Genomic DNA, 72,089 nt, shown 5'->3' on the forward strand with positions numbered 1-72,089 from the left:
ATGTGCCTCTTCTGCAGTTGGCGGTGTTTTTGAGGGAGGCATCTGAGGCACACACACATCAGGGGAAGGAGATGTGGCTTCCCTGTCTTTGCCAGCATTTGTCTGTGCCAGCAAGGAAGGCAGCATAGCCCTGACAAGGGACTGATGTTTTCACCACAATGCAACAATGTTGCTATGGAGGGCAGCCATTGTTGTTATGTAGGAGTCCAATTTGCGCTCCATAGATGCCATGATGTTAATGATGGTTCCCCGCTTGGTGGCAACCTCACTGGTTTCAAATATGAGAGCTGTTGTTCTTGCCTCTCCCTCATGACACCAGCAGTGTCAGCTAGGGACTCGTCTATTCTATGGAGCCTGGGGTAGGAGTCTTTAATTGCCTCAGATGTATCCTTTTTGGGACTGAGGCACAAACAGACTCCCTCTAGGCTGCCCACTATGTTCTCTATCCATGCCTGTACCACATCAAACGACCAATGCTGGACTCCTACCACTCACCATTGGATGACACTTTGGTGGGTACACAGAGTCCACAACTAGACCTGGACTGGCAGATTGGGCATGTCCTGTGGGTGGTGCTTCACCTTGAGAACCCGGCAACACTGTCATCTCTTACCATAACCAGAAATGGAGATTCTATGGAGTTAAGATGTTATTGACAGTGCCATCGTCAATGGGAGGCAGGATGTCATCACCAACAGGTTTGTCATCCAGGGAGAGGCTGCTTGACAAGAGGTGTTGTTTGTCCCTCTGCAATGAAAATGAAATATGTTAATGATGATCTATAATATATATGCTGACAAAAGTAATTTTGGTGACAAGACTTTATTTTAATTCACTTTATGTTACTCATAGTTGTGTAGAACATGTTTTACTTCAAGTAAATGAGGCCAAGTTACACAGCTGTTGCCTTTCACATGGCAACATCTTCACATTGTTCACACAACCACTGTGTGACAAGGGTTCCTTTTTGTGTCATGACACACATTCCAACACAGTTATACAGCTTGCTGGCCTGCCTGAAAGGGTAAATGCTGGCGAAGGCCCCATTTTCCATGGTGCTCAGCTGGCTGCATTTTTAAGGGCTAGAATGATATTAGGATCACTTATTGACACCACTGCTGAGAATATTGAACCATGTCTCCACGGTTCCTGAACTCCCTCTAGGAATCCAAAGAAGTTGTAACTCTTTCTTCTGCCTTGTTGGAGACTTTTTGCCATTTCCCTGAGGAAATGCTTATAACATTGTTATATAACAATCAGGGGGTATAACACTATCCGGATCATTCTTCCAGTGACATCCGCAAGTATGTAGAGGATAAAGGAATCTAGGTAGGAATAGTACACAGCTATTACCTGTTGCAGTGGTGTAACAAAGGCCCCCACAGGCCCTGCAGTGAGGGGGGCCCCGAGCTCCAGGTGGCCCCCTCGCAGTATGTACTGGCCTTAGAGCACCAGGGTAAGTCTGGAAGGGGCCCCCGATTGCAGTTTGCAGGGTGGCCCAATAAAGTTTTGTTACACCACTGACCTGTTGCTATAAAGTAGTTTGGGAGTTTGGAGCCTCAATATCGAACGATTAAGCAGGCGGAAAAGTGCCACAAATCATAATTAGTCCAAAAGCTCTGTTTTGAGAGAAAACAAATCCTTAGTATGTTGGCTAAAATAAATCAAGATTCAGTTTTCATCTTGTAGACAGAGAATTTGGCAGGTTATTTATTGGTGCAGTGTATTGAGCCATGCATAGGAACCTAGTGAAGCAGTTATCTTTCACAGGTGGTGCTTCTATACCCTTGCAATTCAGATTTTCTAAGGCATCCTCATTGAACCAGAATTACAATAGTTTCAATATAAATTCTTAGCGTTAGCAATTTAGACTTGATAAACAAAGCCCCATTTCTGCTTAGGGCATCTGGTGTCTTCCTAAAGATAGCACTGACGATTTTATTTTTGTCCCAAAGTAAATTTTTCAATGTATTACTGAGAGTAATATAAAGGTTGTCGGGCCATACCATAATCAAATGAGTCAACTAAGTCATCCTTCACCTGACAATATGGTTTCCCAATTTTGTTACAGTGCCTTAAGAGAGTCTCTCAGAAGATACAAGCATAGGTCACCAGACCTTGAAATTCTGCAGCAGGTTTCAGGCATCATTGGAGGTATCACAGAACTCCTAATATGGTACATTTGGCAATACTACACCGAGAATTTCAGATACTACAGTGTGTGATAACTCTGAGGTGCAGTGTTACTGCACCATTAAACGTTTGCCTCTGGGAAATTGGGAATAATCATGGGACTCAGTGTTTCCGTACCTCTTCCTTCGTGTTTTTCCTCAATTCTGGGCATTTTCCTCCAGTTTTTTCCCAATCCCCATGAGCGAAAATCTGCAGGTGTGCACAACTTGTAAATCCCATTTTGTTTCCAGCTCAATCAGTATTACAAAGGAACTCATTATGAGTACTATATTTCATCAGAAACAAACAGAATAAGTCATCTGCAGGCGTTAGATTTGTATTCTTACTAAGACCTAGCTTGATGCATTTTGTCATAATGTTGTGCATGGTTGTTGTTAGAGATTTAATTGCGATACCAAACAACCGGAAAGCCAGGGACCATCCCTGCCTTATCCAATTGCGCACTTCAAATGGATCAAATGAGTATTTATTTATCTCTACAGTGCCCTTGTAATCTTTGCATATTCCTTCTATTGTGTGACAGAAAATAGGTCCCGAGGTTTTTATGCAGTAGAGTAAATATTAGAAAATGCAATAGTATTAAAGGATTTTTCAGCATCAGGATTACTGACATATGCTTAGGTACTCACAAACTATCCATGGCCCATTCACTCCCAGGTTACCTACTCCTATCAAGGAAAAGAGTAACTATGAGTTCAGCATCAGTCTGCGGAGGGAGCGCCCACAAAATTGGTTTCGGTGTTTTTGAAACGTTGTATTTCTAAAGGGAAAGCAGATTCTCTAAGAAGATTTTAAAGAAAGCCTTTATGGAGTGAAAGTACATCATCTTTAACCGTGCACTTTATTAAAGTCTCTGTTGGGTGCCATAAAATAAATATGTTTATTAAACACACAAAAGAAAGCCATATTTTAATTTGAAACATTCTATTGATTTTATATCAGCTATTTATCCCTTATTCACAAATGTGACAGTATCTTTAGTTACCGCACATCTAAAGATCACAAAATCACCTCCTATGAACAACTGTAGCCCTCAAAGAAGGTGTGGGCATGACTGATCTTCATAGTGTGTGGCCATATAGTCCAAAAAGGGCCCCATTTTGAATAACACTTCTTCAAAGAAACTCCTCCGAGAGAACATTATATTTTCCAATGGTAACTCAATTACCCCCTTGATTACCTCCATCATCTCTTGATTTTTACTCTTTTTCCATAAGCAAGCTGTAGCTGGCTACAGTCCTACTGTCACCAACAACATGGAGGCACAATATTTCTTTCCCCAATTATGTTTTTTTAGCTTTCTATCCTCTATCATCATCCTAAGCAGTGTAACGAGTCTTGTATCTGGAAATATAAGAAAGCTCGGCTCTTTAAGGGAGACGCTGACTTCGTTCAGGTCATGATTGAAGAGCAGTTGACACTGTTGGCTGTTTTCACTGTTTCGTAATAATCTTATCTCGGAATAATACAAAAAGGAATATTTATACAAGAGTCTCTAACTATGATCTCCCTGGGGTCTATAATCTCCTTGGCTCCATCGTATTTGTGGTTTCCTGTCTGCTATAGATTGATGTTGCTGCATGCAGAATTAAAATGGTTTGCACATTTTTCTGCACCTCCATTTTGTTAATAAAAGTAGCTTTTGTATAATTTTCAAGTATACAGTTTTACCAGGTTTAAATCAAACAGGTTTTCAGGTCTCGACTACCAGACATCTTTTAGCTGTTTGGCAGATAAAACTCTATATTTCAGACCATACCAATTACAAACCAAAGGCTTGCCTTGTTGTCGTTCACATTTGTTTGCTACATATTCTCTGCATTGCCTTCCTTTTTTTGTGTTTGTATTTCCCCTGGGGCATTTCCTTTTTACTATCCTTTTAATTAGCTGTCTAGTATTCTTCCACCACTCACATTTTAGGAACTCCTTTTTTTCATTGTACACTCCATGAAAGTGCTTGTGTTTTTTGTTGCTGTTTCTATCTTCTGGGCTGTTTCACTCCTTCAAAAACCTGCTGCTATTGCTTCACCTTCACCAGCACCTTATTGCTCCCTTATCACCTTGTTTTGAAGTAGGGCAGCACAGCAACATTCCTTGCCGTGCTGCCCTATGTCAAAACCTCACATATGAGGCCAGTAGTTTATTGCTGGGAAAGTAGAATTGAATAGGAGAAGGACTCGTGTGAACTTAGAAATGATACAACTTTTTTTCCAAATTAACACTGTTGACTGTGGACTATTGTATTCTTGTAAGCAGATGATGGTAGATCATTTAAATAAAATGCAATATAGATTATAATAAAAATGAAGTATTAAAGTGTAAGCCTAATTAAAAGAAAAGTGCTTTTAAAATTATGAAAAATGTACACAGCTGCCACATATACAATACTAGGCCTCAAACTGTTCAAACTGCACTACTAAAAGTTGTTCACTTAGAAATGCTTAACATACAAATTGGTTTTCTTAATAAAAGATGAGATCATGTGCGATGAAGATGCTGCAAAAATAGGTAACTCTTGCTCTCTGCAAAAAGATGCTTTTCCTTTTAAGATTAACATTTGATTAAATGTTTCATATATTTGTTGTAAAAATTGTACTATTTGAATAGTTTGTATTATTATCATTTATTAGGATTTAGGGCCTGATTATGAGTATGGCGGTCCGAAGACCACCATTCTTGCGGTGGCGGTCTGACCGCCGCCTCATCAGTGATCTGACCGCCCGATTATGACCAGGGCAGTCGGACCGTCATATGACCCCCGCCACCACCAGGATTGTGGCGGTGTGGAAAGCGATAGGGGTGGGATGCAGTGTTGATGCCTGCACCGCCATCCCAATCACGACCTGCTTTTCCGCAGACCTTTTCATGCCAGGAACCCTGCCATGAAAAGGTTGGAAGAAAGGCAGGAAAGGGTCCCAAACATGGGCATGTGGCCTTTGGGCAAAGTGCATGGGGGCACTTGTAGTTCTCCCCTCTTATTGCGCAACATGGTGGATTGTACACAGTGCACCCGATGTGCAAGTGGCACAGCCACACAGGCGGCACATGCTTCAGGCTCTCAATGTGCTGAAGCATGCCACCGCCGTGGAACCGTGACACAACACTGCCAGCCCAATGGTCTCATTATAATATGGTGGTTGGGATACCACCAGCTTGGCTGCTATCACCCGACTGCCGCAACGGCCGTCGAGTGGTCCGACTGCTGAACTTACAATCAGGCCCTTAGTCTTTTTAAATGAAAGATGTGCAACCATATATGAAGATTATTACAAAAAACAGTGGACCCTAGTAGTTTGGGTGATCAGGGTAAGAATAGACACAAACTGGAATAGTATTTATGTCCTTTGTCCAGCCGGACAGGAATTTATTTGGCGATGCACACAAGCAGAAAGTAATGGCAAGGGGGCACAGCCCGTGACCCACAGTGAACAAGACAAAACAACAAGTATAGGCAAGAATGAGCAAATCGGTCTGTATACTTATAATCAGTGAACAGACTTGATTGTAGTTTGAGTGACCATTGTACATAGTATTCACAAGCATATTCAGTAGATATGATCCCATTGTGTCGACGACGTTTCGATGCTGAAAAACAAGATAAATGGCATCATCTTCAGGACAAATATATAAATCATGTTTGTCTTGGAATTATAAACAATTGCCTTTCATGCAAGACAGATCCTTAGGCGGGGAGGTAGTACAGGTCGAGAGAAGTGGATCGATTTGGACCAATGATAGCGTGTATTTCAGATTATCCCGGTTTTGAGTCAATTAGACCGTCCAGATCACGGCTCGAGTTGTGCCGGTTGCAGAATCGCAGGACGCGGCATATCTGGCGGGGGTCACGGGCTGTGCCCCCTTGACATTACTTACTGATTGTGTGCATCGCCAAATAAATTCCTGTCCGGCTGGACAAAGGACATAAATACTATTCCAGTTTGTGTCTATTCTTACCCTGATCACCCAAACTACTAGGGTTCACTGTTTTTTGTAATAAGCTAAACGCCCAAGGTCCCTAGTGTACTACCTTCGGGTTCCCTTGTTTCCTATAACACCATATATGAAGAATCAACAAATAATTTAGATTTTGACCTCTTCAACTAACTTGTATTTCCTTTTTAGAATAAGTCATAGCAAAAAAATCTAATCTTCATTAAAAGATGTTTCAAAGTCTACATAGTTTATTTAGTTTCAAAGGATAGATTGGTACAAGTCTATGTGGGAAAGCTAAGCTATAAGCAGAGCTGAACCCTATTCAACATTATTTGCAATAAATCTAACCAACACATTTGAAAGACTATCGTTTCTCGATGACATGATGAGGAGTAATCCGGTTTCCATGAAAATCTTGGACGATGATTGGATGGAAGAAGAAAAGAAATGAAACTATTGCTGACTCTACCAAAATGTTTTGGTTATATAAGGGTGTGTTTCTAGATTAGGGCGGACTTCAGACTTGATTCATTAGACTTCACATTCACAGACTCTCTTGTCCGCTGAGCTTTGATTAAGAAACTTACCCCACTCACTTGAGCTATATTGTACTGAAACTCTATTGAGTTTCGTGAATTTCTCTTTATGGGATTTTCTGCATGTATTTTTCTCATATTATTGAACTGTACTTATTGAAGCTTTGTGCCTGCTCTCACTCTCTCAATATAGAGATCTTGATGAGTTCTAACTGACTCCTTTCTCTTAGAATAAGGATTATTTCCTTTATGGAACAGACTTATTGTTTATTATGATTTATGCATTATAGTAATACTATTAAGATTTAAATGCTTGTTGATGAATAAAATGATGACCTAATAAAGATAAGCTATTAAAGATAGAATTAATAAAACCTTATAAAGTTCTCTACTCTCTTCATTGACTCACAATTATATTGATTATTGATGATATATTGTTGATATATTTATAATTTGCTTTTCTCTTTTTGCCACAGCGGCCTAGGTCTACTGGCCTGACCGAGCAAGGATTAGCCAGCTGAATAGTAAACCATAATATTTAATTTCACCTGACTCTCACTCCAGCAATGAGAAGAGCATTGAAAGCTGATTGGCTGACTGGAGGCGGAAGAAGCAACATATTGTAAAGCTTCATGAAATGTATAGTCTTTAATACTGCATGTACGTAGAGTAGGTGTTGGACTTGGCCCTTTTTGCAGGGTCATCCCAGTACATTTTGCCTCCCTCCTGTATTCTTTCTGAACTTTTTTGTTGGTTTTATGACTCTGGGCACTTTACCACTGCTTATCAGTGCTAGAGTGCATATGCTCTCTGTGTAAATTGTGGTTATGGATTGGTGATTCCATAATTGGCATATTTGATTTACTTGTCAGACCCATTTCTACTGCACTGTGTGTGACCAGGGCCTGTAAATCAAATGCTGCTAGTGGGCTGCAGCACTGATTGTGCCACCCACAGAAGCAGCCTGTAAAATGTTGAAGGATAAAAATTTGATTTCCTCGTGCTCATGTATAAAACATAACAAGTTCATATTGTCGATATTTATTTTATTAGCATGATGTATCAATAAGTATTTGCCTTTGAATTTACAGAATGTATCTTGCATTTATTTGTACTTAAAGAAGTGTATTGATTGTTCTTGTACATAGGCAAGGCCCTCGTAAGACCAGCGCCATATTGGTATGTGTTTACTTCAGCTTCAGCGGTGGTCACGTGTTATTCCTTGCACGAATATAACGAGTTATAGTGGACAGCTGAATGTGGGGTGTTCTCCTTTCTGTCCTGGGAACCAAGGTCGCATCTGGCTGTTAGGGCGATAAGCACTTTCCTGAAGGCGCCGTTTTTGCCCTCCCTGGCACCAAAATGAAAGGGAGTCACCCCTGCTGACCTACACCCACAATAGCCGTGTCTAATAATGAAACCAATTATGTGTGCCATATATGGTCTTTCCTTGGAGCCCAAGGGCCGGCTGGTGCTTTTCCTATTATAGTGTTTCATGTGTGTAATGAAAAGGTATATATGCCCTGTCAGCAGTCTTCTCTGCGGACCTCGAGGGTGGAGGCCGTGGGGAGGCTCCTCTGCGTAGAGTACTTTGTTAATAAACGATTGAACTTTCCTCACTGCCAACTGAGTGGTTATTGATAATTGGTATAGGGGCTATTGGTAAGTATAGCTCTATAGATATATATTTTTACATACAACAGTTAGCGACTCCGCCGGGACTCCGTGCAGGGGTCGCCCTCCCGTAAACGGATTTGAAGAGGACACTAGGGGATAGTCTGGCTCGCGGGGGTGGACCGGCCAGATACTTTTGAGCTGCTCTGCTCCCATGATCAGAGGGCCCCCAGCTGCTATTGGGCCCTCACCGGAGTCCTACGGGTGTAACCCGGGAAGGTGACCGTGTATGGGTCACAGGAGTTGGCAGTGTGGAAATCTGCAATCAGACCTGCGTGCACCAGGTGAGTGGATTGGTTTATTAATTTGGGATGGTACCTTTTGAAAAACTTTTGGAAACGGTTAACTGTATTTGGCATTAGTGGTCAGGAGGACCACGGAGAACTTGGAGATCCGACAGGGCGGCAGAGTGGCTGCAGGGGCGGATGCTCTACAAGCTATTCGGTGAATTATAGAAACTTGCTCAGACGCCTAGGAGTAGCACTTGCGGTGTACACCTGGCCGGACTATTCTCGGAAACGCCTGTGACTGAACCTGGGTAGCCTTCCTAGTATATCCGAAGCGACGCTAAGGTAGGGGCTTAGTCGGAATAGCTTTGAGGGTGAACCAGGAAGGTCGGAGGATGGTCCGTAGGCCGGTCTGTGGCTAAAAACCTGTCTGACGGTTTCTGGGTAGTTTCTGAACTGCCTATTTTTGGTAAATTGTTGGCTTGGAATGTGCTTTGGTCAGTTTTCCATAACGAGAGTCGACGGGCTCCGTTTATTTGGAAAGACATGTCACTCTGGTTTGATGAATGAATGCAGGTTGTTGTGTGATGATAAAAAGGGAATTTCGTGGGGAGCGTGTGAATATGTGACACATGGCCATGTCAGTCTGATTGTTTTGTGATTAAAATAGAGTCCCTGATATAGGAAAGATGCCGTGTTTTAGTAAATTATGCTTTGGATGTGGATGTCGACGAAAAGAGGAACGGTTGAGAGAAAGTCAACCAGCCCCACCGGAGGGCAGCCCAAGTCATGATATGTATGTAAAGCATGGTATTTCCCCTATCTTATTTAATACTTTATGGCACCGATATACTAATGAAAATGTGGAATTACAGTGGCCCCTAACTGGGTCCTTTGATGAGAAGAAAATTCAATTTTTGCAAGACCGTTTGTTTGCTAACAGAAGTAGGCAAGCCATGTTCGATTCTTTAGGAATGTGGCAAAAAGAAGCAAAACGAAGACGCATGCGCGAGGAGAAACTGTACAAGATTAAACAAGGGCAAACAATTACACAAAAGGCTGTCGCTCAAAACAGAGAGCAGGTAGAGAAAGGCATTGAGGCTTCTAATAGACAGTTTAGATTACAGGTGGATAAGAGTTATGCTACACGTACAGAGCCCGAGGATGAATAGAGGAGCTTTTGGATATACGCCCACCACCGCCTTATGCACCACAGCGCATATATCCAGCTGTCCCTATGGCACCTCCAGCTGCCCCCGCAGCCCCTATTGCCCCTGCTGCTGCAGCTGACCCCGCTCCGGTGGCAGCTACTTTTAGATTACTTCCTCCAGTAACGGAAGTACGCACCCTATTACCCTCACCAGCTATGGGGCCAGGATTGACCCCAATAATAATGCCTCCCCTAGCTAGCACTTTGACTCCACAGTCCCTGGCAGTGACCTCCTCACTCCAAGGTGCCACCCCTATTTTGGAAACCGGAAATGTAGAACCTCTGAGATTGTTTACTAGATTGTCTGCAGGACAGGAAGAATGGGTGAGAATTATAGACCAGGCATCCAAATGGATGCTGAATCCCATCTACACCATTCCTGACTTGTGGAACACTCTTAGGGATTATGAACCAATTATGCAACAGTTAGCATTAGAGCGCATGGCAACTTGCCTAATTTCCAGATGGGAATCTAGTTTCCCGGATGGACGCGCACCCCAGGTAATATTTGATGTCTTGGACAGTGCGTATAGGTATGAGATGTGATTGGAAGATGTATATAAAAGAGTGACCACTTTGATAAAATATCGAGACCGATTACACGTAAAGTCCCTGTTTTTCGACTCCCAACATCCCATGAGAGAAGTGCACCCTATTTATCAACCTGAGATTTTGGAGGTGAGGGACGGTAATGATCAAGTGACCAGGGCAAGGGCGGAGTCCCGTTTTCAAGAGCAATGGGTATAAACCCCATGGAAACGAAGTGAGGTTCTCTCTTTAAAAACACATCTTCCCGACCCCCGAAAGAATCCGACTGCATACTATAAAGAACTCACTGAGGCTGCAGGATCCGCCGTAATGACTTTAGCAGATATCAAGCTATTCTTTGGATTATTAGTCCCTGTCGATGTATGGTGTCAAGTGCATGACACTGATCATGCCGCCGAGTTAGGGGGAACTTGGGAACAGCTCAAAGACTGGGACAAGATACGGAAATCTGGAGACAAGCCTAGGGCAGAAATCCTGGCTCTACCAGGACGAATAATTACTTATATGCATTCTTTAATCCCGCCCCGAAAGGTAGACTGGGATAAATTAACAGCATGCAAACAGAAGAAAGATGAAAGTGTTTCAGACTTTTTCACCAGGTTTGAGGGTGTATTTATTGATTTCAGTGGACAGTATTTGTCAGTGGAAGGTGGGGTAAGATTATTTGTAAATCGCTTTGTTACGAATCTGCTCCCGGAGGTTTCGGCTCGCTTACAGGCAGATGAGAGCACTTGGACCACTTCCACTCCCTCGATCATATTAAGTATGGCTCAGTATTATGAACATAGGGAACATGAGAGTAAGGATAGAACAGAGAAAAAGACTAAAGATCTTAAATCCTGAGTGTTGTTGCAGCAAGTTATTCGTGGACGTGGAGCTGGAAGGGGTGGGAGAGGACCATTCCAAAGAGGGGTGGGTCCGAGTCGAGGAGGAGGTCCATCCACTGTCCTGGGAATCAACCAGTGTTCTTATTGTAAACAAGAGGGGCATTGGCGTGCTCAGTGTCCTCTATTAATAGCCCGGAACGGGACAGAAAGGGGAAGAGGACGAGGTTGAGGAGGTACGGATCGAGATAGCATGTATCGTGAGGAAAGTGCCCAGGGTGGGACGGGTAAGAATTACTTCGATAACCTGCAAAGCAGACAGTACTATAATGAGAGTTGTTTGGTCGAAGATGATGGGTATGGATATGCATAGGACAGCCAAAGACAGAGAAGGGGCCAGGTGTTAGTAACCGTTGATCAGCAAGGACCTTATGTGAAAGGGCGATTGATGGGAACTTCTGAGAATTTTCTAGTGGATACGGGTGCGATGAATAGTTCCATTGCGCATTCACTGGTCCCGGGGGCTACTCTGTCTGGCCATAATAACGTTTCAGTGGGATTTTCTGGAATCCCTGTGGTAAGCCCCATCTCTGCTCCTATCCCAATAACCATAGGCCCTGTGACTGTGGATTCTCCGTTTTTATTGACATCAAACTGTGGGGAAAATTTGTTAGGTTTGGATTTGTTAAAAAGGTTAAATGCTAAAATTCACTGTTTCCCAGATGGTGTGTATTTGATAATTCAATCTCCCGAAAATTATACTAAACAATGTTTTACTAAAAATGACCCCCTTCCTCCCGAGTTGGAGGGTATCCCTCCCACTTTATGGGCTATAGGGGACACTGATGTAGGATTGTTGAAAATCCCGCCCGTTTCTATTACCTTAAAACCCAATGTTCGTTTGCCCCGTGTTTCCACAGTATAAGATTTCGCCGGCTGGCGAACAGGCTTTACTTGGCTTTATACCGGATCTCATAGACAAAGGAGTGGTGGAAGAAACAGCATCGAATATTTGTAACAGCCTCATATTGCCGATTTTCAAGCAGGCCCCTCCTAATAGTGATAATGATCACATCGATTCTTATCGATTTGTAATTGATTTACGGGAGAATAATAAGATTGTGGTCCCTCAGTACCCGGTGGTTTCAGGCATTACCACCATTTTGACAATGATTCCTCCCACCGCCAAATATTTTTCGGTTATCGCTCTAAAGAATGCTTTCTTTAGCATTCCAATACATCCTGAGAGCCGACATATTTTCGGCTTCTCGTTATCTGGACGCAGCTTCAGATTTTGTCGTGCTCCCCAAGGCTATACCGAAAGCTCAAGCATATATAGTAAAGCTCTTAAAGCTATTTTGGATGAATTAACTCTTCCTGCTGGTAATGTACTTCTCCAATATGTGGATGATTTGTGGGTGGCCTCAGACACTGAAGAAGGTTGCAAGGAGGCTACCGTTAAATTACTATCTCATTTGGCTGCTAATGGTAATAAGGTATCACTTTCTAAATTTCAATATTGTCGACAGGAGGTGACTTATCTTGGTCATCTACTGTCGAAAGAGGGGAGGAGACTAACCCCTGAGTGAGTGGCTACCATTGCTAATATGTCTGTACCTCGTACTCAACGTGATGTTCGTGCATTTCTTTGCATAACCTCCTATTGTCGCCAATAGATCCCTAATTTTTCTTTGCTCACTAAACGTCTCCTGTACCTAATTACTAAGGAAGTGCATGAACCTTTACCCGTGGACGGATGAATGTCAGACTTCTTTTGATGCTTTAAAATCTGCACTTTGTTCTGCACCCGTCTTGGGTACCCCTGACTACCGAAAACATTTTGTACTTTATGTGCACGAGGTGGACGGTTGTTCATTTTCTGTGTTGACACAAGGATTTGGTGGTAAACAAAGGCCTTGTGCATATTTGTCGTAGTGTATTGGATAATGTCGCCAGAGCCCCCTTAGCTGTCTGCGAGTAACGGCTGCTGTAGCAGTCGCGATCCGACAGTCGGAAGCGCTCGTTTTGAATACTGATCTCACAGTCATGGTACCGCATGCTGTGGACAAATTGTTAAACAAAAACACAGCACCTGACGAGTGCACGATTAACTGGATATGAATTAACCCTGTTTGCTCCACATATAACTATTAAGCAATGTGCTAGTTTGAATCCAGCCATTTTACTACCCCTCCCTTCGAACGCACCAAGCAACACCAAGCAATAATGTACACGATTGTATATTTCGGACAGAAGAGGAAACAAAGGGACGGATAGACCTCACAGAATCTCCTCTATCTGACCCTGAAGGAGAATTGTATGTGGATGGCTCGTGTTTCAAGTTACCAGATGGCACTACGACAGCTGCGTATGCGATCACTACCCTCTGTAGTATAGTTGAAACTGCGCAAGTACCCTATTTATCAGCGCAAGCAGCTGAGTTAATAGCGTTGCTTCGAGCTTGTGAACTAAGTGAAGGATTGGAAGTAAATATTTACACAGATAGTCAATACGCCTTTGGCGTTGTACACAGTTTTGGCCGCCTATGGGCGGAGAGAGGGTTCCTCACATCTCATGGTCAGAGAATACAGCATGGTGCTTTAAATTTACAATTGCTCACAGCCCTAACCTTGCCCAAAATGGTTGCAGTAATTAAATGTAGTGCGCACAAAGCAGTGGTGGATGAAGTAGGTGAAGGGAATGCATTCACAGATCAGGTTGCGAAGGAAACTGCGAAATCCAAAATGTCCTCCATGTTCATGACCACATCAGCTAGATGGGTAACAGAAACAGAAATGTTTGATAATACGATGGAAAGTGTCCGGGTCATACAAAAGGAAGCAACTCCCGCAGAATTAGACCATTGGGAGAAAGAAGTAGGGAAATTGGATGACAATAATTGCTTGGTTGATTTAACCGATAAACAGAGATGGTTATTACCAAATGCATTAGTCTATACTGTAGTCACCATGGCCCATGGGAGGGCTCACATTGGGGCGAAAGGAATTTGTGCTCTGTTAGATCCTGTATGGAATAATCCCAATATTACAAAAACAGCGGCCCACTTGGTTAAATATTGTATGGTTTGTTTACAACATAATCCAGGAGGGAGGGAACCTGTGTTTACCGGAAGCTTTGCACCACCCTCCTTACCTTTCGAGGTGCTCCAAATGGATGATATTCAGTAGGAGCAAGTCAACAATCTGAAGTATGTTCTAGTGGTGGTGTGTGCTTTCAGCAAATGGGTGGAGGCTTACCCCACCAAAGAGAATACTGCCTTGGCTATAGCAAAAGCTCTAGTCAAGGAATATTTCCATTCATCAACAGGTGTCAGCAGTTTTGCAGCTGCCTCCAGAGGGTCCTGGACATCGTTTGGAACCTGATGACTGGGTTTTAATCTGAAACTACCAGCGAAAATCTAGTCTGGAGCCTCGATGGACTAAACCCTGGCAAGTTCTCCTGGCAACCCGAACAGCAGTAAAGGTGGACGGAAGCGACATTGGACGCATGTGTCGCATACAAAGAAGTTGCCACTCCCGCTTCCGTATGATCAGCAAAGAAGTGGAGACATCCATGACTCAGGAAGGAGAGCGGGCAATACGCTTTGTTCCTTTCTCTGACGCCCTCCAAATCGAAGAGGGGCAAGAGGAGGGAGCTGTGGAAACTTCGAGAGCTCTGATAATCGCACCAGTAGAGTCAAATGCTGAAGCCAAAGCCCATCCTAATCCTGTTGCAGGGAACGCTCCTTTGCCTGTTTTGTTCTCTTATCAGGAGGAACCTGGTCATTTGCGGTACAATCTGAGGCCCAGAAAACAACGCGATACCTGAGGTGAAGGTGTTAGGAGATAGGGCAGAGCGTGAGTTATAGGATGAGCTATCTGAGGTATTGAGCGAGACACTGGACTGAACTCGATGACAGCTTGGAACACTTGATTTTGCTCTGTTCAGAAAGAAAGACAATATTGCCTCATTAGGGCCCGGGTTGTAAACACTTCAAGGGTTATATTGCTAAAATAACTCCAACGCCAGGATTGTTTTGAAAATTAATTATGATAAATGATAGGAGCCTGCCCGTGAGGCTCTAAACGGACACAGGGAAGAAGAACCCTCTGGCAGGCCGGACTGCGCAGCCCGAGATTAGTGTTGGACTTTTAGCTAGCATGTACCCTTTTGCTCATTTCATTCCCGAGGAGGAACGCCCTTTTGTACCCCGTCATCAACTTGATTATATACCCATCTTTTCCACTTGGATGTCAGGTGTAAAAATATGTTTTGTAGTCAGCATTACTGTTTTATTGATTATTTTAATGAGTGTCTTTGTATATTTAGAATTTCAACTTCCAGCGCATAAGTTTATAGGGACCACCACCCCACCCCCTGAGCATGTGTTTTATACGATGGACCCACATAAAGAGAGACATCGTCTGACTTATACTAAAAACTTTTTCATTGAAATGTTACACCAAACTCATAATGCTACCAACACTACTAATTGTTGGGTTTGTGGTCTATTACCCTCTGTTATGCATAGGCAGGATCAGTTCATTTCTCTACCTTTATCATATTTGGGAAGTTGCGAATCTTGGTTTCAATTGTTCTCCGTAATGTACATGCCCTACGTTGTAGACCCGCAGCCATATTCTGAAAAGTATTATGAGATGATCCTAGCATATATAGAAGTGCATCAAGGATTCAACTCAAAGGGAAATGGAGGTCAGGGGTCCTTGGACCCCGAAGCGTGCATGAACGTGTACACTGAGAAAGTGAATTCTACATGATTAAAAAACAAATTAATGGATTTGGAGGAATTCAACCATACCCAGTATTTCTGACAGTTTAGGGATCGGACCGTCACCAAGGATGAGGCACTCCCAATACCTATTTTAAACCATACCTCACCCTTTTGTATTCAAGGAACTGGTCATATCCCGGTAGGGAGGAGCATATGCAATTACAATGTTGACTTATAGTAGCCCCCCTTGCTCACTCCTCCCAATGTATATTTTGTGTGTGGAGAGTCTGCGTATACTTGGCTACCCAGAGGATGGTCTGGGCGTTGTTATCTGTCATTCTTGTACCCTCCGGTATATATAGCCCCATCTGATTATCATAAACATCATCGATTGGAGAAACGAAGTTCATCTTTGCATAGGTCACCTAGAATGATAGACACTACCGACACTGATCAAACTGATACCCCGAACAACATTTCGTAGACATTGTGAAAGGGGTATTTCCCATTTGGGGACCTATTATAACCAGCAAAGAAGTACGACGCCTGTCAAGGGTAGGTATATTGACTAATATAACTGTAGAGCTTCAGGCTACGAGGCTCTTTTCGCTTCAGAATCGGATGGTTTTAGACGTCATCCTAGCTGATCGAGGGGGAGCATGCCGCGTAATCGGCAGCTCCTGTTGTTTATATATCCCTGACTCCGCCCCTTCCGTTCACTTAGCTATTCAGAAACTACACCGTTTGGCATCAGAAATTCATGCAGATACCGGGGTTGGTCACTGTCTGGTTGGTTTTGGAACCTCTTTTCCACTTGGGGATGGAAAATCTTGATGATTCTAGCAGGGATAGCTGCAGTCTTGTTTGCCTGTTGTCTTTGCATACAGTGTGGACCAGCCTGATGCTCATGCCTTGCTTCTAGACTTGCTTCTACCATAAAAACCCCTTCACCCATGAAACACAAGGTCCAATTAGTTCAGCAGGAAATAAATGATCTAATGCAGATCGATGAATTTTCGAGGATTGAGAAATTTGTACTTATTAGAGACATCAGGCTAAAAAGGGAGGACCTGAAGGATAAAAATCTGATTTCCTCATGCCCTCCCTGGCATCAAGACGGATGGGAGCACCCCTTCCGACCTACACCGACAATATCTGTGTCTAATAATGAAACCAATTATGTGTGCCATATATGGTCTTTCCTTGGAGCCCGAGGGCCGGCTGGTACTTTTCCTATTATACAGTTTCATGTGTGTAATGAAAAGGTATATATGCCCTGTTTTGAATGTAAGACAGCAGTCTTCTCTGCGGACCTCGAGGGTGGAGGCCATGGGGAGGCTCCTATGCGGTGAGTACTTTGTTAATAAACGATTGAACTTTCCTCACTGCCAGCTGACTGGTTATTGATAATTGGAATAGGGGCTATTGGTAAGTATAGCTCTATAGATATATATTTTTACATACAACAATGTAACTCTGGCCTGACATTGCAGAGCCTGTGTGCCGTCTGGTACTGCCATGTCAACTTGGCAAGGCGACACACTTGCCAGTCCCTACACCTTCCCTTTTCTACTTGTTAGCCACCCCTAAGGAAGCCCAAGGTACCCCCGTGGGCAGGGTGAAGTGTATGTAAAAGGTAGGACATGCCCTGGTGTGTGCCATGTCCTGATAGTGAATTATTGCCAAGTTTATTTTTCACTATTGAAAGGCTACCTGTTCCCATAGGACAGAATAGGGAGTTTGTTTATAACATCTTATAAACATAACTGGCCCAAGCAATGAGGTAGAAAAATAAAGTTTAGTATGCCTGAACTCAGAATGTTAAAGTGCATCTTTTAGTGAGGGTGACTTTATCATTCCTTGTTTGGAAATACAGCTTTTAGAAAGTAGGTATTTTCTTGCCTAACCCCCAGTATGCCTCTGCTAGTTCTGTGTATTGCAGGTCTGGCTTTTGGATGACAGGAGCTGGAGAGGGGCTGTGGTTCCAGAAGTCCGATGAGTCAGGGCTGGGCTGAATGGACCTGGGCTGCATTTAGAGTAGGGGGAGGAGATTACCTTTTCACCTGAATGGGCCTGTTCTGCCTTCAACAATGCAGTCTCCCCCTCCTGCCAGGAAGCTGCACCACTGAAGACAGAACTGGTTTTGGCTGGGTACAGACAGTCTCTGCCTTCAGAGAATAAAGGATTTTGGTGTATAAAAAGAGGGACCCAGACCACAGACTTTTAGATCACTTCTGGGAAATCAAGAGGAAACCTTTGCCAAGGAGAAGAGCCGGAGAAGCTGAGGAGGAATACTGCCCATATGCTGTTTGCTGTCTGGGGTTGGCCTGCATTGGCTGCTGCTGCCAAGGAAAGGAGAAGAAGGACTTTTCTGTTTTGCTTTGTCAATTGCTTGAAGAAAAGATCTCCAAGGGATTGAAACTGAGCTTGCCTCCTGTTCTGAAGTCTCCGGAGCACAAAGGCTTCACCCCTTCTGTCTCTCTGCAGCTGGAACTGCTGTTTCAGCTGCTACAGAAGGAAATTGCATCACCGACACTGGGGAGCGACGCTGTAACCTGCACCTAAGCCGTGAGCGCTGCTCCGACTTGCGACATAGGCCCTACGCCTGCTGCCGTGCCGCTTCGACTTCGAAGCGGAATACGCAATCGCTGAGCCAATCCTCGACATTGGTGACTCCCAAATGCATCTACAGCGCACCATCGTAAAGAACAGTGGTTTCGGCGTAACTGTAACGTCATCTCCCTGACGCAGTAAAGAACCGTCGTCTCACCTCCCCTGCGCTGAAGTAAGGAACAGAAGCTGCACTTCCACTCGGGTCGTAAGGAGCTGACACCGCACAGTACCATCGAAGCCACACTTCCCCAACGCCTTGAACTGTCTTTGCTTTCATCTTTCCAAGGTACCGTTCTGTGTGGGCGCGATGCCACGCACCTGGCAATCGGCGCCGTACTTTGGGATTTCCACCGGTCATGATGTTGTTGTAACTCCAAGTGGAGTTATTGTTGCTACACGCTATTTTACTGAATAACCTATTTTTTGGATATCTTGATAACTACACTGTGGATTTTTTGGGTTTGGTCTTGTTTTGGTGCTAAGCTACCAAGGGGGTGAGCAGGGCATATTTTAGGAGTGAATCCCCCTTACCCTGACTAGAAGCAAGGGTCCCTATTTGGACAAAGGTACCTACCGCTGCCAACTAAAGACCCCCATTTCTAACATTGGTGGTCAGCGGTGAGGATCCTAGACTTGAATTTGTGATTTACATATAGAGATTGGTGTACACTACTAGTGAGTGCAGACCATATCGCAACCACATACTTTTTTTTCTGTTTTCTGGCATCCTCCTGGAAGTACTTTAGAAACTAAGACTCTGGTTAGTTGTTGCACAATGGAATTTAACTTCTAACACATGTTCATCTACACAACGCAGGAGCTATGTGTGTTCGGCAAAGAAAGGGGGTTGCCTGGGAAGAGAAGGTGCAGGGAGGATCTAGAGGCATCCCTATTTCATTATGAGTTACCCCACTAGGGGCCAACACCACCAGTAGAGTCTGAGGAGGAGGACTTCCCTGGAAGTGAGGGAGAGACAGAAAAAAATGGCTGGCTTCTGGCTTGTGAGCAGAGGCTGAGAGAGCTTGATGAGGAGCTCAAGAGGGCTGAGGCCAAGAGGGCCTAAACCCGAAAAGAACAAATGTGTGTAGCTCAGGAAGTGAGCTTGGCTGAGTTGGAGGTGGAGTCCATCTTGGATGGTGGAAGCAAAATTGAGTTATCTAGTGCTGAGGGAGCAGTACAGATACCCAGAGATGTGGCACCTGACTTGAAGGAAGGGGTTAACATACACCAGGGTGTTCAAGGATAGGAGGTAGCCTCAGTGGTGCGCAGTGTCCCTGAGGTGGATTAGGGAACTGGCACAGGGGTTTATAGTCCTCGTGGTGTGTGGGACACTCTGCTGACTCTAGATGAGAGTTGCAGAGAGAGGGGTTCCCCCAGGGTAGAAGTCCTGGTGTGTGAGTGTGGAGACTGCCCAGAAGAGTGTGGGTTGAGTGACAGAGACAGTCAGACACTGTCTTGCCAATCTCAGGAGAGTAGTGTGGGGTACATGTGTGAGTCACTGGATGATAAGACAAAGGATAGCTTGGTTAATACCTGTGTGGGGTAAGGTTGAGAGAGCGCCATTTACAGTGAAATTTGTAGGGGTGCATCATATGTACAAGTAGTCAGCACCCGTATATATATATAGAGGACTTTAATCATGTTTAGATGCAATGTGGGACGGAGAACTAGAGAAACTGGTATTAGAAATCTAAAGAGCCAAGGTTATGAATTGTATCCACACTTGCTGTATAACCTAGAAATGTCGTTAAAATGAAATCTTTCACTTATGAGAAGTGCGTTTAAACGAGCACTATTGTGCATTTAGATCTACTTATTGAATTTAACTATGTCTTTATATTTGAACAGCTAGCTTAAAGTAGAAAATGCATTTGCTGTTAAGGTTGGAGGCCTAGTGAAACAAGGGATTGCTAATGTGAAATGTTGGGCCTTTTAAATCAAGCTGAGGCCTAGTTCATAGAATTGATGCAGGCCTGTTCGAAAGTTTTGCTTAGCATTTAGATGTGGAAATGTTTTTATAAAAGATGCCTTTAGAAAACTTTGCAACATTTATAGAATGTGAGCCGAATTGTATGTATTCCTTTGCAGGTGCACCATCAAGTAGACAGTAGAGTAGAAGGGCCCATTGTGTATGAAAGTTAGAAATGTTAGACTCAGACATGGAGGAGTAGACCAGGAATTTGAAGATACAACTTGAAGCGACAGAGAGTCTGAGACCCAAGGACGTTTAACGGACAAAGATGGAAGAATGCCATAGCGGAAAACTTCTTGTAACCAACACCTTAGAGAGGGCGTACCGAAAGGCGTGTCGTTCGCATTTTGGGGTTTCGTATTAGGGACAGCACCCCGAGGGTGGAGGCAGAGCAGATGGGCTGAGGAGCTAGAGAGAGCGGTTGGATGGCAAGGAGCTTAGCTAGGATTGAGAATTACACCTGATTCAAGAGAACGTGGGTGAACTTCTTTGGAAGTCACCACGGCTGACACCTTTTACTAGGATGGACTGTTGTTAAGTAGGGATGTCACCTAGTATAGAGTAGGGACAGTCTAATTTGAACTGATGTCTTTTATCCCAATGAGTACCAGAACCCAGGTTATAGCAATTTTGTTCAGTCTGATGATTCTGGAATTGATTCTCGTATTATTCATCAGTCGCTTGAGACTTTTCCGTAGAATTATGTTTATATTAGTCCCAGTGTATCTTTTGAACCTCTTGCTGAGGTGCTTGTATCTTCAGTTGTTTTTGGTTATGTAATACATCTTCAAACTTAGCTTTGGTCAGTGGTTCTTGGGGAAACTGTTTGGATTTCTAAAAGTGTTGTTGATTCCATAGACAAGATTGCCTAATTAACTCTATGACAGATAAAAAGGTCTAGTCGACCTGTGACTGGATTCTGGAGAATGGTAAGCAGACTCTAGAGGTAAAATCCCGCCTTTCCAGTTGGTAGCAGAATAGGATGGTTTATCTTCTGGAGTGAGGGTAATCTAGAATTAGGTTGAGATTTCCCCGAGGCCCATAGAGAAGCAAAGAAGAGTGTCCAGAAAGCTGCAGACGGATGGCGTTCCATGGAAACTGACGAAGAGTGACAGTGCGGCGGAAAGCAGCAGGTCGGAGGAGAGTGAGTATGAAAAGGGTCATGCGTTGTTAGATTGCGGTTATGTTGTGTTGCTGTGTTGTGTTGTCTGGCGGAGTTCAGTGCCTGTAGTGTGAAAGAGAACAGGTTGTGAGCGCGCGCAACCAGAGAAAATCTTAAGCTCGAGGGGAGTTTAAGTGGTTCGGGTGTATCGAACACTCAAAGTAATTGTCAACCATTGTAAGGGGGTCATGAGGTACCATTGATCGCCCGCAGGACCAAGATAGGGGGAACGGATGTGTGAGTGCGTGGGTAATGGATGCAGGTCGGAAGTTGCCGTGAGTTTGTAACCTATCAGCTGAGGCGATTGTCCGGTCGTTCGCGGACAGACATTTGCCAGTTTTGGTGACAATTACAGTCAGACTGTGGACGTACAGTCAGGGAGGTGGTTGCTTGGGCGGAAGTAATCATTTTCAGTGTATGATTGGGACGCATGCGTGATCGGGAGACGAGCGGAGAAAGGAGGGGAACTGCTGCGAAACGGAGGCGAGTGACGTCAGAAAGAGCCGCGCTGGGATTGGTCGGCTAGAGTGGAGCCGTGCTGGGATAGGGCGACAGTGAGAAGCCGCGCTGAGATTGGTGGATTGTCATCAGGAAGTTAACGAGTGCAGTAAACAAGAAAACATTGTGAATCTTCATCATGAAATGTTTTAAAGTGTTGCGGAAATGTTTCAAGGGCGACAACAAGATAGAACCTCGGGGTGGGGAGGAGGCTCCACCCGAGGATACTCCAGCTTATTATATGGCAACGAATGTTGGGTTACACACCATATTGTGGCTTAGTACCTGGTGTAAGATGACAGATGGAAACGAAGAATTGACATTTCCTAAATATGGAACGTTTAGACTAGAGGTGTTGTATCAGCTGAAAGCGATTATGGCTGCGTTGCGACCTTTGCCCAGACCAACACAGTTCGAAGCACTAAATGCATGGATCAGGGCAGCCCATGAACGGAACAGAGATAGGAGACAAGAAAGGGTGAAACGATCAGTTAGGGCGGTTCAAGATGCGAGATGGGATGCATTGGCCAAGAGGTGGAGGGTACAGACCATTGAAGGAGATAGGTTGTACCCGTTGTTGGTAAATACGGGAGATGCACAGAGAAAAAGTACGGAGGATGAGGACAGTGAGACAGACGACAGCCTGATAGAGAGGCTGTTGTCAGAGAGACCACCTCCTTACAATCCTGAGTTGGAGGGAACGCCAACATCAGCCAAGAACTGGGAACATCACGGGGATGGTGGGGTTAAAATGGTGAGTGAGTCGAGTACCTTAGGGGACAAGTTTTGCCCAGAAGAGGGAGAAAAGGTACCTCCACCTTCCCCAGTGGCGAGAGTAGTGGGAAGGTTTACAGTACAAAAAGTTCGGGTGGAAGAGGGCGTCAACTCTCAGAAACTGCCAGATGCTCTTACGGTACCAGTTACCATAGGTCCCATAGTATCCGTGTACAATCCAGAACAGAAACAATGCAAGAGTCCGCCACGAAGAGAGAGCGAGAGATGTGTCAGTGAGGGCAGGAGTAACGTGGCGGATGGGTCGAGGCAGTTGCCAAGGCCCATAGAAAGAAGCACTCCTTTGGCAGCATCAGCAGACTCCTCAGAGGGACACATGGGTTGGAGAGGACCAATGGATCTGAGGGGACCGAGGCCGAGGTCAATGAGAGAATTAAGGCCAGATTTGAGAACTTGGGAGACCATTGTGGACACTCAGAGAAATAGATCAGCGAATGAAGGTGGGTCTAGAAGCCAGGAAAGTAGGAGGGTGTCCCACTGTGCACCTGGTGAAAGCAGACAGGAATGGGAACGCGGAAGTGTGGAGAATAGGGGGACATCCCACCACACCTCCGGAGACAGCCGACAAGAGTGGGACCCTGAAGGCTGGGAAAACAGAAGGGTTCCCCCTAACACACCTGAAGAAAACAGACGAGAGAGTCAGGACTGTGGCGGGAGGGACTCTAATGGGACTTCTAGTCAAGGTACATTGAGGGCTGCAATTAAGGCAAGCAGGATAGATGTGCTGAGGCTGAAATCAGAAGTGGAGGAAATAGTGGAAGGTACATTGCCACTAGAAAGCATAGAACTATATGAGCCAGATGAGCTGTTGCTTGTGGCTAAAGATGTTACCCGGAGAGCTAGGACAGCCCATGAGAAACTCTCTGAATTAGCGAATAAGTATACAGTGGATTTGACAAAGACAAAAGCGCTATAGGTTGCAGTACTCGGACCAAGATCTAGAAGAAAAGAGGGTGATCGGAATAAAAACCCACATCAGGGAACTGATTGTGGGAATCCGAATGTGGTCAAATTTGGAGAAGTGGGAAGAAAGGTGGTCAAAGAAGAAGACGGTTAGACGAAGTGTTATTGAGACATCCCCGGGAGGAGGATTGATGCATACAGAAGCGTACCCCTTGCGGGAGGTGGCCCATGGGGGTTATGTACATGTACCCTGGAGTAGGGGAGATCTGGCTGCCTTTACGAACACATTTCCGAAGTTGCGTGAGAGTCCAGTGGAATGGTACAAACAGGTAGAGAGGTTCGTTAAAATCTCAAAGGTGCTGTGGATAGATTTGAACACGCTGTTTGACATTGTGGTTCCAGGTGATTTGTGGATAGCATGTATGGTCAGTGTGGAATGGCCCACAGCGGAGCCAGAGCAAGATGCTGCCACAAATGGACCGTCACTCAGGGTGATGGCAAAGTATGAGCAGGCGATCACGTGGTTAAAAACCAAGGTGCCACCGCAGGACATTGACTGGGTGAAAATAGACCGGACTAGGCAGGAACCAAAGGAGACAGTGCATGAATACTATGAGAGGCTATTGCAGATTTTTAAACAGTACAGTGGGTTAGATGTGATGGACCCAAAGGATATGGGACAGTTTGTGTCCAAGTTTGTTTTGGGACTAAGGCCTGATATTTGTCTCATGATACAGCAACATTTAATTTGTTGGCAAAACAAGCCTCTGGATGAGATCCTGAGATACGCGAGGTATTGCAGTGACGAGATTGACTCGAAGACAAGAAAGCTTAAGGATAAACTGATGTTAGTACAGATGCAATCGGGAGGGCAGAGTCAGTCAGGAAATGGCACCTTGGGGAGGAAGTCGGGGGGACAGAAGAGGGACAACGAGGAGGGTCCGAGACCAAGGGTAGATATAGCGACCCTGAAAAAGACGACCAAGTGCCATCAATGTATGAGGTCGGGCATTGGAGACGCGAGTGTCCCCATAACCCAGACAATCAGGTACAGGAGGAGGAGGAGGAGGAAGTCCAAGCCCCTCCAGTGCGGAAGGTGACTGTGACAAAATACCAGACGACCAAAGGGGGTACTTCAGCCCCTAGGGCTCCGGTTCCCCAGCCACCGAAGATATCAACAGGGAACAAGGTTTACAAACAGATGCCTTTCATAGTCGAAGGGGACGAGTGTTATTACTTTGACCCCGAGACAGGACGGTACCTGGATGGGGAGGAGGGCTGTACCCTGGGAGCGGTGCTGGAGGTAGATCAGAGAGGACCATTTGTGGAGGCAGATGTAGATGGACATCCCACCACCTTTTTGGTTGATACTGGTGCTTCTTGCTCTACTGTGCGATCTGCGGTAGTCCCTAACTTACCCCTTTCAGGACAGACCATCCAAGTTGTAGGAGTCGCAAACAGGAGAATGACAAACCCCCTGACTGAGCCAGTCCCTGTGAAGATCGGAAGTTTCAGAGATAGACACCAGTTCGTAGTGTGTGACTCCAGTCCTGTGTGCCTGTTAGGAAGAGACCTCTTGTGTAAACTCAATTGCACCATCTATTGTACCCCAAAGGGAGTGGAGTTACAGACTAACGATGACGATGCTGACTTTAAAGTTGCAAATACGCATGTGTGCATTGAACTGTACCCTGCTTTGACGGTGGAGGAACTCCCTTGGGACTTGAGAGATTCAGTCTCACCGGAGGTCTGGGACTTCACAGGGGAGGAAATCGGATTGATTAAAGGAGTAGAGCCAGTCAGAATTCAAGTAAGGCCGAATGCTGAATTCCCAAGAACACCCCAGTACAAGTTGACCCCGGAAACAATTGCAGGGATAAGACCCTTGACTGAGTCCATGATTAGACAGGGAATTCTAAAGGAGGTCATGAGCAGTCCCTGTAACTCTCCGATAATGGGGTTGCAGAAGCCAAGTGGGAAGTTCAGGATTGTGCAGGATTTAAGAAAGATTAACAACATAGTTGTTCCGTGCTGTCCAGTGGTACCGAATCCATCAGTGATACTGTTTCAGAAACCGTTCCAAGCTGAATGGTTTTCAGTGATTGATTTGTGTCAGGCTTTCTTTTCCATCCCATTGCACGAGGAGAACCAGTTTCTTTTTGCGTTCAAAATAGAGAGTCGCGTTTTAACATGGTGCCGTATCCTCCAAGGGTATACAGAGAGTCCATCGATCTTTAATCAGTTGCTGAAAAGGAATCTTGAGAGTCTGGTACTGCCGCAGAACTCTGTTCTTGTACAGTACATAGACGACCTCCTTTTTGCGTCAGACACCGAGGATGCATGTAGGATTGACACCATTGCCTTGCTGAACCATTTGGCAGAGAATGGACACAAGGTATCCCCCAACAAGTTACAGTACTGCCTATCTGAAGTGCAGTATCTGGGTCACAGAATAGAGAAGGGAAAGAGAAAAGTGTCGCCTGACAGGATTGAGACGATCATGAGAATGACGGTGCCTTCGACCCAGAGAGAGGTCAGGATGTTCCTAGGTATGGTTGGCTACTACCGACAGTGTATTGCTAACTTTTCTCTGAAGGCGAAACCATTGCAGAAACTGACGCACAAGGACGTGAGTGATCCGGTACCATGGGACACAGATTGTATGATGGCCTTTCTCGAGCTTAGAGAGGACTTGTGTTGCGCTCCGGCTCTGGGAATGCCTGATTACACCAAATCATTTGCATTGTTCTGCAGTGAGAGAGAGGGGTGTGCTTTGGCATTCCTAGTGCAGGATCATGGAGGAGTCCGTAGACCAGTTGCTTACTTCTCGGCTACTTTAGATCCAGTAGCCGCAGCGTTGCCCGGATGTCTCAAATCCGTTGCTGCAACAGGTGTCAGCATTGAAAGGTGTGAAAGCATCGTGATTGGATATCCTCTGACAGTGCATGTACCTCATTCTGTGGAATTGTTGATGACCAGGACCAAGACGCAGCACTTGACCAACAACAGGCTCACACGCTACGAGCAGGTTATACTTGCTGCGGAAAATGTGACTCTCAGGAGGTGCTCTGTCTTGAATCCTGCTACCTTGTTGCCATTACCAAATGATATAGAAATGATTGGGAAGACCATGATTGTCTTGACGTGACTGAACTATGCACCAAACCTAGACCGGATATTGTTGATGAGCCATTGACCGACCCTGATGAAATTTACTTTGTGGATGGCTCATGTGTAAGAGACAATACTGGTCAGTTGAGAGCAGCGTTTTGCTGTCTGTACTATTTCTGGAATAATTGAAGCAGCCTGCCTGGAAGGAGTACACTCCACGCAGGTGGCTGAGATAATTGCGTTGACGCGTGCCTGTCTGGCAGCCAACGGGATTCGGATCACCATATTCACTGACAGCCAATACGGGTTTGGGGTGGTTCATGACTTTGGTCAATTGTGGTCTCAGAGGGGCTATATGACATCATTGGGCTCCCCAATCAGGAATGGCGAATTTATCAGGTTATTGCTGGAGGCCTTGCAAGGTCCTGCAGAGATAGTCGTGGTAAAATGCACAGCCCATACCAAAGATACAGATTTTGTGACAATGGGGAATCGTTATGCTGATGAAATTGCACGATATTGTGCGGAGCAGGGATACTCCTTTACTGAACAAACAATTGAGGGACCAAAGGAAAGAACCGAACTAAGCATGATGCTTGAGGTGGCAGACACATGGGAAGAGTTGAGAGACAGGCGTCAGACTATGAAAGAAGGGTGTGGGAATCGGCTGGTTGTGTCAAAGGAGAGTTGGACATGTGGGTTTCGGCTGACGGAAGAGCTGTGTTGCCGAATGAGTTGGTGAGCGCCATGGCACGACAGATACATGGTCCTGTGCATCTGGGAAGGGATGCGATGATGTGTGTGTTCAGGCAAACGTGGTACAATTTGAAATTTAGACAGGCTGCGGAAGCGGTATGTCAGAGATGTGAATGTTGGGAAAAGAGCACCAGTTACATTGAGTCACATTGGGAGGTCCGGAGGACCTTCCTATAGGATGCAAATGGATTTCATTGAGATGCCGAGGTGTAACCGCCTCAGATACGTCTTAGTGATTGTGTGTGTGTTCTCTAGATGGGTTGAGGCATATCCCACTCGTAGGTGCGATACACTCACAGTAGCGAAACTATTGTTAAGGGAATTGGTGCCACGATTCGGGGTTCCGACCTCTTTGGAATCGGACAGAGGAAAGCACTTTAATAGCGAAGTTGTGAAGATGCTCTGCTCTGCCCTGAACATTGACCAGAGACTGCATTGTAGCTACCGCCCAGAGGCTTCGGGCATAGTGGAGCAAATAAACGGAACCCTTAAAGCCCGAATGGCAAAAGTGTGCTCATCCACATCCCTGAAGTGGCCCGATGCATTGCCCACTGGTACTAATGAGTATGCGTAGTACCCCAGACAGGAGGACAGGGCTATCACCTCATGAAGTACTGATGGGGAGGGCTATGCGACTGCCATCTATTCCTACAACTGCCTTGCTGAATATCACAGATGATCTGATTCTTGATTACTGCAGGGGACTTTCTGATGTCATCCGTTCTGTGTCCCTTCAGGTGCAGGCTGCTGAAATCCCGACTTCTAGCGACCTTTGTCACGACTTGTGCCCTGGTGACTGGGTCCTGGTGTGGAAGCACGTCAGGAAGAGCTGTCTGGATGTGCGTTGGAGGGGACCCTTCCAAGTAATTCTAGTGACTACTACTGCTGTGAAGTGTGGCGGATTGCCAAACTGGATCCATGCTTCTCATACCCGACGAGTCCCAGCACCCCTGGAAGGAACAGCCCCTCTAGAAGAGAGAAATTTTGAAGAGGAAGAAGATCCTCAGGAGGGGTCGAGTCAAGCTGAGGGGGTGCCAGTGGAAGTTGGGGACTCCCCTAATCAAGCTGAGAGTGACCACGACGACAGTGACACTGAGTCTGCCTCAGAAAGGGGAAGTGGCGACGAAGGTGATCTGAGCGCAGAAGAGGCTGACAGTGGGGACGAACAGGGTGTGCAAACGAGAAGCAGAAGAGCCAGAAGTGCAGAGGCTCATTGGCCCGAGAGACGGAGGCGAATGAATGTGAGATTGGCTTCCGAAAGAGATCTTGCCCCTGTGTCCAAAGAATCAGATCCGGAGGATGGAGAACCAGAAGCAGAGCAAAGGGGTCCGAGAAGGTCAAGGAGGGTAAGAGTACCTTGCCGAAGATACGCCACTCCTGAGTGGACCTACCCTTTCACAAATGCCAGGTGTACTGAGGTCCGGGAGGGTGAGGTCAGTGGCTGTGACCAGTACGATCCCAAACGTTAAGTTGGAAGTGATACTGTTGGTACCTGGACTTGAAATCGAAGGCGTACTGACACTCACAATTCCCAATCCCCCTTACCTAAGCAAGATACGTGATTTACTCTTGGATAGACTGATTTTTCCTACATTTGGTCCGGATATACCAGCCTATGACGCAGTTGTGCTCCGCATGGAACTTTTAGACTATGTGTTGCAGGCAATTGGACCCAGTATCATCATAGATTATTAAGAACTTTGAAAAGACTTTGAAAATACTTTGTAAATAGCTGTTGAACTTAACCTAGAGCCGAGTGGAAGAAGACCAAATTTAGGGACTTTCCACAGAGGAAGTGGCGGAGAAGGGTTAGGGTTGTCTGCGGTTGAAACAAAAGAAGAACCGAAACGGGGATTTCTGCTTTCCGAGGTGGTTCGAGAGACTCAAATAACAAAGAAAGAGACTTTTGGGTACTTTCCGAGAACGAACTACTTTGTGCTGAGACCATGGCGCCTGGAAACCCGAATCGTAGAGCCAAGTGCATAGAAGGCACTCTTTTAGGAGGAGTGATACTCCTCATAGCTATAGTAGTTTTAGTCTCTTATTTTGCACCACACGAACAGGTAGAGAAGGCTGAGGGGACAACGACACCTACCACCCCTAGCCAGAAAGAAGACAGAGAGCGAAGAGAGAAAGCTTTGCTGGCTGCAGAAAGTCGCAGGCTACATACAGATCTGTCTAAGGGAAACTTTGGACAGAATGCATATGCAAAGCTATTGTATGAATACATTGATGCGATGGATGCGAAGGACTGTTATGTGTGTATGCAACTGCCAGCTTCAGTAGATGAGGGCATTAGATACCATCACCTTCCCTTGACATATGGAATATCCTGTAGTTTGCTGATTAGTATACTTTATGGGCGAAATCATTTTGAATATTTCTTTTCGAATATGATGCTGTGTTACCAGAAGTCCAGAATTACAAGAATTTGAACAAATGGGATTATTATAAGTCAGAGGACAGACTTGGATATTTTTTCATTCCCACCCAGGAGCTAGACACACCGTATGCACACCGACACAACTTGACATGCTCATTATCTGAGACGGAGAAGAAGTTCATTGAACAGGTGGAAGATAGGTACACGAAGCAACAACAGTTGCGAGATTCAGGGCAAGGCAAAGTAGATTGAACGGAAGAAGAGAAGCAGCATAAGTCTAGAGGGAGTTATGATCCAATAGCTCTGGATGAAGTGCAGAAAGGGAAGTTGTGTCTTCACAGACCACAGACGTATTATGAAAATGTGTATGTGGGTCATACTACGTGTGAACATACCTTCACATTGGAATATTACACCAAAGATTTCCTGAAGAGCGTGGTGCAAGTGATTCCTACTGTATATTTTGTTTGCGGAAGGAATGCGTATGTGAGGTTGCCAGAGAAGTGGTATGGAACTTGCTATCTAGCAATTATCTTTCCCAAGATTTATCATACAGAAGATTTTGCACTCTTAGAGGGAGGGCCTCAAAGGAGGGTAAAGCGAGGGGAAAGTGCTGGAGCAATTGTGGGAGATGTGTTTGGAGCAGCGATACCTATGTTGGGTGTCATTTTAAATTACATAAAGATACGGCGGTTGGCAACTGTAGTGGATGAATTGTCAATGAATACAGCCAGGTCATTAGTGCTGGTTGAGGGTGAGATGTTGTCGATCAGGACAATGGTTTTACAGAGCCGTCTTGCCTTAGACGTCATTCTAGCGAAAGAGGGCGGGGTCTGTAAACGATTGAAGGTTCAAGAATGTTGCACTTATATACCAGACAATTCTAAGGATCTAGAGAAATATATAAGCAACATTCCTGCAATCCATTATGAAATTGAGGATTTGACACAAGAGAATGCGTGGGAGACTGTTGGCAAAGGATTTGGGAAAGTTGGAAGCTGGTTTGCCAATTTAGGGAAGAGTTTCCTTGGGTTTGTACTGAAACCTCTCATCATAGCAGTGGCATGTGTGATTGGATTGTGGGGTTTGGTGAGGCTGTACAAGTGGTACAAGTCCAATAGAGTGGCGAGATCAATGAGAGCGCAAGAGGTACGAATGGAGAGGCTGCAGGACAGTCAATACCGCAGCTTGAGAGCGTTGGAAATGCTCAAGCGAGGGAAAATGGCCACGAGCACTGTTTAGAGCGGTTCTTACCCTGAGAATGATGTAAGGGTGGTGATGACACGAGTCATCAAAGGGGGGAACTGAGAGAGCGCCATTTACAGTTAAATTTGTAGGGGTGCATCATATGTACAAGTAGTCAGCACCCGTATATATAGAGGACTTTAATCATGTTTAGATGCAATGTGGGATGGAGAACTAGAGAAACTGGTATTAGAAATCTAAAGAGCCAAGGTTATGAATTGTATCCACACTTGCTGTATCACCTAGAAATGTCGTTAAAATGAAATCTTTCTCTTATGAGAAGTGCGTTTAAACGAGCACTATTGTGCATTTAGATCTGCTTATTGAATTTAACTATGTCTTTATATTTGAACAGCTAGCTTAAAGTAGAAAATGCATTTGCTGTTAAGGTTGGAGGCCTAGTGAAACAAGGGATTGCTAATGTGAAATGTTGGGCCTTTTAAATCAAGCTGAGGCCTAGTTCATAGAATTGATGCAGGCCTGTTTGAAAGTTTTGCTTAGCATTTAGATGTGGAAATGTTTTTATAAAAGATGCCTTTAGAAAACTTTGCAACATTTATAGAATGTGAGCCGAATTGTATGTATTCCTTTGCAGGTGCACCATCAAGTAGACAGTAGAGTAGAAGGGCCCATTGTGTATGAAAGTTAGAAATGTTAGACTCAGACATGGAGGAGTAGACCAGGAATTTGAAGATACAACTTGAAGCGACAGAGAGTCTGAGACCCAAGGACGTTTAACGGACAAAGATGGAAGAATGCCATAGCGGAAAACTTCTTGTAACCAACACCTTCGAGAGGGCGTACCGAAAGGCGTGTCGTTCGCATTTTGGGGTTTCGTATTAGGGACAGCACCCCGAGGGTGGAGGCAGAGCAGATGGGCTGAGGAGCTAGAGAGAGCGGTTGGATGGCAAGGAGCTTAGCTAGGATTGAGAATTACACCTGATTCAAGAGAACGTGGGTGAACTTCTTTGGAAGTCACCACGGCTGACACCTTTTACTAGGATGGACTGTTGTTAAGTAGGGATGTCACCTAGTATAGAGTAGGGACAGTCTAATTTGAACTGATGTCTTTTATCCCAATGAGTACCAGAACCCAGGTTATAGCAATTTTGTTCAGTCTGATGATTCTGGAATTGATTCTCGTATTATTCATCAGTCGCTTGAGACTTTTCCGTAGAATTATGTTTGTATTAGTCCCAGTGTATCTTTTGAACCTCTTGCTGAGGTGCTTGTATCTTCAGTTGTTTTTGGTTATGAAATAAATCTTCAAACTTAGCTTTGGTCAGTGGTTCTTGGGGGAAGCTGTTGGGATTTCTAAAAGTGTTGTTGATTCCATAGACAAGATTGCCTAATTCACTCTATGACAGGTAAAAAGGTCTAGTCGACCTGTGACGGGATTCTGGAGAATGGTAAGCAGACTCTAGAGGTAAAATCCCGCCTTTCCAGGGTTGTATGATTCAATTAGTGGAGAGCATATTTTAAGTCCCTGTTTTCCAGAGCTATGCACACACCTGGTGGAGTGTGAGTTCTCTGACCCCAGAGAGTTCACACCGGAGGCAGACATTTTGGTGGATTCCAGAGGGTCTGAAGAGGCATCTGGTGTGATCCTAAAGGAGGTGGCTCAGGTTTTCTCCAACCAAATGAGGTAGGGGAGAGTGCTGGTACCCCAGATCGGTCCCAGAGTAGTGGTAGAGGTATAGGGTCCCATGTCCTCTCCCAAAGGAGAAGGAGTGGGAGTGGATGGTGTCCTGAGGTGCCCGAAACCCAGTCCCAAAGCCTGGTTGATTCCATGAGTGAACGCCAGGAGGGGGGGCCTAGTCTTTACTAGGAGGATATCCCTTGGGGGGATCCCAAGGTGTCAGTTGAGCTGCTGGAGACTGCTGTATCAGCATTCCACCAGCTCTGGTGTCCAGCCACACCACTCCAGTGGGGAGGGTGCATGCATCCAGAAAGAGGGGTGAGAGGGGGACGCAGTCCGCTGTGGAAGGACCAGTGGGTCAAAGGTTGCCAGCTCTGAGGTCAGACCATCCCAGGACGGACCCTGATGAGGCCACTTCTGGCCTGGGAGATCTTCATGCTCTGTCACATGGACAGGAGGCTGGAGACCTGCGCCAGGCAGACTCTGACACAACTCCAGAGGAGTGTGTTTCCCTGGCAAGGGGGTTGGTATACTCCCCAGAAGTCCTGAGTTGCCAGGCACAGGTCCACCCTAAGGGTACAGACCATGGGTTGGAGGGCCAGGTTCATGGTGTCCCTCCTGACCTGGAAGAAGGGGTGACTGCTAACAGTGCCCCTATCGGTTTTTCTTCTGGGGGCACCTCTCTAGGTGGGAGGGTGCAGGGACCCAGTAAGGGGGTGGGGAGAGGACAGCCTCACCCCTGACCTCTGCCCAGTCTAAGGGTACAGACCCTAGGATGGGGTCCCGGTTGCAGGATAGAACCCCTGAACTGTGGGAGAATTGTGCAGGACACCTGTCCCAGGTGACCTGACAATTCTGGAAGGGGGTAACGCTCCAGGTGGGAGGGTTACAGAGCCCCTGGGAGGAGTGCCATATGTGGGAGAGCCCACCCTGTCCCCTGTCAAGCCTCAGGATACAGACCCTAGGCTGGAGCATCAGAGTCAGGATGTCATCCCTGACCTGACCAAACGGAGAGGGCAAAAAAGGTGCCCACCACTCTCTGATGCCACAGAGTTTGGATAACCATGAAAGGCCTGGGGCCTGGCTCTCATCAGTGACAGCTGCTGACAGCTGTCAGTGGCCACTGTGGCTTGCTGTCCTGGTGGACAGAGTTGTCCCTGGGAGGGGGGCAGGAGTCATCCCCGGGGGTGAACTGGGCCAAACCACTGTGTTGGCGATGTGAGTACTGCCTGTCAGTTGGGAGACACCTGTAAGCATGGGTTAGCTTAGTGGGCCCTGAGAGTATGGACAGAGGGATCCAAATGGGTTCAGATTGGCATAGGACTGGAATATGCCCCTGCAGTTGCGGGCCAGGGTCCATGTTCTATTGCCCTAAGTTGGAAAGCCTATCAAGGTATTGATTAATCTACCCTGGTTTTAGGCTGGAAGGGGGTCATGTTGGACTTGGCCCTGTGATCTTAATAAAGATGATTTACTAAAGATTTGAGTAATAAAATCTGACTTTTTTGACTGAAAATAGATTAGTGATTGTGATTACAATTTGTTAGAAGCGGCTGTCTCTAGTTGGCAGAGGTATACACTTCTGACAAATAGGGACAAACCTTTTCTAGTCAGGGCAAGGGGATCACACACTTAGATAACCCCTGCTCACCCCCTTGGTAGCTTGGCAAAGCAGACAGGCTTATCTCAGAGGCAGTGCGTTAAGCATTTATGACCACATACAGTAATAAAGTGAATACACTACAAATGGACACGACGCGGTAGTATTATAAAAATAAGGATGTTTATATAAGGCTTAGCACAAGACCAAATAATGACAAAAATATACCACAATCTTAATAAATACTCTTGGAAGGAAAAATAATAGTTCAAGTGTAGTTTCTTCTTAGCACAAAGTCTTCAGTAACAAAAGCAACTCTTCTTCTTTAAATCACAGTTCTTGGCAACAATGTAACCCCCACACGAGTCACACGCCGTCAAGGCAAAGTTAATCCAAAGGTTCGGCGTAGACCGCGAGGAGCGCTACGTCGAGCCCGGAGTCGAAACAGACCCCCACAACATAGTACCTTGGAAAAGTGAAGCACACGATAATCAGCGGCGTCGAGATTTCCGTCGTCGCGTCTTCGGCGTCGATCGGGCCTCGGAGTCGGGGCGATCTGCAGCGGCGTCGACAGATGTCAGGCAGGAGCAGTGCTCACGAGGCGAAGCAGGATACGGCGTCGTCGTCGATGTCGATGGTGATGTTGCAAGAGTGAGCAGCGCTCACGGCGTCGAGAGGGCTCGGTGTCGAGGCGTCGGTAGCGGCTTCGCTACTAGGGTCAATCGGGCCCGGCGGCCGGCGTCGGAGATGCGGGACACTGGAGCTGCACTCACGATGTCGAGCTGGATTCGGCGGCTTCCGTCGGCGTCGAGATTGCTGGATTCTTCAGAGGTGCTGGACTTTCAGGTTCCAGCAACAGGCACTTTTAGCAAATGATGAAGTCCTTTAATCCTGTGACTTCAACAGGAGGCTGGCACTCTTCCAACCCTTGGAGATTTCCTTGGCAAAGCTTGAGAGTACACACTCAGTTCCTCTCTCCTGGTTCCTTGGCAAAAATAAAGAAGCCACTGCAGGATTCCCCCAACAAACAGCACACTGACAGAAGGGGTAGGCACGTCCTTGGATCAGCAGGCTTCTTGTCCTTGGTTCAGGTTTCCTTGTCAGAAGTGATCTAAGTTCTTTGGTTCAGGGGTCCTTCTCTTATACCCCTTTTCTGCTTTGATCCCTTTGTCCATGCAGGGGGATTCCCCCCATCCTGGGTTTGTTGTGGGTGTTGCCAGGCCGAGGCACCTGGCCTATTCACTGTGCAGGGCAGGGTCTTCAGCCGCCCAGCAGGAGGTGGAGCCAGCATTGTCACTGGCAGGGGCAGAGCCATCAGTCGCCCGGCAGGAGGTGGAGCCAGGATTGTCCCTGGCAGGCACAGAGCCATTAGTCACCTGGCAGGAGGTGGAGCCAGCATTGTGTCAGGCAGGGCAGGCTATCAGGAGCTACTCTTCCCCTACTCTCAATGCAAATGCCTCACTCACCCCACACTGACTCATTCAGACCTCTGGAGCCACCCAGCTACTGTCACACGCACCCCAAACCAGCAGAGACCAGTTACAGTCAGACAAGAAAATAGCCACTTTCTAAAAGTGCTATTTTCAAACACAGAGTCTAAAAACCATCCACCCAAACGGATGCGTTATTAAACTCTGAGTTCAGGGATACCAAACTCGACATTGCACCATGCTCCCCGAGCCCGCTAGGATTATACCGTTTAATAATCCTGGCAGCCCATTCTAACTTATGGAGAGCAGGTAACCTTACAATAGTGAAAAACGAAGATGGCTGTAATTCACTATTAGTACATGCCACACACATCAGGGCTTGTCCTACATTATGCTTACAATGCACCCTGCCCTTGGGCCTACCATAGGGGTGACTAACATGAAGTTAAGGGAAGGTTTAGGGACTGGCAAGTAGGTGTACTTGCGCAGCCCGCGTGACAGTACCAGACTGCACGTAGGTCTAGCAATGGCAGACCTTTAGACATATTTTACCAGGCTGCTTCTGTGGGTGGCACAACACGTGCTGCAAGCCCACTAGCAGCATTTGTATTTACAAGCCCTGGCACTCCTGGTGCACTCTACTAGGGACTGACAGTAAACCAAATAAAGCCAAACATGGAATCCAATCAAAATATCAATTTCACATAGGGAGCACTTGCACTGTGGCACTGATCAGCAGTGGCACAGTGCCCAAAGCAATATTCCAGCAAAAACATCGTAAACAGAGGAGGCAAACAGAAAAAATGAGGGGAGACTCATGCCAATGATGCCAGGTCTAACACGTGTCCCTTCCAGCTGAAATGTGGGGAGAACTACCCTTACCCTAGGGAGTCCTCATCACTAAGGCGGAAAAATCTGGACAGACCGTCAGCATTGGTGTGATCTGTACCAGGGCGGTGTTCCACCGTGAAGTCCATCCCCTGTAGGGAAATGGACCACCTCAACAGCTTTGGATTCTCACCCCTCATCTGCATCAACCATCTGAGGGGCCTGTGGTCTGTCTGAACCCGGAAGTGAGTCCCAAACAGGTAGGGACTTAGCTTCTTCTGCGCCCAGACCACAGCAAATGCTTCTCGCTCTATCGCACTCCACCTCTGTTCCCTGGGAAGTAACCTCCTACTGATGAAGGCTACAGGTAAGTCTCGGCCCTCTTCATTCACCTGAGCTAGAACAGCCCCCACACAATGCTCTGAAGCGTCCGTCTGGACAACAAATTCTTTAGAAAAGTCGGGTGCCTGGAGTATGGTTGCTGTGCACATTGCAGTTTTCAGGGTGTCAAAGGCCATCTGACAGGCGTCAGTCCAGATCACAAGTCTTGGCTGCTTCCTGGAAGTCCGCGAAGTCAAGGGGTGCACAATGTTGCCATAATCCTTGACAAACCTCCTGTAGTAACCCGTGAGACCTAAGAAGGTTCTCACCTGAGTCTGGGTTTTGGGTGGTGCCCAAGCCAGGATGGTATCAATCTTGGGTTGCAGGGGGGCCACCTTGCCGCTCCCTACTTGGTGCCCCAAGTACACCACTGAACCCTGCCCAATCTGGCACTTACTGTCTTTGATTGTGAGGCCTGCTCTACGCAGGGCCAACAACATTTCCTGGAGGTGGCGCAAGTGTTCCTCCCAGCTGGCGCTGAACACTGCTATGTCGTCCTGGTAAGGCGGCACTGAAATCCTCCAGTCCAGCCAATACCTGGTTGACCAACCTCTGGAAGGTGGCAGGGGCATTCTTCATCCCAAAGGGCATAACCCGGAACTGGTAGTGCCCATCTGGTGTGGAGAATGCTGACCTCTCCTTTGCCCCATCAGTCAAGGCAATCTGCTAGTACCCAGACGTTAGATCAAACGTACTAAGGTACCGGGCAGCCCTAACCAATCTATGAGCTCATCAGCTCTGGGGATGGGGTGCGCGTCAGTCTCGGTGACTAAATTGAGTCCTCGGTAATCCACACAGAATCGAAGTTCTGGTGAAGCACCAGGCGCTGCAGCCTTCGGGACCAAGACCACTGGGCTGGCCCAAGGACTGCTAGAGGACTCAACTACCCCTAAGGCAAACATTTTAGATACCTCCTCCTTGATGTATGCTCTGAACTTGTCAGTCACTCTGTAGGCCTTGTGCTTCACAGGAGTGCTGTCCCCAGTGTCCACATCATGGACACACCTCTGAGTGACACCAGGAATCAAGGAGAACAGATCAGGGAATTGTCCCAACAGTTGGCGACAATCTTGCTGCTGCTCAGGGGTCAGTGTGTCTGAGAGGACAACACCATCCACTGACCCATCTTGCTCTTTAGCATACAGGAGGTCAGGAAGAGGCTCACTCTCCTCCTCCATTCCAGCATCTGTAGCTAGGAGCATGCCCACTTCGGAACTTTCTAAGTGGGGCTTTAAACGGTTGACATGCAGGACCCACAAGGGGTTCCTGGGAGACTTCAAGTCCACCATGTAGGTGACATCGCTCTTTTTCTCCACAACCTCAAACGGTCCAGTCCACCTGTCCTTGAGCGCACATGGTTCCACAGGGGACATGACCCAAACTTTCTGACCAGGCTGAAGCTCCACCAGAGTGGCATTCCGGTCGTACCACCGCTTCATCTCTAACTGGCTGGCCTCCAGATTTGCCTGAGAAAGATCTCTGAAGCGCCGAGTCTGGTTCCTAAAGGCCAACATGTAACTGTATACATCCTCGGGAGGTTTCCTGGGAGATTGCTCCCAGCCTTCTTTGACCAGACTCAAAGGTCCTCTTAATGGGTGTCCATACAAAAGCTCAAAGGGGCTGAACCCTAGAGACTTCTGTGGCACCTCACGGTAAGCAAACAGCAGGCATGGCAAGAGGACGTCCCATTTATGCCTCATTGGTTATTCAAGACCCATAATCATGCCTTTAAGGGTATGGTTGAATCTCTCAACCAACCCATTACCTTGAGGGTGGTAAGGAGTGGTGAACTTGTAGGTTACCCCACACTCCTTCCACAGAGACTTCATATAATTGGAAATGAATTTGGTGCCCCGGTCTGACACCACCTCTCTGGGGAACCCCATGCGGGAGAAAACACCCATCAGTGCCCGTCCCACCATGGGGGCCGTCACTGTTCTGAGAAGGATGGCTTCCGGGTACCGTGTGGCATGGTCCACCAAGACCAGGATGAACCTGTTGCCCATGGCTGTCTTGGGGTCCAGGGGCCCAACAATGTCAATCCCCACCCGGTCAAAGGGGGTACTGACGACGGGAAAAGGTTGGAGGGGAGCCTTCTGCTTCCGCCCGCTTTTCCCACTTGCCTGGCAAGTTTGACAGGTTTTGCAATGGATATCTGTATCCCTTCTCATCTGAGGCCAATAAAAATGGGTGACAAGCCTGTCATAGGTCTTGTCCTGCCCCAGATGTCCAGCTAACGGAACGTCATGAGCTAAACCCAGTAGGAAGACTCTGAAGCGCTGGGGTACCACCAGCACACGGGCTGACCCAGGCTCAGCAGCCTTAGGCTCGCTATACAGGAGATCGTTCTCCCAGTAGACCAAATGTGACCCTGACTGATCACCTGTTGTCTGGGCTGAGGCCTGCTTCCTCATACCCACAAGAGAAGGGCACACTTTTTGTTCAGCACAAAATTCTTCCCTGGAGGGACCACCATCCTGCTGCCAGTGGGTCAGCTCGGGCAGGTCTCCCAGTTCAGCAACTTGTTCCCCTGTGGGTTCCAGGGCATCCCCCTCAAGGTCTGCCTCCTCCTGGACCATGGGAACTATGGGGGACGGTTTCCCGCGCCCCCTGCCTCTTCTCGTCACAGCTGGGTCCTGGGCCATACTTTCAGTCTCCGGGACCCCATCAACACCCTTACTTGCTGTCATCGATCGAGTGGTTGCACACACCCTCTCTGGCACGCCCAACTTTTTCAAATTTGTCTCCCGCTCCACCCTAGTCCAGGGGGAGTTCTCTAAATCATTGCCCAGGAGACAATCAACAGGCATGGCGGGCCTTACAGCAACTTGAAGAGTACCTGAACCCCCCCATTCAAAGGGAACCTGAGCTACCTCACACTCTCTCTGGGAGTTGTCAGCAGCTAGGATGCATGAGGGACCACCTGCTCTCTGGACACCAAGAGACACTTGACAGCTGTCACACTTGCTCCGGTGTCTGTGAGAGCTTCCACCCTATGGCCATTAATGGTCACCCACTGCCTATATTTCTTAGTGTTACTAGGCAGAGGGCGTGGAGGGACCATTTCCATGTCTCCTAAAGAGACCAAGGACATCTCTGCGGGGCCCTCCCTACCAGGGGCAACCATCTCCTCCCCTCCCAGGGCTACACTCGCCAACTGACGGGGGGTGCACGTGGTGGTGCATTAGAGTTCTTCATGGGACACTGGGGATCATAATAACGGTGTCCCACCTGCTTACAAACGTAGCAGGTCATTGGGCCCCTATGAACATGTTTACCTGTCGGGCCTCTGGCTTCTTCACTGGGGGAGGCTGGGAACCCTTCCCTTGGTTCCCTTGGGGATTACTTTGGGGCCCTTTCTGAAACTCTCTCTGTTTACCCTTGTCCCCCCCCACTCTTCTGCTGGGACCCTGCCCACCTTTGGCTGAGTCTCCCACTGGACCCTTGTGGACCCTGGTACTGACCTAGCGGTCCGCCTCCTCAGCAAGTTTTCTAGGGCTAGATATCTTGCTATCAATAAGGTGCTAGACAAAATATTAAGGTGAGCAACCCAATCTACCCTTGCGGGCTCGGGCAATACTTGTTATACAAGAAAAAGGACCAGCAAGGGACTTTGTTCTGTTATTATTTATCAGCGTGCTAGGACTCTGTTATGAAAAATCCGAGTACCTAAGACTGTTCTTAGTCAGTAGCTGTACTGAGTCAATAACTTCAGGCAATTAGTCACATAAGATCTTAATAAATAAATACAGTGTTACCACACTAACACAGTAAATAATGCGAAAAAACCAGGGTTTTGTGTTGTCTGAAGATTATTATTTTTTCTTTTCAAGACAAAAAGTATATTTTTATACAAAAGAAGAAAACAAATTCTTACTAAATAGGGTACATACAAAAGATGTTATCATCAAATATACAAGGTACAGATTATTTCGTCCTTTAGTATATCTAAGAGAGTCCAGACTGCTAAACACAGGATAACACTATGATTTCAACTAAAAACAGAAGAAAATCAAAGATGGTATGATGAATTACATGCAGGCTTGGACTAAATAGTCGACGTTTCGGTCTTTTAAGGAATTGTTCATAAGACCATCATCAGGACAAGCAATTTCTACATACGGTAGATGACCCTTTTGACCGGGATAGAGATAGTTCTTTTTCTCTAAGCAAACAAAGCTAACCGCAATTCCAATTATTTTGACGGTGTGGGACACAGAAATTAATTCTATCCCGGTCAAAAGGGTCATCTACCGTATGTAGAAATTGCTTGTCCTGATGATGGTCTTATGAACAATTCCTTAAAAGACCGAAACGTCGACTATTTAGTCCAAGCCTGCATGTAATTCATCATACCATCTTTGATTTTCTTCTGTTTTTAGTTGAAATCATAGTGTTATCCTGTGTTTAGCAGTCTGGACTCTCTTAGATATACTAAAGGACGAAATAATCTGTACCTTGTATATTTGATGATAACATCTTTTGTATGTACCCTATTTAGTAAGAATTTGTTTTCTTCTTTTGTATAAAAATATACTTTTTGTCTTGAAAAGAAAAAATAATAATCTTCAGACAACACAAAACCCTGGTTTTTTCGCATTATTTACTGTGTTAGTGTGGTAACACTGTATTTATTTATTAAGATCTTATGTGACTAATTGCCTGAAGTTATTGACTCAGTATAGCTACTGACTAAGAACAGTCTTAGGTACTCGGATTTTTCATAACAGAGTCCTAGCACGCTGATAAATAATCAATAAGGTGCTGGCGCAGCTCTGGAAAACGGTTATTAGACAAGTGCTCCCAAGCAAACAAATCATAAAGAGCATCATAACTTTCCACCTTGCTGCCCTTTACCCAACCATCCATGGCTCTGCACAAAAATGACACATATTCAACCCACGTAGTACCAGGCAATTTCTTACATTCTCTAAAGGCTTGTCTGTACTTTTCTGGGGTTAGGCCATACCTTAACATTAAAGCATCTTTCATATGAGTATAAAACATCCTATCCTCAACAGGCATCTCTAACAGGGTATCTCTCCCCTCATTCACAAAGCGACCCCACAACCCCGCTCCCCAATCCTTCTCAGGGACCCGGTGGGCCAACAATGCTAACTCATACGCTTCAAACCATTGGCCAATATCTTCATTCTTATGAAAATCTTTTATCACATCTTTGGGAAAATAAAACCTACTTTCTGCAGGCACAGATGGGATGCTGCCACCAGAGGGACTCAATTCTAAATTCTTAGCTTTGAGCTCCATCTCCCTCACCATTTTCTCACGTTAAAAAGCTAACCTTTCTCTTTCAAACTCCAACCTTTTGATCTCCATATCAGCTTCTCTCCTGCTTCATACATTTTCTATCTCCAACTGTACTTCTATCTTAAGTTTTGCCATTTCTAACTGGTATGCTCACTCCTTCGCCCTGTCTTCTATTTCTTCAGGAGAAAGACCTTTAGAGGAAACACAGATGCCGGGAGAGGACCCAGTCCCATTCACGGGCACCTCCTCTTCCCCTTCCTCTGGCAGTACCACCACCGGATCAGAGGGATCTCTGGCCTCCAGCCAGGCTTCCAGTGCTTTGAGAACTTCCCCTTTGTTTTTGCAGCCTGCGGTAGGAACTTTCAACTGCTTGCAAAAATGGTCCAATTGCTTTCTGTTGTAATCCTTTATCTTCTTCCTATCAAACTCCTCCACAACAACAGGGATAGTGACTCCGGCATCACTCATGGTCAAAACTGGCAGTGTTCAAAAATCAAGCTCCAGGAAAGCGGAGAACAAAAATAGAATATCCAAACAAAATAGATTGTGGCTGCGCTATGGTCTGCTTCACTATGTAGCACACACTAATCACTGCACATGGGTCATAAATGCAAAGTTCAAATCCTCACCGCTGACTCATCAATGTTAGAAGCGGCTGTCTCTAGTTGGCAGAGGTATACACTTCTGACAAATAGGGACACACCTTTTCTAGTCAGGGCAAGGGGATCACACACTTAGATAACCCCTGCTCACCCCCTTGGTAGCTTAGCAAAGCAGACAGGCTTATCTCAGAGGCAGTGCGTTAAGCATTTATGACCACATACAGTAATAAAGTGAATACACTACAAATGGACACGACACAGTAGTATTATAAAAATAAGGATGTTTAACTAAGGCTTAGCACAAGACCAAATAACGACAAAAATATACCACAATCTTAATAAATACTCTCGGAAGAAAAAATAATAGTTCAAGTGTAGTTTCTTCTTAGCACAAAGTCTTTAGTAACAAAAGCAACTCTTCTTCTTTAAATCACAGTTCTTGCCAACAATGTAACCCCCACAAGAGTCACACGACGTCGAGGCAAAGTTAATCCAAAGGTTCGGCGTCGACCGCGAGGAGCGCTACGTCGAGCCCGGAGTCGAAACAGACCCCCACAACACAGTACCTTGGAAAAGTGAAGCACAAGATGATTAGCGGCGTCGAGATGTCCGGCGTCGCGTCTTCGGGCCTCGGAGTTGGGGCGATCTGCAGCGGCGTCGACAGATGTCAGGCAGGAGCAGTGCTCATGAGGCGAAGCAGGATACGGCGTCGTCGTCGATGTCGATGGTGATGTTGCAAGAGTGAGCAGCGCTCACGGCGTTGAGAGGGCTCGGTGTCAAGGCGTCGGTAGCGGCTTTGCTACTAGCGTCGATCGGGCCCGGCGGCCGGCGTCGAAGGTGCGGGACACTGGAGCTGCACTCACGATGTCGAGCTGGATTCGGCGGCGTCCGTCGGCGTCGAGATTGCTGGATTCTTCAGAGGTGCTGGACTTTCAGGTTCCAACAACAGGCACTTTTAGCAAATGATGAAGTCCTTTAACCCTGTGACTTCAACAGGAGGCTGGCACTCTTCCAACCCTTGGAGATTTCTTCGGCAAAGCTTGAGAGTACACACTCAGTTCCTCTCTCCTGGTTCCTTGGCAAAATTAAGAAGCAACTGCAGCATTCCCCCAACAAACAGCACACTGGCAGAAGGGGTAGGCAAGTCCTTGGATCAGCAGACTTCTTGTCCTTGGTTCAGGTTTCCTTGTCAGAAGTGATCTAAGTTCTTTGGTTCAGGGGTCCTTCTCTTATCCCCCTTTTCTGCATTGATCCCTTTGTCCATGCAAGGGAATTCCCCCCATCCTGGGTTTGTTGTGGGTGTTGCCAGGCCGAGGCACCTGGCCTATTCACTGTGCAGGGCAGGGTCTTCAGCTGCCCAGCAGGAGGTGGAGCCAGCATTGTCACTGGCAGGGGCAGGGCCATCAGTCGCCCGGCAGGAGGTGGAGCCAGGATTGTCCCTGGCAGGCACAGAGCCATCAGTCGCCTGGCAGGAGGTGGAGCCAGCATTGTGTCAGGCAGGGCAGGCTATCAGGAGCTACTCTACCCCTACTCTCAATGCAAATGCCTCACTCACCCCACACTGACTCATTTAGACCTCTGGAGCCACCCAGCTCCTGCCACACGCACACCAAACCAGCAGAGACCAGTAGACAGTCAGACAAGAAAATAGCCACTTTCTAAAAGTGCTATTTTCAAACACAGAGTCTGAAAACCATCCACCCAAAAGGATGCATTATTAAACTCTGAGTTTAGGGATACCAAACTCGACATTGCACCATGCTCCCCGAGCCCGCTAGGATTATACCGTTTAATACTCCTGGCAGCCCATTCTAACTTATGGAGAGCAGGTAACCTTACAATAGTGAAAAAAGAAGATGGCTGTAATTCACTATTAGGACATGCCACACACATCAGGGCTTGTCCTACCTTATGCTTACAATGCACCCTGCCCTTGGGCCTACCATAGGGGTGACTAACATGAAGTTAAGGGAAGGTTTAGGGACTGGCAAGTAGGTGTACTTGCGCAGCCCGCGTGACAGTACCAGACTGCACGTAGGTCTAGCAATGGCAGACCTTTAGACATATTTTACCAGGCTGCTTCTGTGGGTGGTACAACACGTGCTGCAAGCCCACTAGCAGCATTTGTATTTACAAGCCCTGGCACTCCTGGTGCACTCTACTAGGGACTGACAGTAAACCAAATAAGCCAAACCTGGAATCCAATCAATATCAATTTCACACAGGGAGCCCTTGCACTGTGGCACTGATCAGCAGTGGCACAGTGCCCAAAGCAATATTCCAGCAAAAACATTGTAAACAGAGGAGGCAACCAGAAAAAATGGAGGGGAGACTCATGCCAATGATGCCAAGTCTAACACAATTTATTTGATGTATAGCTCCTGATCTTCTCTAAAACAACGGAAAAGATACATAAGTGCCTCAGATGAAAGTAGAGCAGGAATTAGCCCATGTGTTGGTAAACCGAGATTCTTTTAACAGAGACCTGATTCCCACTCCAGAAATCCAAAATGTGCTTCAACGTATGTATGTGGCTCCCTCACACAAGTCCACGCCCCTTGTTTCCAACAGCCACTCTTCACCCACTCCTCTGTTGCCTCCTGTTCTGCTTAGGGCCTCATCCGCTCCTCCCTTGCTCCCCACCCTGTGCGGTACATTACATTTGTTTGAGTTTTTTTCAGAGGGCCTGGTAGCTAACTTTTGCTGTCGCAACACTCTGAATTCCAAAAAAAGAGTTTGCGCTAAAACATTAATTTAGTTGTATTTATTGATCCAATTAGTATGTACTGTGTTGAATCTATAAATAGAAAATAAAAGAAAATTGTAGCTTCACACAGCAAGGCTTTTTTGTTGGTGCTGCGGAGCATCGAAAAGAAAATATTAGCTAAGCTAATAAGTCGACAAAGTAAAAATTGTAATTCTTCCAATGCTTGCTTTTACAAATTCTGTAACAATGGACCATTTTACTTTTCCATTTTGTGAATAGTTTCCTCCTTCTATTTGCCCTTCTCCTTTCCATCTTTAAATAAAGGCTTACAGCTGCATCTTTAGGATCAGCGGGAACTGTGCTTGACTCAATAGACGAATTAAGGATCTCTGAGTGTGGCTTTTCAAATGTCCAGATACCTGCCAGTTATATGCAGTTGGCTAACAGAACTGGGAGTGGGGAAACCCATAACTTTTCTTATTCTTTACCAAGAGCAAATAGTGTTCTTGAAAGAATATTTTAAATGACCTAGAAATAAAAAAATCTTAGGTTTTAATGAAACAAAACAGCACATTAAATCGTAGTACAAACAATAAACTAAATAGACAGAAACACAATATTCTTATACATAGTAGCGGGATAAATCAGTAAACAGTCACAATCAGAATTGATTTAAAAAAAGGTCATAGTATTGTTTTGTAGTGATTAAAAATACATCATGGGCTTAAAATGGAGGGCACACGGACAATAATGTTCAAATACCTAGAAATCAAATGATAACTATTCTGCTGATGATATCCGCCTACAGAATAGGCTGAGTGCCAGAATACAATAATGTAACACAAACCGGCCGGCAAGCCCAAACTACTTTCAAACACCTGCACTATCTAGTATAGCAATCAATATGTTAAAATATGGTGACAAGCTGTGGTTTCTCCGAAGAAGTAGAGGAGCGTTTCCCCCCCACGCACTGCAGAGCAGAAAGCATCATAAATGCAGTGGTCGAAGTGGGAAAAAAAAGTAGGGGAACTGTGGGTGGATAATCAGGGGGCGGGAATAACCGAATATTGAATCAGTGGGCGGAGTCAGGGTTGTGGCTAGAAATAGCAAAACATACCAGTTTTTAGTACGTTTAGCATTTCACTGACCAGTTACAGCTTATAACATTATTTAATTAAAACAACGGACAAACATGTTTATTTGAGGTTTAATTAAGGAAAAAGCAAACACTCATAGGGAATACAGGTTTATGTAAAGCGTGTGAAATATAAGCAGAAACAAAATGTTACCTTATTGCTTTTACTCTCATTGTTCAGAAGTCCATGATTATTTTTTGTCTCAAACATTGAGGTCATGAATACAGGGCTCCTCCTGTACACATGTGTTAAGCAGGGCTCAGAAGAGAAAGGGACTCCTTCATATTCATGTCAGCCAGCTAGCTGCTCAATCATAATATAGCAAAAAGAACAACTGGTGGACAGAATGCAGAACAATATCATACATTCACCCAAGTGCAGAGATCTGGGCCTAAATCCATTGTTTCTTTGCTCACCATGCCATTCCAGTTTGGAGCCAGCCATATGCAAATCAGTCTTGATCCTGCACCCAATGGGAACAGTCCAGCCTGAACTGCCAGGCCAGGTCCTCCCTGGACTGGAAACAAGCATCCTAGGACCGGTTTCGGGCTTTCAGCCCTCATCAGCCAGAATAGCTTGATTCCAGTGGCATGGAGAGCACGGGACTCATGTCTGAGCATACCTGTCCCACTCGGGGTGACAAATGCAAAAAGAACAATTGATGGACAGAATGCAGAACGATGTCATACATTCACCCCAGTACAGAGATCTAGGCCTAAATCCATTGTTTTTTTGCTCACCATGCCATTCCAGTTTGGACCCAGCCATATGCAAATCAGTCTTGATCCTACACCCAATGTGAACAGTCCAGCCTGAACTGCCAGGCCATATGTATTCAAATATCCTTTCATTCGGGAAGGGAACACAAAGCAGTACCCACTGAACTAGGCACATAACATATTACTCTTTAATATGCATCGTACATGTTCTTTGCAGCAGGCATATTACCCCTCTGCGCTACCTTAGATGAGTAAAACAGCCACTAGACAAAACATGCTCCCATCTCTCTCCAGCAGGTACATTGATCACCAACGTTATCTAGGCTCTTGTATTGTTGACCGAAACCTGCTGAATATACAAAGAACTTTGCAGTGTTTTTAAAAATCCTGCACTTGTACAAAACCGGCCCCCCCAAACTAAACTGGCCCCCAACCCTTCCAGTCGCCCTGGGAAACGCCTGCTCCTGCCCTTTCACTGCTCTTGTCCAGTCAGTACTCCTGCTCATGTTCGATCAACACTCCTGATTCGTTAATTCCCCTGCCCCTCCCTTCTCCTGGCCAGTCACTTCTCCTGGCCCGTCACTTCTCCTAGCCCGTCACTTCTCCTGGCCCGTCACTTCTCCTGCCCCGTTCACTGCTCCTGCCCTGTTCACTGCTCCTGACCCATTCACTACTCCTGACCCGTTCACTTCTCCTGACCCGTTCACTGCTCCTGACCCGTTCACGGCTCCTGACCCGTTCATTGCTCCTGGTCCGTTCACTGCTCCTGTCCTTTCACCTTTCCTGCCCGGTTACCACTCCTGCTCATGCCTAATCACTGCTCCTGCCCCATTACTTCTACTGCTTCATCACCTCTCCTGCCCCGTCACCTCTCCTGCCCCGTCCAGGGAAGACATGGCTTGGTAGTTCGGGCTGGACTGTTCCCATGAGGCACAGGGTCAGACTGATTTGCATATGGCCATGTCTGAACTGGTGTGAGGAGTGAGCTAAAGAACGGTGATGGATTAAACCCAGATCAGTTGACTGGGGGTGAGTGTTTGTATTGTCAACGCTCCGTCCATCATCACCTTTGGTTTTTCTTTGTTCGCCCTAAGTTGGCAGGGTATGCTCAGACGTGAGTCCCTTGCTCACTTTGCCACTGGAGTCAAGCAAGCCCCGCTGAAGACGGCTGTAATGCCAGAAACCGGCCCTGGGAAGCTTGATTCCGGTCCAGGGAAGACATGGCTTGGCAGTTCGGGCTGGACTGTTCCCATGAGGCACAGGGTCAGACTGATTTGCATATGGCCATGTCTGAACTGGGGTGGGGAGTGAGCTAAAGAACGTTGATGGATTAAACCCAGATCAGTTGACTGGGGGTGAGTGTTTGTATTGTCAACGCTCCGTCCATCATCACCTTTGGTTTTTCTTTGTTCGCCCTAAGTTGGCAGGGTATGCTCAGATGTGAGTCCCTTGCTCACTTTGCCACTGGAGTCAAGCAAGCCCGGCTGAAGACGGCTGTAATGCCAGAAACCGGTCCTGGGAAGCTTGATTCCGGTCCAGGGAAGACATGGCTTGGCAGTTCAGGCTGGACTGTACCCATGAGGCACAGGGTCAGACTGATTTGCATATGGCCATGTCTGAACTGGGGTGGCGGAGTGAGCTAAAGAACGGTGATGGATTAAACCCAGATCAGTTGACTGGGGGTGAGTGTTTGTATTGTCAACGCTCCGTCCATCATCACCTTTGGTTTTTCCCAGTTACAGCTTATAACATTATTTAATTAAAACAATGGACAAACATGTTTATTTGAGGTTTAATTCCAGTGGCATGGAGAGCACGAGACTCATGTCTGAGCATACCTGTCCCACTCGGGGTGACAAATGCAAAAAGAACAATTGATGGACAGAATGCAGAACAATGTCATACATTCACCCTAGTACAGAGATCTAGGCCTAAATCCATTGTTTTTTTGCTCACCATGCCATTCCAGTTTGGACCCAGCCATATGCAAATCAGTCTTGATCCTGCACCCAATGTGAACAGTCCAGCCTGAACTGCCAGGCCATATGTATGTATGTCCAGTCAGTACTCCTGCTCATGCTCGATCAACACTCCTGATTCGTTAATTCCCCTGCCCCCTCCCTTCTCCTGGCCAGTCACTTCTCCTGGCCCGTCACTTATCCTGGCCCGTCACTTCTCCTGGCCGTCACTTCTCCTGCCCCGTTCACTGCTCCTGCCCCGTTCACTGCTCCTGACCCGTTCACTGCTCCTGCCCCATTCACTGCTCCTGACCCGTTCACTGCTCCTGACCCGTTCACTGCTCCTGGTCCGTTCACTGCTCCTGACCCGTTCACTGCTCCTGACCCGTTCATTGCTCCTGGTCTGTTCACTGCTCCTGTCCGTTCACCTCTCCTGCCCGGTTACCACTCCTGCTCATGCCTAATCACCGCTCCTGCCCGTCACCTCCCCTGCCCCATCACCTCCCCTGCCCCGTCACCTCTCCTCCCCATCACCTCTCCTCCTCATCACCTCTCCTGCCCCGTCACCTCTCCTGCCCCGACACCTCTCCTGCCCCGTCACCTCTCCTGCCCTGTGACCTCTTCTTTTCTTTTGCCTCTCCTGCCCCGTCACTGCTCCTGGCCCATCACTTTTCCTGCCTCGTCACATTTCCTACCCCGTCACTTTTCCTGCTCTTATCCGTTCGCTGCCCCTATCCGTTCACTGCTCCTGCCAGTTACTGCTCCTGCCCATGCCTAATCACCACCACTGCCCCTTCACTTCTCCTGCCCATTCACTTCTCCTGCCCCGTCACCTCTCCTTTCCTGTCACCTCTCCTGTCCCGTCACTGCTCCTGACACGTCAACTCTCCTGCCCGGTCACTTCTCCTATCCGTTACTTCTCCTGCCTGTCACTTATCCTGCCTGTCACTTCTCCTGCCTGTTACTTCTCCTGCCTGGTCACCTCTCCTGCCCTAGTACCTCTCCTTTCCTGTTGTCTCTTTTGTCCAGTCACTGCTCCTGCCCAGTACACTCTGCGTACAACATTGACAAATTACACAAGGTGTCAAGTTCTCCACAGCACTCTGTTTGGGGAAAGCTCCTCTGTAATCACTAACTCCAATCTCACTGACACTTGATGTGCTAAAGGCAGAGGGCGGCGCATTGTCATTCGAAAGGGGATAATCTGCCTCAATCGAAATGACAATGGGACTGCCCTCGGTCTGTGCGAGCTCAGGGAGGGGCTGCTGCAGCCTCTGGAGTTCAACAGAGAAGTGCGAGCAGCCCCTGGAAGCTTTGAATGAAAAAAGTTGTTTTAAGTCGGACTATTCTTGCCATCCCGGGATGCTTTATTTGAAAGTAAGAAGTAGGGGAACGGACTGAAATAATTTTTAGAAGTAGGGGCACGCCGTGCCCTTCCGTCCCCGCCCACTTCTACCACTGCATAAATGAAATAGCTGCAGCCCATATAGGCGGTGGGGCCGGGTGGGGGGGATTTCGACAGACAACCTTGAGGGAAAATTAATTAGTTATTTAATGTTCCCTTGTGGATGTCTGTTGACATCCGCACCCCGCTCCTCACCCGGCCCCATTGCCCACTGTTCTTACCTGCAAGGGCCGCGGCTGTGAAATGGTGATAAAATTATTTTATTACCATTTTATTGTTGACACGTCCTGCCAGCAAACAGAGTGCAAGGGCAGGGCCAGAGTGTCACTGCTGCCAATGATTAGCAGCAGTGAGGAGTGGCCCCTTAAGTTTGCATTGCGCATGTTGGTTTGGATGGCTACTTTGCAAAAGCCAAACTGACATGTGCAGTTTAAACTTCTCCAACCTGGCTGTCTTGGACAGCTTGGTTAGAGAGCAGGCACAGCTCTGCAGAGCCTTTTGGAGTGTGGAGCCAGCCCACTCCATCCGATCAAGACGCTTTAGAACATCGTCTTGATTGGATGTTGGAGTTAGCTGTGCGCTCGGAGGACGTGCTGCAGAACATTGAGCGGCAGTATCAGGTAAGTGGTTTTTTTATGTGTATATGTGTATATTTATGTTAATGTGTATATTATTGAATATTTGTTATGTGTATTAAATTTGCATGTTATGTGTATATGTATTTATGCGTATTTGTTATGTGTATATTTTTTGCTCTCCCCTAATGTGATTTGTCACCAACTGCCACTGATGGTGACCCCTATCACTCATGGAGTTTAGGCCTGCCAGTCTGTCTTCTCTTTTGCGACAGCTGGTTTATTTAGGTCGTGCCAGCAGGGCTTTAAGTGGGTCTCAATTTAAGTCTCACCATTGCTGAGCACCGGCAGTTTTTTTAAGGAGGCCTCGAAACGGGTCTCTATCTGGCTCTGTTTCCGTTTTTTTCCGGACTCAGTGACAGCAGGCACATCAATGTGTGCATGCTCACTTTTCACTAGTGGAGAAGATACGCATGACGTCATGCCGGGCAATCGTTATAGGGGGGAAGGGGAATCCTTTAAAGAGAGCCATTTTCTCTCTGGAATACCCCTCCTCTTTTTGAAAATCAAGAGCAGCAACATTGTGGTGTCACCAGGGCTATGAGTGGAACCTTTTCAATAGTATATACAAGCCATAGTTGCTGCATATTTATCTTAAGCAACTAACAACCACTGACAAAGCCAATAGTCGTGACTTGTTGTAGGTATGAAGCTACTTGTTGTATCATATATCTGGATGCAATGACAGAAACAACAAAATACAAGTCGGGCGGCACACTATGCTAAGTGCAGACTTTTACCCTAAATGTGTTTAGCCACGCCCTTAATTACATTTCCCACGCCCCTTTGACAGACTCCCCCTCCCCGCCAGTATTTTCATCCCGCTTAAAGCCCTGGGTGGCAGCAAACAATTGGCATCTTGCCAATTTTGCAAAAAATCCTTCCTGTACATCTTTCGAACACTATGAAATATTAAGGCGGTTTAAACTGCTTTAATCTGCGATTTCTTAATCAATGTTGGAAAGGAGCGATCAGGAGCCGGAGCTTATGTCAGCGGGGGCACTGCTGCCTCGGCGCTGACCCTCACTGACGCGTTACGTAAGCTGCCAGGACTTGCCGGCCCCGCAGGCTGATGAAGGTGACAGATGGTCAGAAAACCGCAGCAAGCAATGAGGTTAAAGATACAAGAACCAATGAATTATTCTATTCCCATTCATTTTCTACGCACCGAAACTGAGACCATGTTCCTCCTCGCGCCCCTGCTCGTCTATCTTCCTCTATAAAACAGTGTCTTGCGCATGCAGTTTTTTCTTGTCCACTCCTGTGCAAATTAAAATCGACTGCTTTCCCCCGATGTCATTACTGATAGCTTTGTGTGTACCCAGAGCTCCACCATGTTATTGAAAGCGTGCACTGGTTTAAGTAGGAAGTAAATAAGAACGGCATGGCTTTCATTCTTTACATTTTTTTCTCCTCATTTTCTAAAGTTCATCTATAACTTGTGTTTACATCCACTATAAAAATTCATCTTATGAAGGTTTATGGAAAGTTAATTTACGTAAACAAAGTCATTCGAGATTCACTTCTCGTTCCACATAAAATGTTTATGTTTTTCATTCATCATTCTAAAAGCAAGTACCAGGGCCCAACTGCAATTAAAGACTTTTGTGGAATATGCTGAATATATTGAAAAAGCGAAATTGCCAGAGGACAACGTGTCTCACTGATCAAAATCAATAAAAGACAAACCCATAATGAAACTTTAGGACGTGCCTTGCAATGTAGTGTGGGACAAGCTGGAACACCAGCACACTTCCACCTGCCACCCCTTCTGTACAATCACTTCCCCTCTACTGCTAGCATCCATGACGTCAGCCGAAGATTCGACTGTACTAAGGTAAGGCTCAAAGAGAAAACAGATAACAATGTACAAGTAGAATATATGCTGTACAGTCAACAACAGCAGAGACATTAACCTATGGATACAGTGTTAATAGTTTTAGAGCAGAAATTATTTTCTTTTTTTTAACTCTTTTTATTGAAAAAGTGGCATGTTAAATATCAGAGACACCCAGGGTGGTGTGGAGTGCAAAAAAAACGATGGATTTAGGCCCAGATCCTTGTACTGGGGTGAATGTATGACATTGTTCTACATTCTGCCCATCAACTGTGTTTTTTGCAAATACCAGAGACACAACACTTCACATGTAGTCATTAGCACACGTTGTGACAGCACATCCAAAACCTGTTCTCTCTTATGCAGCATAGGTGATATCAGTAAAACCACATATTTCAAAATTAATAGCCTCCTCCCCCCGACCTCTCGGAGGTTCACATGTCTCCCCCCGGAAAGTGTTCCACGGCCCCCAAATTTGCGACCACTTTTTCGGGCAACCCCATGAGACATAAATAGGTATCTCAGTCACCACGCATCAGTCAATATCCTTAGCCCAGTCCGCAATGTTCAGTGAGGTCGGAGCCCTTCATAATCGTGCCTTATTCCGCTTTGCTACCATGAAGCCCAAGGTGACCCATTTCTTCTCTCTGGCTGTAAAAGCATAAGGGTCCCATGTGTTCAACAAGATTAATTTGATGTTGCACTGTATATGCCACCCCATTACTTCCTCCATCATTGATACCACCCCCTCCCAGAATTTCTGAATTGTGTTGGGTTCCCAAAGTGTATGGATCAAGGTGCCTTCTTGGCCGCACTATCGCTTACAACCACTGTCCTGGGCATGCCCCATATGAACCAATGAGGGTCCAGACAGGTACGTCCTGTGGAGGATTTTTAGCTAAACCAGTCGGAGTCTAGAGGAGATGGCAACCTCTCGGGGGAAACCACCGCAGCCCGCCACTCCTCATCCTCCAAGCCGGCAGCGTCAAGGTCCCACTTAACTCTGAGCCGTGTTAGGCGGTCAGTCATGTTATTAATACACTTCTTGTATATGAGGGATATGGACTTTTCCGGCAGATCTCCATCTAATATCCTGTCTTCTAGAGAGGAGGAATCCGGGAGGGCCGTACCCTTAGGGAGAGCCGCCAGTAGTGCATGACTAATTTGAAGATACCGGAACTGCTCAGAACTGCCCATTTCAAACTTTTGATTTGGTAGAGAAAACGATATGACCTTCGCGGATCTCCAGAGGTCTCCAATTCTGCAGATACCGATGGTATCCCATTTTATGAACCCCAAGGAGCGTGACAGGTGACCCAGCTGGTTACAGTGTCAAAGTGGCGTGGCCTGAGTAAACTTACCCTCCCAACCCAGGCTTTTAGTGACTTGTTTCCACACATGCACAGCATGTTTGGTCAGGCCAGTCAGGGCGTTATTCTGAGATTTTGTGTACAGTGCACCTGCAAACCCACCCCCGGGGAGGAGCCATCGATCAATCTGAAATGCCGGGTCATCATGTTGCCTGAAGATGCATTGGTTAATGGCAGCCAGCTGTGAGGCCCAGTAATATCTTTTCATGTCTGGGAGCCCGATGCCACCATTGAACCAGCCCAGTGTGAGCTTGTGCGTGGCTATACGTGGCGGTTTACCCTCCCAAAGCAAGTCGCGCACAGTGCCCTGCAGCTCTTTAAAGTAGGATGCCGCGCCAGGATGGGGTGTGTTTTGTAACACGTACAGAAGACCGGGTCGTCTTGAATAGGACTGTTTGGCCAAGGAGGGTCAGCGGGAGCAATTTCCAGTGTTGGCCGTCAGATTTGAGACGCTCGAGTGGTGGCCGGAGGTTGGTGTCATAAAATCGCGTCAGGTCTTTGGATACCCAAATCCCAAGATATTTGAAGCCATCAATGGCCTCTGTCAGTTGGCAACCCCGGGGAAGCTGAGGTCTCTGCCCACTAAGGACATTGAGGACCGATTTTGACCAGTTGATCCTATAGCCAGAAAATCTGCCGAAACTATGAAAGATATCCATCACCACATTAAGAGACTTCGTCTGGGAGGTGAGATAGAGCAGGATGTCATCTGCATACAATGATATACGATCCTCCCTTCCAGGTACCCAGTTAAGGCCTCTAACGGCGGGGTCCTGGCGGATCCGAGCTGCGAGAGGTTCCAAGGCCAGAGCAAAAAGGAGCGGTGATAGGGGCAACCCTGCCTTGTGCCCCGACCGAGAGAGAAGACAGGGGATTTTCAGTTATTTACGACCACTTGCGTCATTGGTTGACAATACAATAAACGTACCCAGTTAACAAACTCCGGTCCAAACCTAACTTGCTTAGCACCACGAACATATATGGCCATTCTATGGTGTCAAAGGCCGAGGCAGCGTAGAGGGACGCCACTACGGTGTCTTCTCTGATCCTATCTGCTCCTCAAAGCACAGCGTGCAATCTGTGGAGGTTAAGAGACGTATTTCTTGCGGGCATGAACCCGGATTGATCCAGGTTAATCAAATTGGGAAGAACTATTAGTAAGCGAGTGCCAAGGACTTTTGCAAGGATCTTAGCCTCGCAATTAAGGAGCGAGATAGGTCTATATGAGGAACACTGATCGGCGGGTTTACCCGTTTTGTGGATAACAATGATGTTGGCTACTCTATGATCTTCATGGAGAATTCCTAGCTCTTTACTTTCTTTAAACATGGCAGTGATAAAAGGTGCGGTCACGCAGGCCGTCAGCTTGAATATTTCTATGGGGATCCCGTTGGGGACCAACGCTTCTCCCCCACAGATCGTGAATGACCTTCTCCAATTCTGTCGCTGTAATTGCCCGGTCTAAGTCAAGACTCTCCTCCCCTGCGACCACCGGCATGTGTATACCACATAAGAGGGATGCAGCCTGTTCCTCTGAGTGGATCGTGCTGGAAGAGTACAGGGAGTGGTAGTATCTACCAAATGCATCCGCTATGCCTTGCAGAGCTGTGGTTCAGGAATGCGAATCAATGGCAATCTCAGCCACCACCCGCCGTGCCCCGTCTCTACGATCCAACTAGGTCAACAATTTGCCTGCTTTGTCACCTACGTCATAAATTCTGCTAAGGGTAGCCTGGTTCTGCCCCTTGGCTGCATCCATGGCCAGGTCCGAGAGCTCCTTGGTTTTAATGCAAAGCAGTTGACGCACTTCTTCTGAGTCTTGCGATCTGACTGTGCGTTCCAATTCTAGGCCCTCCCCCTCGATACGGGTCACCACGGCTGCATTCTCCCTGCGTTGCCCTGAGATTTGCCCCAGGACCACCCCGCAAACAACAGTCTTATAGGTCTCCCAAAGCTTGATGGATAGAGCAGAGATTCTTAACATCTTGAATTCTGTGAACCCCCACTGAATCTTTACCGGAATCCAGTCACCCCCACTGAGTCATTATTCGAAGACTGGAACCCCGGTTCAAGTAATTTCTATTATTTGATCCTCGAAACAGTGCAAAAAAATGCAAAAACAAGTATACACCAAGCAAATGCTCAAATATTGAAATATTTTGTGTAATTCACAATCAAATATGAAAAAAGTTTTAACATTTTCGATTTTGATTATGTGTATATACTTTATTAATGTTAATTTGTTATTCTTATTTAACTCTGTAAAACAGTCACGGGCCCCCTGAAAGGGGTCACTGACCCGAGGGGTCCTCGATCACCGGTTAAAAACCACTGGTTTGGAAACTGGTCGGTTTCCAGGTTTACTCTATGCTCCTCCCCTTACAGACCCTAATATCTGTACAGACTTTAAAAAATAGATCACTGAGGGATAGCATGTATGAGAGGAACAGATGAAAATAAAATGCACTTACACAAGGATGAAGATTTCGGTCATCATTACAAAAGAAAGGTAATCCCAACAGGGCCTGCAATAGTACTGACACTGTTTGGATGAAGAAGTCAGTGGTAACTCTGGATCAGAATTTTTTTATCTAGGGGCTTTGCCAGGTGAAAATAGAAAAATCCTCCAAGTGGAAAAGTGGGGAAAATTGGGAATTACTTGATGTAGATTTACCAATGCCCTCTATAGTTCCTCATTTCTTCTCACACTCAGTTGTTGGAAACTGTACTCCATTTATTACACAAAAATAGCCCACATGGAATGCCACACCGGCATCCCACTGCAAAAGAAACCTGGTCTATTCTGACGTGATATTGCCTAGCAAAAAAAGCTGCAAATTTCATAACCAGAAGATTTTGCTTCAAAGTCTTGCTTTCATTCAGCAAAGTTTATAATTCAGGGACAGACAGTTTGCCTCGCTATGCTATGGTTTTACCTCGCAGGTGCTCATGACGAGCTGAGCTCGTCATGACCACACCCGTTTTGGTTGCTGTCCAGCACAGCAGGGGAATAGCTCTAGCAGCCATGTGGTTAACAAACTTAGAGCTGAATAACTTTAAAAGAAGGTCCAGTGGTTACTGATAAACTATGACACCCCCACCCTCCCTGCAGCTAGAGTAATGAGCAAGCTTGGCTCTTGTTAGGTGGCTAGAGACTGGCCAGGGACATTTTTCTCCAAATTTTTCATAACAAAAAATGAGCCTGAATAGTGATTATTAAGCATGGGCGTAAAATCCGCTCCGCTCGCGGATTTTTCGGATTTTCGGCAAATCCGCAATCCGCGAACGCTCGCGAATTTGTCGAAAATCCGTGAATCCGCTCGCGGCGGATTTTTTGCTTGGTTGCGGCGCGCGGCGTGGTGCACGGCGTTCACTTTCCGTCATTTTAGCGTTTGCCGAGTTGTTTTTCTTTGCGAGTGACGCGCCATTTTAGATCTTGCTGCGTGTTCCCGCGGGAGTTTGTCGCCCGCGAATACGTACTCGCGGCTTGCCACCTTGCACAGCACACCTCGCGAGAGTTCGCAATTGCGAACATGTAGTTGCGGCGGAAAGGAACAATCTCGCACTTGCGAAATAGAGATTTTGCAATTTCGCACAAGAAAATCACCAGCAAACAGGATAAACCTTCAGAAAATTATGATTTTTATCAGAATCACTCCTCAGGTTGACATTTGCATGGCCTTTTTTTTTGCAAGGAGTCCATTTTGGGGGGGGGGGGAGGAAGGAAGTGCCCCACAGTCTCCAACTTCCTGTTCCTGTCCAGCAGGCTCCTCCCAGTGCTTTGTCCATCTCCTGGTCACTTTCATTTGGATCTGGAGCTGGAAGGATTACTTTTTGTGGGTGCTGCTGGATATTTGGATTTGAGGCCTTTTTGACTGTCTTTGGATCACTTTTGGATTAGAAATCAACTTTCACAAGTAAGTTTGTTTGGGGCATTACAGTTGCTGCAAGTACAATTTTGGAACTTTTTCAGAAAATTAAATAAATTATATTGTGGGTAGCCACAGTATCCAGTAGGACCAGGGTTGGTTATGGGTGCATGATACAACTGTTTTGTTGAATTTAAACACCATTGAGGCCATGGATGGGCTGGGATTGTGCAGATTTTATTGTTTTTTGTCGTTTTTTTGGGCCTGCTGGTGTGGCCCTTTGCCCAGGGGTGGTGAGTGTTGCATGGGCCTAGTCTTTCTGTGGGGTGTCTTCTTGAATTTAAACATAATTGAGGCCATGGATGGGCTGGGATTGTGCTTATTTTATTTTTTTTTGTCGTTTTTGGGGGGCTGCTGGTGTGGCCTTTTGCTTGCCCAGGGGTGGTGGTGGTGCATGGACTGAGTGTGCCTGTGGTGTTGTCTCACTCTCTTTGATGTAAACATCATGGATGGCATTGGATTGTGGTGATTTCTGGCTGTTTTTCTGTTTTTTGGGGGTGTACTGTTGATGTGGTCTGGCCATGTGGGTGGTGGTGGTGGCCATCTTGAGTGCTGGCTGGTACAGGCAACATGTGCTTGGGGTGTAAGGGGGCCATTTTGAGGAGAGGCAGTGTCTGAGGCCTGCACTTATTTTGCCTACTTTTCATCCCTTATGCCCAGGGGTAGTGAGTGTTGCATGGGCCTAGTGTTTCTGAGGGGTGTCTTCTTGAATTTAAACACCATTGAGGCCATGGATGGGCTGGGATTGTGCAGATTTTATTGTTTTTTGTCGTTTTTTTGGGCCTGCTGGTGTGGCCCTTTGCCCAGGGGTGGTGAGTGTTGCATGGGCCTAGTCTTTCTGTGGGGTGTCTTCTTGAATTTAAACACCATTGAGGCCATGGATGGGCTGGGATTGTGCAGATTTTATTGTTTTTTGTCGTTTTTTTGGGCCTGCTGGTGTGGCCCTTTGCCCAGGGGTGGTGAGTGTTGCATGGGCCTAGTCTTTCTGTGGGGTGTCTTCTTGAATTTAAACATAATTGAGGCCATGGATGGGCTGGGATTGTGCTTATTTTATTGTTTTTTGTCGTTTTTGGGGGGCTGCTGGTGTGGCCTTTTGCTTGCCCAGGGGTGGTGGTGGTGCATGGACTGAGTGTGCCTGTGGTGTTGTCTCACTCTCTTTGATGTAAACATCATGGATGGCATTGGATTGTGGTGATTTCTGGCTGTTTTTCTGTTTTTTGGGGGTGTACTGTTGATGTGGACTGGCCATGTGGGTGGTGGTGGTGGCCATCTTGAGTGCTGGCTGGTACAGGCAACATGTGCTTGGGGTGTAAGGGGGCCATTTTGAGGAGAGGCAGTGTCTGAGGCCTGCACTTATTTTGCCTACTTTTCATCCCTTATGCCCAGGGGTAGTGAGTGTTGCATGGGCCTAGTGTTTCTGAGGGGTGTCTTCTTGAATTTAAACACCATTGAGGCCATGGATGGGCTGGGATTGTGCAGATTTTATTGTTTTTTGTCGTTTTTTTGGGCCTGCTGGTGTGGCCCTTTGCCCAGGGGTGGTGAGTGTTGCATGGGCCTAGTCTTTCTGTGGGGTGTCTTCTTGAATTTAAACACCATTGAGGCCATGGATGGGCTGGGATTGTGCAGATTTTATTGTTTTTTGTCGTTTTTTTGGGCCTGCTGGTGTGGCCCTTTGCCCAGGGGTGGTGAGTGTTGCATGGGCCTAGTCTTTCTGTGGGGTGTCTTCTTGAATTTAAACACCATTGAGGCCATGGATGGGCTGGGATTGTGCAGATTTTATTGTTTTTTGTCGTTTTTTTGGGCCTGCTGGTGTGGCCCTTTGCCCAGGGGTGGTGAGTGTTGCATGGGCCTAGTCTTTCTGTGGGGTGTCTTCTTGAATTTAAACATAATTGAGGCCATGGATGGGCTGGGATTGTGCTTATTTTATTGTTTTTTGTCGTTTTTGGGGGGCTGCTGGTGTGGCCTTTTGCTTGCCCAGGGGTGGTGGTGGTGCATGGACTGAGTGTGCCTGTGGTGTTGTCTCACTCTTTTTGATGTAAACATCATGGATGGCATTGGATTGTGGTGATTTCTGGCAGTTTTTCTGTTTTTTGGGGGTGTACTGTTGATGTGGACTGGCCATGTGGGTGGTGGTGGTGGCCATCTTGAGTGCTGGCTGGTACAGGCAACATGTGCTTGGGGTGTAAGGGGGCCATTTTGAGGAGAGGCAGTGTCTGAGGCCTGCACTTATTTTGCCTACTTTTCATCCCTTATGCCCAGGGGTAGTGAGTGTTGCATGGGCCTAGTGTTTCTGAGGGGTGTCTTCTTGAATTTAAACACCATTGAGGTCATGGATGGACTGGGAATGTGCAGATTTTATTAGTTTTTGTCGTTTTTTTGGGCCTGCTGGTGTGGCCCTTTGCCCAGGGGTGGTGAGTGTTGCATGGGCCTAGTCTTTCTGTGGGGTGTCTTCTTGAATTTAAACACCATTGAGGCCATGGATGGGCTGGGATTGTGCAGATTTTATTGTTTTTTGTCGTTTTTTTGGGCCTGCTGGTGTGGCCCTTTGCCCAGGGGTGGTGAGTGTTGCATGGGCCTAGTCTTTCTGTGGGGTGTCTTCTTGAATTTAAACATAATTGAGGCCATGGATGGGCTGGGATTGTGCTTATTTTATTGTTTTTTGTCGTTTTTGGGGGGCTGCTGGTGTGGCCTTTTGCTTGCCCAGGGGTGGTGGTGGTGCATGGACTGAGTGTGCCTGTGGTGTTGTCTCACTCTCTTTGATGTAAACATCATGGATGGCATTGGATTGTGGTGATTTCTGGCTGTTTTTCTGTTTTTTGGGGGTGTACTGTTGATGTGGACTGGCCATGTGGGTGGTGGTGGTGGCCATCTTGAGTGCTGGCTGGTACAGGCAACATGTGCTTGGGGTGTAAGGGGGCCATTTTGAGGAGAGGCAGTGTCTGAGGCCTGCACTTATTTTGCCTACTTTTCATCCCTTATGCCCAGGGGTAGTGAGTGTTGCATACTTGCATGTCCCTAGTCTTTCTGTGGGGTGTCTTCAATGTAAACATCATGGATGGCATGGGATTGTGCTCATTTTTCTGTGTTTTGTCGATTTTTTGGGGTGTATAACTGAACTGATGTTCCTCTGTCTTCCATTGCTTTTAGGTGCACAAGAAGACTCAATAGAACCACCAGTGCCAGGAAGAAGTCCTGCAGCGGTGTGTGCAGCATAACGTCACGCGACGTCACGTCTGGACACAGAACCCTCTGCAACTCGTGCAACTGCTGCCTGCTGACCTGCTCTGAAGAAGATGGCCCCAAAAAAAGTAACCCGTAGCTCCTCTAGCAAGAAAGGTGCCAGTAAGGAGCAGAAGAAGCAAGTTACCAAGGACACTGGTGTGCCGCCCGCCCCTTTTTTTGTGAGTAAAAAAAAAAGTATGCCTGCAGCAGCTGCAGCGGGATCTGCTGGGGACCAAGCTGGCAGCAGCACCCCCGCTCCATTGGGCTCAGTGCCACCACCACCACCACGCCAACTTAAGTCCAAGCCCTTGAGTGCTGCAGAGGCAGCCAGTATACTTCTTCAATCACCATCGACCAGTGATGTTGGCTCATCGCAAGAAAGCAGCAGCAATGTCCCTCAATCAACACAGGTTGTTGTAGCTCATCTGACGAGTGTTGAACAACCACAGCGGCAACAACAATCACATGTGCAAGTACAAGCCCAAGTACACGTGGAAGGAGAGGCAGCGCAAGGAGATGCGCATGCAGAGGTGCATGGAGGGTCACAACAAGTGCCCACAATAGTTGTTCCTCCCGAAGTAGGGGCACATCAGGAAATCGACAATCAAGGCGAGGTATCATTTGAGGAAGCCACTCCTCCTGATGATCCTTCATTGTCTTCCACAACCCTAGCAAGGAAGAGATCAAGGGTGGTGTCTACATCCTCTTCAAGCACACCTCCTTCTGATGATACGGATCAAACTTGGGAACCAGCACCACAGCCGTCTGAGAGTGAGGCACACCATGATCCAACAAAGGTACTTAAGCGTAAAAGGAAGCTCGTCCAAAGTCTCAGACTTATGGAGTGTGATGAGGCTCAACAAGAAGTGGCGGATACTGCTGCTGATGAAGACTCTGCCAACGACGACCCAGTCATCATAAAGGTCACTGCAGCCCCAGCGGGCATGCAGCAAACAGACATTTTGACCCTAGCCCGAAGAGCTGCTGCGCGTGATGATGATGATGATGATGTTGTCGATGAGGAGGCAGTGGAAACACCACAATCATTGGAGTTAAGTAGTACACCAACTCGTCCCGCTTCCATATTTCTTTCTGGCAAGAAGAGACCTGCGTCAACCTCGACCTTAATTAGTGGCGGTGAAAGTGGAAAACGTACAAAAGTTGGCCAATCCAGATCCTCCACTTCATCTGGCATTAGCTTCATGACCACCACCACCACCAGTATCGCCGCCTCCTCCAGGTCCCACAGACACTTCAAGTCCCCAGTTTGGGACTTCTTTACTGTTTGTCCCAAAAATCCAAGGTTTGCCATTTGTACCCTTTGTAAGCTTGCAGTTAGTCGTGGTAAGCCAGGTAGCAACTATGGTACCGGCGGCCAGAGTGGTCATCTTGACAGAAAGCACGGTGTCCAATGGTTTGCGCACCTAGCTGCGATCAAGAAAGGCCAAAATCAAGGAAACGTTGATGTTTCATCTGATGTTGACGAGCAGGAAGAAGACGTGTCAAACACTTCCCTTACACCCAGTACCCCTCTCAGCAGCACACCCAATGTGAGGCACACTAAGAGTGTTGGAGCGAGTGAGACACCAACGCACAAAAGTTCACCAGCGAGCAAAATTGGGTCAACGAAGTCATTATCAGCCCGTAAATGCTTGGTCCAGGCCAACATTAGAACAATGCTTACTTCAGACGTGCCATATGAACGCAACCACCCACTGACGCGTCTGTATAACACTAAGCTGGCTAAAATGCTAGCTGTGGACCTTCTACCTTTTTCTTTTGTAGAAGCGGTAGGTTTTCTTGAATTAGTTGCAACGCTCTGCCCTAAATGGAAGGTTCCGAGCCGGTTCTATTTTGCCAGAGTTGCGGTTCCAGCACTACATGAAGATGTGCTGCAGGCGATTGGGGCAGCTTTGCAGAAGAGTGCTGTTCACACAATACATCTGACAACAGACATGTGGACCAGTGGCCCAGGTGATGATTACATGTGCATCACTGCACACTGGGTCTCTTTTTCAGGTGTTATAGCAAAGCTAAACGCAGGTGTTGACCCGGACCAAGTTTTCAAAGCTGCTCGGAAACATGCAACACTAGCCATGTTTGCCTTGGAGAAAAGTCACACAGCAGAAAACCTTTTGGAAGAGTTTGACAAAAAGGTGTTGTCAATGCTATCCCCCCTAAAACGCAAGATTGGTTATGTTTCCACGGATAATGGCGCCAATGTAGTTAAGGCCATGTCACAGGGTCACCATGTTAGAGTGCCGTGTTTGGCGCACTGTATCAACCTGGTAGTTCAAAAATTCTTGAGTGATAAAGAGAGTCCAGCGTTCGAGGTAATGGCCACCTGCCGCAAAATGTGCAACCATTTCAGCCATTCTTTTAAGGCCCGGAAGCATCTGCGGAGACTGCTACTTCAACGTGGAATGCCAGTGAAAGCACTCATCCAGGAGGTGGCAACACGTTGGAACTCAACCTTCTACATGCTTGAGCGTCTGCATGAGCAGTATACGGTACTCGATCACTATTTCTTGACAGAGGCTACATCTCAGAAGGAGGACCTGCGGATGAGTAAGGCGCAATGGGCCATAGTTAAAAGCCTGACAGACATGCTTCGTCCTTTTGAGTTCTTCACGCGTGCAGTCAGCCAGGAGGACTGTAATTTGGGAAAAGCTATCCCATTGTTGTGCATACTGGAGCACCAACTGATGGCGGTTTCTTCTGAGTTTGAAAAAGATGAAAAAAAAAAAAACCATTTCATTTTGTCTGAGAAATTATTACATCGCCTACGTGGTGATGAACGTCTTAAAAACATCAACTCAGATCAGCATTACATTTGTGCTACTATTCTGGATCCACGCTACAAAAAGGCGCTGGCAGACAACGCATTCTTTCCTTTCGCTGATGCAGATGTTCAAAAGTACAAACATTGGTTAGCCTGGTCAGCCAAGAGGTTTGAAAAAGAACGGCAGGTTATTGAAGGAGAAGCCAGTACATCAGCATCAGCATCAGCAGGCCATCCGCAGTCACAAGAATCCACTTCTGCACCTGTGGCTGGGGCACAAGTGACCTCTCAGCCGTTAAAGACACCGGCAACTGGATCATCTGCACCACACACAATGACAACACTAACAGTGGCTGGGGAGGAGGATTGGCTAAGTTTGATGGGGTATGGTTCTCTAAAAAATGTCACAGGCACAGCAAAAAGTAAGCAAAGTGGAGGAACAGTTGATGACCTTGAGTCGATGGTGCAGGACTATCTGAATGACTCAACAGTGGTCTTTCTTAATGAGGAGCCATTGCAGTATTGGCATGGCAAAAAACAATTGTGGCCACAGCTCTACAACCTGGCTATAAACTATTTGTCTTGCCCACTCGCAAGTGTGTCTTCTGAACGTGTTTTCAGTGCTGCTGGTGGCATTGTAACTGCCAAACGGAGCCGCCTATCGCCCAAAAATGTGGAGCGGCTGACAATGATCAAGATGAATCAGCACCTCATACCACCAGATTACAAAGTGCGAGAAAGCACGCCACATGAAGACGATGAGGACAGCAACGTAGATGAGGGGATTTTTTCTCTGTTCGGTGCCACTGACCTCATCCAGCCTGAATTCGCAGAGTATGATGACGAAATCTTGTTCTTATTCCCTGACACCGAGCCCTGAAAATGAGACAATCAATCAAGAACTTTCTTTTTCGTCCTTATTCACTTTTATTCCTGTGTGCTTTGTGTCTCTCTTTCTTTGTTTTGCACAGTTAATTTAATTCAAACTTTAATCACCTAATCCCAAAAACAAGACCATCATCAGAACTGTCTTCACTTGTTTGCTTATTGATTTGAAGGTGCCGCAGTCTACATTCCTCAGGTTCACAAGTTCTGAAGAACATGCTCCTCTATCCTCCTCCTCCAGACTGCGATTTCCCTCCAAGCAGAGTGCTGGATTACGCACAATGAAGAAAGACTCAGCACTTGTGGGGGTGTTGTACTTCTTTGCGGGTGAGTTGACGGTTTTGGGCCCATTGCTGTGAAGCTCTAATAATGGACAAAAGTGTTTTGGACCAAATATGAGGTGGAAATTTCTTGCCGTTTTTGCTGACTTGCTTGCCTTTGAGGTGCTCTTTGGCGGGGTTCCGGGGGTTTGTGTGTAATTTTTGGTGTCTGTCGAAGCACTGCTGCGACAGTCTAATCTTGATTGCATTTGCTTTTCAGGAAATCCGTGGTGGAAAACAGGAGTTATGATGATTGATGATGACCTAGCTGCACAGCGCGTTACTTTGGACCGAAGGCCGAGAGATATTGTAAGTATGAGATTTAGCTTTTTCGCTGTTTGGGGGTGTTGTCGGGTGTTTTTTTGCGGGTGGGTTGGCGCCGGCGGGTCTTGCCTGGGGCATTCCTGGGAAGGTCTAATACCGGATACAAGTGTTTTGGACAAAATCCATAAGGAACAGCCTTTTTTTTGCCATTTCTTCAGACATCTTGCTCAATGTAGCCTTTTGGGGGGCTTCCTGCTGTTCGTGGGTGGGTTGCGGCCGGGGTCTCTGTCGAAGCACTGCTGCGACAGTCTAATCTTGATTGCATTTGCTTTTCAGGAAATCCGTGGTGGAAAACAGGAGTTATGATGATTGATGATGATGATGACGACCTAGCTGCACAGCGCCGCGTTTGGACCGAAGGCCGAGAGACATTGTAAGTATGAGATTTAGCTTTTTCGCTGTTTGGTGGTGTTGTGTCGGGTGTTTTTTTGCGGGTGGGTTGGCGCCGGCGGGTCTTGCCTGGGGCATTCCTGGGAAGGTCTAATACCGGATACAAGTGTTTTGGACAAAATCCATAAGGAACAGCCTTTTTTTTGCCATTTCTTCAGACATCTTGCTCAATGTAGCGTTTTGGGGGGCTTCCTGCTGTTCGTGGGTGGGTTGCGGCCGGGGTCTCTGTCGAAGCACTGCTGCGACAGTCTAATCTTGATTGCATTTGCTTTTCAGGAAATCCGTGGTGGAAAACAGGAGTTATGATGATTGATGATGATGATGACGACCTAGCTGCACAGCGCCGCGTTTGGACCGAAGGCCGAGAGACATTGTAAGTATGAGATTTAGCTTTTTCGCTGTTTGGTGGTGTTGTGTCGGGTGTTTTTTTGCGGGTGGGTTGGCGGGTCTTGCCTGGGGCATTCCTGGGAAGGTCTAATACCGGCTAGAAGTTAGTTGGACAAAATCCATAAGGAAACACCAGTTTTGGCACTTTTTGTAAGTTAGGGTTCGTTAGGGTTAGCCCTAGCAGCAGGATTGCATGTGTTTAGGGGGGTTCTATTGCAACGCGGTTCTGTTGTTGTAGAGCACTGTTGGAGCGATGCTGGCTATGGATACTTTTGCTTGCAGGCAAGTGGTTTGAATACAATCCACGGTCTGTATTTGGGTCTACTGTTACTTTCAAAGTACGTTTTGTAACCATTTTTCTGCTAGGCATCGTTTTTGGAGATATGATTGGGTTCTTCTACATTTTTGCGACTGGCTTTAGTAAGGGTCTTGGTGGGAGCATTGCTGGGAAGGTCAAATTTTGTTCTAAAACACAGTAGTACACCCACCTTGAGGGGAAAGATCCGCTATAATATTTTGGCCATACTTATTGATCCTTAAAAAGGTGACTCAGACAGAGCACGCAATTTCAAAAATATTGTACTGTCTATTAGGGAAATCAAAGTGTGACTTTTTGAACCACACAGCGTACATACCTTTTATTTATTTATCAGTGGTATTGTAATAGCACTTCCTGTTTTCCGTTCAATAATTACAGGCCGGGTTTCAGTCAACATCCGCCAGGCAGGCAGTGGACAGGGTGTCTCTTCTGTCAGTGGTCACCACCACATTGATGGACGAAGCGTCAGCTGGAATGGAGGAGTGCCGCCAATAAGAGGAATTGTTTGCTGCATGCAACTTACTTACCAATTTCAACAGGACAACTCCAACAACATACGCAATACAGATACAGTATCCATTGTTGTCTTTTATTCTATGAGTGTGACTGCATGTGCTTACCTTTACTTTGTAACCAAAGATTGTCTGTAAACTCTGTATCTTCAATTATTGTTTGTCCATGCTCTGCTTTTTTTTTCTTCTCTCAACAAAACCTACCCAAAAAGAAACCCCCATTCCCATCCATTTTACAAACCCTAACCCTCTTCCCCGGGCTGTGTTGTTTTGCTTGATGTCTGACTAAAATGACATCAATAATTCCACACACTTGCTGGGGAGGATAAGGTGATAGCAGCAACAGGCTGGTGAAGGAATACGAGGATATCTTCTAGACTTACTCAGCTTCAGTACTATATCTTCTAGTAGTAGTAGCCAATGTCAAATAAATTCAACGCAAGTACTAGTTATACTTGCAATACTTTACCATTTGTTAGGCTACATTATGGCACTGTTCTAGTGTACTGTCACCTGCTATTTTCTCGATCGTACCGTAACCGTTGTAATGCTACAGTAAGGAGTACAAACAAGGTTTCGTTTTCTTTTTTTCCATAGGCATGCAACTGCCACTGTGTCACACCACTAGTAACACCGCAATGAGGAAATGTCACCCGCCCAGGAATGACAACGTTAATCCCCATTTCACCTGGAGCCAGCCCTGGGCCTAGCCCTAATTTCTAACACAAATTACAGGTAAGATAAGCGTTTGGTGGGAGGTAGTATAATGGAGTATTATTTCGGAGTAGACAAGAGTTTGATGGTTGTACTACTAAAGTCCTACGACTGTTCAGGAAAACAAAGTTACTGTTACACCCCCGCCCCCCACCCACCAGACTGAAAAGCAGTAAAAAACAGGTATGGTCAGATAAAGTAGTTGAAAAATATATTTATTTATCCCTAACAAAATAATCTCCCTCACCCACCCTAACCCCAACGATTGTCTCTGAAACGTCCCAAAACGATCCCAACTCCCAAATCCCACCCCCCAAAAGTCTATAAAAAAAGGGCAAGGGACACTCCACTACTGGAGGGTGCTGGTGCTGGTGCATGATGCGGCATGGGCATCATACTCCTTGCGGAGGGTGGCAAGCTCGGAGCGGAGGCCCTTAACCAAGGTCTTATACCTCAGGACCTCCTGCTCCAGGTTGGACATGCGGACTCGTAGGCGGTGTTGGCGTTCCTTGCAGCTCCTGTGGGGGGCAGCTGGTGTTTCGGGTGCTTGGCGGTGGCGGTCGGCTTTCTTAGCCCGGCTCGGTCCCGCTGGTTTAGTCACGGAGGAGGATGCAGTGGTCACAGTCGAAGATGTTGCCCCGCTCGACTGCGTGTCCTCCTCCTCCTCCAGGGCCACCAGCCGCCGATACTCGGCGACTGTGGCCTCCAGCCTCCGTTGCCGGGCCAATCTAGCCTGCTCCCTCCTTGTTGTTGATTTGGAAGGAGCAACTATATGAAGAAAGAAAGACATAGTCTGTAACCAATGCTCCTTATTAATAACACAAAGTGATTGAGCCGAAAGTTGGGTCACAGAGTACAAGTAGCAAATTGAAAGCACAGTACATAACTATTGAGGACAGTATCTATGTAACCCTCCCACTTCTGCATCCTTGCTCTAACAGTAGTGGTAGTTTAATGAACTAATTCTACGACCACTATGGACTTCCATTACAGTCGACTATGACAGTACACCAGTCTTATTCTTCTTCTTCTCTCTTGTTTAGGGAAATGGGTACGTTATCTTATGCAAGCCGGCAGAATGACATGGACACAGCACAGTGAAGTTGCACCCGAGAAAAAAAGTTGCACACCATGATGATGGAGACAGACTTGCGTTACTGTACCGGTCCAGTACATGCAGGTGGTGAAGCTATTACTTTTCTATTACGGGTGGCACTGAGAATACTCTGTTACAAGGGCTACTGCTTAATTAATTTACCTTTCACCCTACAGTGCAAATGAGTACTAGAAAAGGAAACTGAAGAAGCTAACTAATTTGATTATCTATCACTTCACATGGGACGTATTTAATGACAGATGAGATGACTTTAGGTGCTTTGCTTAATATTGAGTGAACACAGTGATACACCCACACATGAATGACGTACTACAAGTAAACTAAAGTTATTAAGAGAGGTACGGAGTGTCCACCGTAATAACCAGATATATGCTGTGAATGCAAACGCAATACAAAGTACTGCTACTATTCATGGTAGTATTGGACACATTTACAATTTCTTTTCCTTGCCTTCCCTGCACTGGGACGGACGTGCGGGTGCGGTGGTACATGCTCTTCAAGGTAACACTTACTTCACCTGGCGACCATCTACTCTCTCTAGATACACATTTGCTATGTAAGAGTCAGAGAATACCATGCTCCAGGCATCCATTCATTCAAAGTATACGCACACATACAGTTTCTGTTTCACCCACCCAGGCTGCTGTCCTTCCACCCATCCTTGCTTCATCATTGACCCAGCCATGCACCATACCATATTCTTTCCTTCCCAGCCACCTCTGGGTCCAAGCAAACACATATCGTTCTTCTTTGCCAGCCATCATACAAGTTCGCGTCCCACTTACTTACACCCTTCTTTCGCTTTTCGTTCATCCCATCCATCTTGTTCGTCTAAGAACTTATTGGGATTCTTCTCACCAAAAACTTCACAGCTAAGTCGAAGTACATTTCGAGGAGGCTACTACCTGGTTGATTTGTAATTGTAATACACCCGTGCAGAAAGCACACTATGCAGTCTTCAATCTCAATAAGTAAGGAATATATAGCTTACCTGTTTCCGCCACCACCGTTTGATCCCCCACAGGAACGGCCACCAGCTCTTCTACCGCCGCATCCTCCCCAGAGGCCTCCGAGTCCAAGTCCAACACATCAGCCACCTCCGCGCTGGCCCCGTCACCAGATGTTACACCTACAAAGTACATTTAAGAAAGTTAGAATACACCACTCACTACTATATAATATTTGGTCTAGGAGAAATGTTAAAAAAACAGAATACAATGTAATAATTTGTGACTGTCTACTCCATAGTAAAAATGTCCCATTTTCCAGGGAAGGCTGTTGTCTTGCTGCACTTTTATGCACAACTGATGAATGCTTGCTTTTGATTTTTAACACGCACCACTTTTTCTCCTAACAGACAGAAGCTTGACTCCTGAGTCCTAAGAACACGACCAGGATCAAGTTCAAAGTAGGTGAGAGTTCGGCTCGACCACAAGAAATGTGTCCAATTAATCGTCAGCACTAACCACTTTTCCGTTTACAGTTAAATAGTTTTATGACAAAGTAGATTTCAATAAATGTGTTTACTTTTAATAAAGCTTTTACACTTAAATAGACTCTGTGGTTTTTGTTCCTCTAGACTAGAGTGGATGAGCTAAAGGTTTTGGAATTTTTGCAAGCATGAGTGCCTCTGACACTTCTTGACTGTGCTGTGACTCCGTACTACTCTCTTGTCCTGCGTACGATAATCTAGAGATCATTGGGGATCTATAATCGGTGACTTCGGGAGCTGAATGACTCTGCCACACTATCTAGTCAGTAAGGAGACAGTGCATAGAGGTATTGCTGAATATAATGGGAGTCCAATGGAATTGCCAAATGTCCAATCTTAGTTAGCTACACAGACAGACTAATAAGAATAGTCTAGTAATACCACAGGGAGTCATATTCGAGGCAGGATAAGAATTTATATCCAGTCTACAAGAAGATCAAAGACGATTTAGAAAAAATCGAATGAGGAACGCTAGGAAAAAATAGGTACTGTTTAGTAAAATGTAAACTTACTGGGGCCAGCAAAGGAGCCCTCGCCTGCCCGATCCTGGCCTGCATCCTCAGCACCCTCCTCCTGTGTCCTCTTGCCCTTGGGGGGAGCTGATGTACAACATGAAAGAAAGAAAAACCATAAAACATGGATGAGATTTTTCAACCAAATCAAACATTTCAAAAGAACAATAACAACATATTTTGGAAAAATAGCAAATAGATAGACAACTATTCCACGGGATCTATCTCATGTGGTATACTACGTTATTCGTATTGCCTGATTTGCGGAACGTTGACTTAGAAAGTTCCTATGTAACTCAATAAACAGACTACTAAAGAGGTTTGCCTAGGCCTGGCACTGCAGGCAGTAGTGCACA

The sequence above is a fragment of the Lissotriton helveticus genome, chromosome 2_1 (assembly GCF_964261635.1).
Source record: "Lissotriton helveticus chromosome 2_1, aLisHel1.1, whole genome shotgun sequence".
NCBI lineage: Eukaryota > Metazoa > Chordata > Amphibia > Caudata > Salamandridae > Lissotriton > Lissotriton helveticus.